Source organism: Cyanistes caeruleus, chromosome 1 (genome assembly GCF_971803275.1).
Source record: "Cyanistes caeruleus chromosome 1, bCyaCae1.hap1.1, whole genome shotgun sequence".
Classification (NCBI taxonomy): Eukaryota; Metazoa; Chordata; class Aves; order Passeriformes; family Paridae; genus Cyanistes; species Cyanistes caeruleus.
This window is the reverse complement of record NC_141701.1, coordinates 33,339,976-33,411,826: the sequence shown is the minus strand read 5'-3', so window position 1 is coordinate 33,411,826 and position 71,851 is coordinate 33,339,976. Positions and strand designations below refer to the sequence as shown.

At 38.6% G+C, this 71,851-nt stretch overlaps 3 protein-coding genes across 7 annotated transcripts; 1 reads left to right on the top strand and 2 right to left on the bottom strand.

Annotated features, from left to right (window-relative positions):
• Positions 1–14,860: 14,860 nt before the first annotated feature.
• Positions 14,861–32,195, bottom strand: TRAM1 (translocation associated membrane protein 1). Of its 3 annotated transcripts, none has more exons than XM_086885480.1 (11): positions 31,957–32,195; positions 26,544–26,607; positions 25,853–25,974; positions 25,534–25,650; positions 24,566–24,624; positions 24,095–24,179; positions 21,516–21,586; positions 21,322–21,426; positions 20,626–20,769; positions 19,560–19,720; positions 14,861–16,361 (listed from the first exon to the last, which is right to left on the bottom strand). In XM_086885480.1, the coding sequence occupies exons 3-11, from the start codon at positions 25,901–25,903 to the stop codon at positions 16,288–16,290; spliced, it is 867 nt and encodes a 288-aa protein (XP_086741606.1). In that variant the 5' UTR covers positions 25,904–25,974; positions 26,544–26,607; positions 31,957–32,195; the 3' UTR covers positions 14,861–16,287. The 3 variants fall into 3 exon arrangements, with proteins under 3 accessions (XP_086741606.1, XP_086741601.1, XP_023776685.1); XM_086885475.1 differs by lacking the exon at positions 31,957–32,195 and adding an exon at positions 29,433–29,708; XM_023920917.2 differs by lacking the exon at positions 31,957–32,195 and adding an exon at positions 28,532–28,822.
• Positions 32,196–32,304: 109 nt separating this feature from the next.
• Positions 32,305–50,896, bottom strand: LACTB2 (lactamase beta 2). Of its 2 annotated transcripts, none has more exons than XM_086885446.1 (7): positions 47,721–50,896; positions 47,007–47,170; positions 45,468–45,591; positions 43,199–43,377; positions 39,102–39,250; positions 37,126–37,207; positions 32,305–34,509 (listed from the first exon to the last, which is right to left on the bottom strand). In XM_086885446.1, the coding sequence occupies exons 1-7, from the start codon at positions 48,236–48,238 to the stop codon at positions 34,466–34,468; spliced, it is 1,260 nt and encodes a 419-aa protein (XP_086741572.1). In that variant the 5' UTR covers positions 48,239–50,896; the 3' UTR covers positions 32,305–34,465. The 2 variants fall into 2 exon arrangements, with proteins under 2 accessions (XP_086741572.1, XP_086741575.1); XM_086885449.1 differs by having other exon boundaries at positions 32,435–34,509; positions 37,130–37,207.
• Positions 50,897–51,944: 1,048 nt separating this feature from the next.
• XKR9 (XK related 9) lies at positions 51,945–65,829 on the top strand. 2 transcript variants are annotated; one of them, XM_023920916.2, is made up of 4 exons: positions 51,945–52,035; positions 54,368–54,547; positions 63,492–63,715; positions 64,839–65,829. In XM_023920916.2, the coding sequence occupies exons 2-4, from the start codon at positions 54,408–54,410 to the stop codon at positions 65,480–65,482; spliced, it is 1,008 nt and encodes a 335-aa protein (XP_023776684.2). In that variant the 5' UTR covers positions 51,945–52,035; positions 54,368–54,407; the 3' UTR covers positions 65,483–65,829. The 2 variants fall into 2 exon arrangements, with proteins under 2 accessions (XP_023776684.2, XP_023776683.2); XM_023920915.2 differs by lacking the exon at positions 51,945–52,035 and adding an exon at positions 55,411–55,957.
• The last annotated feature ends 6,022 nt before the right edge of the window (positions 65,830–71,851 follow it).

The following is a 71,851-nucleotide window of genomic DNA, read 5'->3' as shown; positions in this document are numbered from 1 at the left end:
CCAAGCTGCCTGTGGCCCTTCCCTTTACCCCTCTCCAATAAGAGCCATAAATTCCTCCAGAGGGAAAGGGCACTTCTGGGCGTCCTGAGGTTGCACCAGGCTAGCAGGGGCTGCTGCAGCTATGCTACTGCAAAATGCATGTCATTTCTAATTTTTGCCAGAGAAGAGAACCCATGAAGAGTGACAAGGCTGCCATTAAGAGTGTGATGTCTCTGCATTACAGACCAGCTCTCTAGTCTTCCATGAAAAGGCAGATATGTAAAAAAAACCCACCGAGGGAGATCTATTGCATGAAAACAAAATGCAAAATGGCATGTAAGGAAAAATAAAACAGAAGACTGACAGGGTCTTTCATTTATAACACCCCCTTTAAACTTTATTTTAGCCTTATAATTTTTAGTAAATCAAAAAAGCTCACATGGAATGCAGGTAGAGCTGGGATGAGTGCATATTGACAGTAAGGGTTTTCTGTTAAGCCATGTCACTAACTAATGACAGATCACTGAGATTTTTTTTTAAAACTAGGTGGCTAGGTAAGGAGGCAGCAGATAGTCTTCTAACCCTGATCTGTACCCACAGTGTAGATACACACAGCAGCCTAAAAATACCTACAGATATGAGAATTCTTAGCAGTGACTTGAGGCTGCATCCCTCACACCCTCAGCCCTTAGAACTCTCCTCCTCCAGAGAGCCACTTCCATGCCTGCAGGAGACCAGGACACCAGCCCTCCCCTCCAGGGTCTCACCCCAGCACCTCAAGCTGAACAGCAGAAGTTCTCATCCATAGCACTTCCCCCACCAGCTGTAAATCCTCCTGGCTCCTCACCTCTCCTTTTCCATGCTTCTCTCACTTCTTGGCTTTCAAGCTTTTTGTCTCCAAGTGTCCCCCAGAACAACCAGCCTCTCCCAATCTGCTGGTCCCATTTTGCCTTGTTTTAAGACTGCTCTTGCAAAATCAGATGTAACATTCATTAGCCTGTAGCTGGTGGAGGTAACCAGACCTCCTTATTCGCCCTTCTGGCTTCCCCTCTGCAGGTGCTTGCATCCCAGCTCAGGAATCACCTAATAAAGTGGCCAGTGTCCAGGACAAACTCTTAAACAGATTAACTGGAGTATTTTGGTGAGGGCAGGGATGGGGGAACCCTCCCAAAAAAATGAAGGAAAAAATTCACCGGCAGCCTGCAGGCGCAAAAGACAGTCATTTGCTTTCTGAACTCATTTGCTGTTGGGTAAATTATGAAATAAAATGAAATATAATTATATTTCCAATTGCTGCCTCCAAGGGAGCAGAAGGGAATCAGAGAGGAAAGCATGGCTCTGGAGAATCAGGAGATATAGCTGCAGTTTTCAGTTCTGCTAGAGATATCCTCTGTCAGAATCCTCTAAGGCAGGCTGTAGGCTCGGCGTTACATCCCCACGCTTTGGTGGATTCACTCTGCTCAAACCACCCTGCCATTTTCAGGTGAAAGTTGATGTAGTTGGAGGTTTATAATTAACTATGTTCAGCTTTATCCTTTCTACTTACATTCTTTCTATCACACACATCACCAAGAGACGTAGAAAAACCAGAAAGGATGGTGCTCAGAATAGGAAATAGAGACTTTTAATCTTGTAAATAGGTGCTAAGCCTTGCCACGGACTGCAGCGTTCCCAGCGCAGATAAGCATCGCTCCCTCGTGTGGTTAAAACTCACTATTGCTAATAGAGCGGCACTGCAGATCTCTGCATGAAAATTCAGGGAAGAAAGGGTTATTTGCTGGGATTTGCATCTCAATGCACAGTCACATAAGCGTTCAAGCAGTCAAAAGTATGAGTCTGATAATACACCTTGCACAGAGTTCACTCTGAACAGACAATTTCACCTTGCATCTGTGTTAAAAGGCTAAAAAATCCATCTCCCTCCAAAGGCTGGTAAAAACAGCAAAGAAAACTGGGATCTGATATGGAGAAATCTACAGCTCCTTACAAAAGAGGCTGTAAGGCATAGAGTTCTTTGCATGCAAACACCGATTGAATTGTTGCCCTCTAGATAACCAATAGTTAAACCCACAGAGTAGCTCAAAAATTGAAGATGTGAAACTACTGGATCCCTCCACAGGATTAACACACACCCTTGAATATCTTCCCAGAGTCTGCAGAATCCTACATAAGACTTTCTGTGAGCATTCAGAGAGTCTGCAGAACTCACCGATTTACCTGTTAATTCACAGCTGAACGGCGTTTGTGAGTCCAACACAGAGTGTAATGACAGAGTTCCTTATTGCATGTAAGAGGACAAGAGATGTGTTTTTAATGCTGTTCAACAGAGCTGTACCAGGGCACCCTAATGCCTCAGAGCCCCCTCCCCTGCCCTGGTTTCCAGCTTTATAGAACAACAGAGGATGCCTCTCATTTTGTCTCAATGCAGTGGACCCTTCTTACACAGCTTAGCACAATAAGCTTGCATAAACAGGTCCCTATAGAAAAAAAAAAAACAAACCAAAAAACCAAAAAAAATGGTACTACTTCCAGTCATGCTGCAATTTAATCAAGAGAACAATGAATTCTTCTCTGTACTTTCATTGTTAACAAGTCACAATTTGTTTAAAAAGCCAAGTGTATTAGAAGGTTTATACGAAATATCATTTTGCAATAAATTCTTCCCTAAAAATACAAGAGAGTGAAAATGAGAATAAGAGACTGAAATTTTTGAAATTTGTGTTCTCTTAACTCAATAGCAAGATATTTGAATAAGAAACCATTATTTCATTGTATAGTATGAGCAAATATGCTTATTCACAGGAGTAACAGTCAACTCAGGTATTTCCACCTGATATCAGGAAACATTCAAATTTATCTAAAATACATAGCTACTGCTATATGTTGTAAAGAATGGCTGGAGATCAAGAATTAAAATACCTTGAACACAGGACATACAATGTCATTTAGTCCCAAGCAAAAAAAAAAGGAAATGTGGTCTCTGGGACTTTTCCACCCCACCTTCTCGTTCAAAATGTTTGTTGCATTCAAGGTGCAAATGTCCTTGAAAGAGAAAAATAAAGAGAACATAAAGGTGATATTTTAGGAACAAACTGCATCTACATATGTCCATGCTTTCCAGGAACATGCAGCTACTGTTTTTTCCCTCCATAGTGACTGTGGCTTGTCTCTGTCTTACAAGAAAACTAGACCCATCCCTACAGGAGTTTCCCTTCAAGAAGCCTCCCCACCCTCCCCCATCCTTAAGGAACCATAATTCAAGCTTAAATACTTTGGAAAGAAATTCATTTTCCTGCAGCATAGGAAGACTGATGCACAAACATTAGAGCAATCTAATTTTAGATCATTCAGACAATACGCTGGATCCTTACGCGCATTTATTTAAGGCTATTTATAGTCCTCCAGACACTGCTGGAAGTATAGTCATCCATTGTGGAGCTATTCTGCTGTGCTCCAGTTCGGGAGGGAGGAAAGGGAGTGAGGGAGGGAGGGATGGAGGAGGCAATCAAGAGTTTGATTGTTCTGGGGAACACAGGTATGGAGGTGTTGGATGAAATGTTCATTTGCAGGCTGAAAGGAGATCAGAAGTTCTGGCCGCTTAGCAACACTGCTGCTGCCAAGAACTGTAGGGGCACTGGAGAACTTGGAAGTCCCAAACTGCACCAAATTACAGGCCCAGAGACAAGTGCTGCTCATAGCTGCAGGCATGGAAAAGGGACCATGTGCCAGAGTGGGGGGGGAAAAAACCCTTGAAAATGTTCTTAGTCCTCTGGGGACATTTTTGGAGTAGAATAAATGGCTGTACTATACCTCAGAGCCTGAGTGTTGGAGTCAGCATCTCCCTCGAAGGCATGTGACTTCCAGAACAAAGTTCTTCTTTTTGCTGTAGGCACTTGCAAGTTCATCTGAGCACTGGCACCCCATAGTCTCTAGGTCTTGGTTATTAGAACTCCTCTGAAGTCCCAACCTTCTTCAGTTCTTCTTTTTAGTTCATCTTTTTTTAAAAAAAAACACAACCAAAAAAACCAACATATCTTCTAGGTTCACATGAATTTCAATAATACATTAAGGCAACATTTCCAGTGCACACATCCAGTGGTTCAACTGCAATTCATGCTCCATGGTGTCACAAAACCATGGACCTTTGGACCATCAGCTCTGGTTCTCCTCCTGTAAGATTAGAACATACCTCTGCAGTTTGCCCTGTCTGATACACAGACCATCTTATATCACATCTAGATGCAAGTCCTGGGGCCTCTAGGTATTCTAGAGCAGATGTGCTATTTTAACTCACTGTGTCATTCAGATATCCAGGTCAAAGGACTCCCCCTTGAAAATATGGACAATCCAAAGCACTACAGTATAACATCTTGTTTTCATCACAGTATGTCTTGAGTAGGAAAACCTGCTTTTGAAATTATTGGTGATTTTTGACAACCTTCCCCATGGATTTGGCCATACAGAAACCTTACTGTTTTCCTATAGAGCAGTCAAGGCACAGCAGATAAAGTACATTTGTAGGTCACATATCCTTAAATCAGTGTCCTAGTATCTATGTGAGCTAAATATGACCCACTATTTAAGGAGAAGGAGGTAAAATCACTATTCCAAGGCTCATAAAAAGACTGAGATCTTTGCTCTTAGATCTAAATCTGCTTTTGGAAGTATTAGCCAGCTGATGTTGGCATGATCAAACCATACTGGTTGGGACTCCAAAAGATAGCTCCTCACTCGAAGAAAACAGCTTTGCATTTTATGAAATTTCCATGGACAAAGATTAGTGACTAGTAAAATGGGAAAAGGACAAAACAAACCAGCATAATAAGGTAGCTCTGTCTTGAAGACTTTTGTTTCTAAAAATTATGTATTGTAGATTAGTTATGACCCTTTAGGAAATAGGTGATCTCCAAAGAAATCCAAGCTACTCCCAGCAATGAGGGTAGGCCAGCAGTGCTCTTGCCAAAAGGGGTTAATTGGTTATGCTGCCTTCCTTCAAGACCTCATGTTCACAGACCTTTGAAACACCCAGTGCTTGATGCTAAAATATTGCAAAACTAAGGTATTAAAGCCAGCCTCACTTGCATATAAACAGTACTGTCAAAGAGTATTTTCCCAAATCATATGAAAAATGTTTTGATACTGTCACCTAGGGCAATAACAGAGAGCACCACGGCATGGGCACTACACTAAACAAAACCAACAGACCACTGGAGTGAGCATGGCTGAGGAAGGCCAGGCTGCATTCAAAATGAAATCTTTCACTTCTGTGTTGGGAAGTCACAGTTTATTTACCTTGTGAGGAACTATTGTATCTCTAATCAATTAATATCCCAGCATTCTAGGAATATAGCTATACAACTCAACTGACGTGTAAACACCTGCAGCTAAGATTGGATGCTGTCCAGAGGGATCTGGACAAGTTTGAGAGGTGGGCCCATGGGAGTTTCATGTGGTTTAACAAGATCAAATGCAAAGTGCTGTATGTGGGTCGGGGCAGCAGCAGGTCTCAACACAGATCCAGAGCTGTCCTGCTGAGAAGGACTTGTAGGTGCTGTTGGATGGGAGGCTGAACGTGACCCAGCACTGTGCACTCGAAGCCTAGAAAGCCAAAAATGTCCTGGGCAGCATCCAAAGCAGTGTGAGCAGAGGGTGAGGGAGGGGATTCTGCCCCTCCACTCAGCTCTGCTGAGATCCCACCTGCAGTGCCACATCCAACTCTGAGGTCTTCAGCACAGATAGGATATCAACCTGTTGATAGGGTTATCAACATAGGATATCAACCTGTGAGGCCACCAAGATGATTCGAGGGAATCTCTAAAGAGGAAAGACAGAGAGAACTGGGATTGCTCACACTGGAAAACAGACATCTTAGGGGTGACAACTGGGACCTTCTAGTACCTGAAGGGAACCTATAAGAAAGCTGGAGAGGGACTTTTAACAAGAGCATGTAGTGACAGGACAAGTAGAGATGGATTCAAATTGAAAGACAGTAGATTTAGATTAGATATTAGAAAGAAGTTCTTTACTGTGAGGGTGGTGAGGCACCAGAACAGGTTGCCCAGAGAAGTTGTGGATGCCCCATCTCTGTAGGTGTTCAAGAGTAGGCTAGATGGGGCTCTGAGCAACCTGGTCTGTAGAAGGTGTCCCTGCCCCTGGCATGGGGTTTGGATCTCTAAGGTCCCTTCCAGCCCACAGCATCCTGTGATGTGAAATATATATCAGAAAAAACAGTTCAAGATAGAAAAAATTCAAATCTAGAAGTGAATAATCTTTCAGGATATACTTCCCAATAAACTTAACATGTAAGTTCAAAAATTAAGCATTTAGGTGAATGAGAAAAGGTACATGAAAGCACAGATAATCGCATGTACAGAACAATTTCTGCACAAGAAAATACTTAATAGAGAGGGAACCCTCAGGCTTGAAAAAGAGATGTCTATAAAATCAAGCGTAATATGAGAGCGATGAAGAGGGAATGATTATTCACTACTTGAGACTCACACAAGGAAATCATCAGGTTTAAAGCACAAGCCACAGGAAATATTTTTTCCAAACAAGGCATAGTTAAATTGTATAACTTCTTGAGTATTGTGGATGCCAAGTATTTAAATGGGTTCAAGAGGGATTACACAAACGCGTGTAGAATACTTCTATTGGTGGCTATAAAAGAATTAAAAGAAAAAAAACCCTACAGTTTTGATGTACCAGATGCTTCAGAAGCCTGTAAAGTGATAACTACCAGAAACCAGGGGGGATGAAACACGAGGACACTTCTCACAGTTTTGCATCCCTTCCCTAAAGGGCCATGAGTGCCAGACACTGCAGCACGTGGCTTTCTGGGTTTGCCCAGGAAAGCAGCTCTTTGCAGTGAAGCCTTACAGCTGTGGAGACAAGAGGTCTGCTGGGCTTCCCTGTAAGAGGAACCTCCAGGGTTAATCATAGTTTCTCTGGCCTTCACTGCAGCTTATTCTCATGACTTCACTGACTTGTGGGGCAGAGAAGCAGAAGAGGGGAAAGCGAGAGAGCAGAAGCAGAGTGCCAAGAGAACTATGGCACATTCGTGTTGCCTCTAGAAACTACACCATTTCCTCTACCTTCTAAAAATTTTCCTCCAGAAAGCTTCTGAGAGTTTTCTTGACAACACAGACAGTTTACAATGTCTGACCTGTTTTTTTGTTTTTTTTTTTTTTGTTGTTGTTGTTTTTTTTTTTTTTTGTGGCAGGCAATGAACAAAATTTAAATACCAGTGCCAAGAATTAGAATTATTTACATCATTCTCTCCAGGGTGGGGCATACTCTATTCTCTACTCAGAGGCTCCTAATGTTCCCTATGCTGCTAAGCTGTGTTTATCACTATAAATTAAAAGGTTTCCATTTCAAATCTCTGAAGCTCTTGAAGCAGAGCAGGCTTGGTGGGGGGAACAGGGGGTATGTATTCAAGTCCTGAGGGAGTCAGCTGCTTCCAGTGCAATCTCAGCTCCTGGCTCCTGCTGCATTCCTGCAGGTCTCAGTGCAGCCGTTCATCTCCAAAGCGATAGCCAGAGCAAGAGCAGAATGCTTGGTATTGTACCTTCTCAGTGTAAGCATTGAAAATCTTTGGACCTGTTTTCAACTGCATTTCCATAGATGTGGAGCCACACAAATTGATGTTTCACACACCTTCTGTCTCAGAGGGGGTGGCAACGCCAAGCCAATGATTGGGCCAGTCAGACACTCGACCCATCGCCATCAGTTTAATGAATTACAAAACAAAGCACATTCATAGTTCATAGCACGATTCAGACACTTTGCCATTTCTTAACAAGGCTACCCAAATCCAGATGTTCAGGAAAATTTTACCCAGACTCCACCAAAGTCCCAGGAAATTCCTGAAGGAGAGCCATATTTCTTATTATTTTTCCAGAGATAGATTTCCCTGCACTGCTTTCTGGCAGCAAAAGCAATCCTATCAGGACCTAGAAGAAGCTAGAGCCAATGCAGAATGTTTTTTTTCTGGCCAGACTATGGTAAAATTACCCCAAAGACAACTACAAAAATTAGTGGACTACACTGTTTTCCAGTGTCACACAAAACCATTTTTTTTTCCATATAAAAGAGGGGATGTATTAAAGAAAAAAACACTTCCTTATTACGGTAAAAAAAAAATTCTGTAGGCTGCAACTTTTAACTTGTATTTTTTGAGAAGCTGCTTTAACCACTGCAGGCTAAGTTTTCATACAGCTCCTGCAGTGCCTAAAGGGAGATGTGAGATGTCCAAGAGCAAGGCTCCTACCAAACAAGTGTCTCCCACTGGCAGAAAAAAGCTGAAATTTCAGTGCAGGGAAAAAAATAAAAAATCATAAGCCTTTTTAACAAATAACTTCATTTTGAAAACACTAAAAAATTGGAGGAAATAGACAATTTTCTATATTTTCTCCCATCCCAAGGATTCAGCAAAGAAAGCAACATCTGCCACAGCACAGTGTACTTGCCTACAAAACTCATCTCAGACAGAAGATGCAATCTGAGGCTTACTTTGCACTCTCAGTGCTGCTTTTCATCTAAGGTAGATAAAAGCTTTGATACTGGATGCTTACATTCTGTTCCCTCAGCCAGTAGTGAGGAAATAGACTCTTGCCAAATTAGGACACCTTCCAAGCCCTGCACAATATAACACAGGCTTTAGTACCATGTCAAAACTACAAACAGATTGGTCTAATTTAATCCAATGCACTGTTTTCTGAGTTACGGCAGAAACGCTTCTTAAAAGACAACAAGTGATTTTCGCTGAAAGTGCAGAAAACAAGCGGGCCTTTGGAGAAATTCTTGCTGGCTACCAGTGACCCGGAGTCAAACGCAGCTGTCACAGCCTTTGGTGGCCTCTAGTGGCTGCTTTCTCCGCATCCCAAACTCATCACATGCTCTGACTCCCAAGAGCCCATCTGCTCCGCTTCCCATCCCTACCTGCCGGATCACTCCAAACCTGGCATCAGAGTGAGACGACGATATCGAGAGGGGCAGGAGGGGAAAGATAAAGTAGGAGTTGTTACAATCTTCTTAGATGCCATGTACCCGTCAAGATCTACCTGTCCTCACCACCTACAGTAGATTTCCTGTCACCTGACAGGTATAAACAGTGGCAAGGTAACTCTTGTTCTTGAAATTATGTTTTCCATTGATTTTCTAACACAATTTCTTTTTAAGCCACAGCTTAAGCTGTGATGTCCAACAATGAAGTCAAGAATCAGATGTGTCTTCATGAAAGATTAACCTTCACTTAACATTGTTTTTCAATTAGTCTGAGGATTTAAAACTTAGAAAAGCAAGGTCTTTAAGAACGAAATATTTAAGTAGTTCAACAGTTCTTCAAAAGCAACAATTTGATGTGAAGTGAATGTAGAGCTCAGGGGAGCTGTAGACATCCCCTCTACAATGTATCAAATCAAACCTAATGGAAAGTAACATTCACAGTAAAAGTTTTCTAAAAGCAGTCTAACTTTCCCCGAGTTGGGTACAGTTCTCAGATCCCACCACACTGTCAAATCACCAACAAAGCACTGTGGTGATCAGATCAGCTCTGAACCCATCGATCAGTTTCAGACTGGATGAAATTTTGCTCTTCTGTATCAGGGAAGCTGAAGTCTACAAAGGCTTTAAAAGATGTTCAACTGAAGGGAGTAGAGACACTGGAATAACAAGTTCCCATTCTGCACCAGACACTGCCCAGCAAAGGACTCTGTGTTCTCCAAGTTCATGGTTACCCTCAAACTGGAAAGTGCTACTCAAAGGACACAAAATGCTGCACAAACATTACAGCAAACCTCCTTCCCAAGAGGGAGGGCCAATGCAGTTTCTCAAGCTGACAGAATGTTTGAAAACCAGACCTGAACTCCCAATAATTTTGTGCAAGTTCCAGCTCCAGCCCAAGTTACAAGCCATTTCTCTTCAGCCTCAGCAGATTTCCTGTCTCTGGTGTCCACTGGTTCAAGTGAATGGCCCCAAACAAAACACTGTATTTGCCTTTGAGCAGTATCTCCCTTATGCTGCTGGATCGTAAGCAAGGCCAGAAGCAATCTACATACTTCCATTTTTGTAACAGACTATTCAAGCACAGTTTTAATTCAATACTCTTTTATTATGATATCCAGGAAAACAATAACAAGGTGATTGCTTATTACAGCTTCCACAGACCGGGGCTCCAGACCTCATTGTCCTGGGTACACACACGCGCACGCACACACACGCACGAAGGACAACTCTTGCCACGAGAACTTACAATCTACATAAATGAAACAAAGATAATGATTAACCAAGAAACAAAGAGGAGGAATCACCTGCGTGAGAACATGAGTTAAGTTTTGGCTTGGTTTCTAGTCTGGAGCTCAAGAGTTGAAAATCCTACCCTGTTATGGTATTCTTGTCACCATGGGCTGAATATTTATCTGTTGATTACAGTGCAAGATACAGTCTTCAACATTTAAAAACAAATATAAGGAGACACAAAGCTCTAGACCATAATTTTTCAAGTGGTATACTAGCAAAACTACAGTCTAGAGATTCAGAGATCTTAGGTGCCCAGTGTCCTAAATGAGAAAGGCAGTGAGAGTAAACTGCAATATGCAAAGCAAAACCATCCAGGAATATCAACTTCTGTTAAACAGACTGACTAACTTATTTTTTTTTTTTAATCCAGTATATCAAATTGCCTAACACTCTCATGTCTGGCATGAAGAAGTAACAACTATGTTGTGCTGAACGACAATGCCTGACCTAAAATGTTAACCACAATAAATACGGACAAAGAATGAATACTGAAATGCTATTGAATTATAAAGCTACACTTTAACTGCTCTGATTCTGCAAAAAGTTTCAAACACAAAAAGAAGTAAAAGGAGCTGTCATTTCTGGCACTCACATCACAGGCTTGCCATCCTTGAGCTGGATAAAACTAAAGTATCTGCAGAAACCTAAAATAAAAGTGACAGGACACATAGAAAGAGATCAAGAGCAAGTGTATTGGATTCAAAACTAGGCCGTATGCTTTTTTTTTTTAAACCAGAAATAAGAGTTGTTGCCTTTTGAATTGACAACATCAGAAGGACTTCTCTAAGAGGCAGAAAGCAGACAGCCTATTGCTGCTGCAGCCCAGCACTCCTCACCCATTGCTCACCAAAGGGAACGGACAGTTGCAGATGCCAAAAGCAGTCCCATTTCACCCGCAGCACTTGCTATGTGGGTGTGAGCTATATCCAAGCTGTACTGCAATTTATTCATCCTAAAGAGTTTCAGTTCCCATTGAGCAGGTTCTGCTGACACTCAACATATTGACGTGCTTATTTCTTTTGCACATCTGATCCAGAAACACTCCAGCACTGATCCTATTTTAGTTCTGAAGAGCACACAAAATTCCTTATTGTGTACAGATTTAGGGTTATCAGATCCAAAACTGAGTAGTTAAGGGAGCAGTGTGAAGAGGGGATACTCACCAGACATCCAGCACAACAACTTACGGTATATAAAACAACCTCACCAACAAACTGACAAGCATGGGCTAATCCAGTGCTCAAAACATAATCCACAGCTCACAATGTAAGAAATTCAAATATGATGAACAGATGATAACTGACGTCAGTCCTTTGAAGTCTTTCTTTTTAAAGGATTTTCTAAATATTCCCCAAGCCCTCATTTTGTAGGACATTTTTGTACCCTGCACCAGAAATAACCTAAATATTTGCATAACAAGATTCAGGCATTAAACCACAGGCCCCCCCCTCCACACACCACCTCTGTATGCAGGCTCCCACCAGCCTGTAAATGTTACAAACATCACCACTGTCTCTATTTTGTGTTCAAGTCCCTTCAATACTGACATTTTCCAGCGAGAACAATTAGGACAGCAATGATTGCCACTGCAAAGGGAGCCTATTGAAACTGCCGATCTCCAACATTTATAACACAGGCCCAAAGGGCTGAGTCACAAATGGAACCAAACCCAAGTATGACCTAGGAATCAGCTGGTGAACTTCCTGAAAACAGGAAAACAAAATAAGAGAAACCGAACAATCCTCCCTTCCATGTGCCAAGACACGCATGCAGTGTCAATTTACGATTCTTGCAAAGCTCTCTGGAAGACCTCTTCCAGTACACAAAGGGTTGATGTGTAGAAAAAAAATAAAATCTCACACCAAAAAAGCAAAAAACCCATAGCTTCCTGGCTGTTAAGGAAAGTATTGTTTGTTTGATCCAGGACAATCTACATTTTCAGAATCCCTATTTCTATACTGCCAGTATCCTCTTGCACTGCTTGGAAACCCTGATGACAGATAAAAGGTATCTCAGTACAGTAAACCACAATGAGTATTTCCCCTTCCCCCACAAGATCTGAAAAAATCCATTAATGATTAATGGATTTGGCATGTAGGAACTACCAGAGAGACCAGGTCCCTCCTGGGACTGGTGACTGGAAGCCTTTAAAGATCTCCCACACTGTAATCTAGTGTAATTTTTAAGCAACATGCTGCTTGTTGAAAGAAAGGGGCAGCTGCCTTAGACCCTGATTGATCTTTACCCTGCAACTTTTCTTCTTGCACATCATTCTTCTTCTTATACATAATTACTTGTAAAACTCTGGGGTTACTATTAGGCAACTAACCCAATGAAAAAAACCCGAACATGCTTGTTTTCAGGCGCACCAGCTCCCTGGTCTAGCTCACCATACAAACAGAAAGGCTTGCTAGTTAAGGCAAGGGACAGAGCCACAATTCTGCCACCAACCCACATTACTTTCAGGCTAACATGGCTATGGAAATCCTCCCTTTCCTTTCCTATCAAGTTTTGCCCCCAACAGAATCAACTCAGATGCAGTCAGTCAGAAATCTTCAAAGAACAAAGGACTGCAGATGTGTATTGACCCTTTTTACAGAAATCCAATTACCTATAGCAGAGGACCAAGCCCCAGACTGCTTATTTTGATTCTGGGTACTGTAACTCATAAACATGACTAAAATTTTCAAAGGAAGAGTATTTAGAAAAAAATACCAAACGCTTACAGATAACTGCTGATTTTCTAAATGCATTATATCCCAACATACATAATTTACCTTCAGCATAAACTAAAGTTAGAAGAAATAGCCTATGCATTTTCTCTGCTCAGCAAATTCCTTCATCATTCCTAAGTCTGTGCATGGGATCACCAGAAAAACAGTATTTCCAAAGAGTGTTTTCACATTCATGAATGATTCAAACAGGAGAAATCAGTCTTTTTAACCAGTCAAGGAGAAAGTGTCCAGATGAAAACTTAAACTCTGAAAATTAATTTCAGCTGTTCTGCATTCTTTGGTTGTACTTTGAAATTAAATATAATCACTTTAAAAGTAAAATACTGGTTTTGAGAGAATATTCTGGCACATAAACACATATTTGAGGGTCAAAAAAGGCTTGAAATCATCTGCTATTAAATCTTATTTTTTTTTTCTTGTCAAGAGTTTTGACAAGATGGGGCAAAGAGAAAGAGGTTTAAGGGAGAAAAAACCCCAACCAAACAAACCCTATCCACTGTCTGTGTAATTATTCAGTCCAAATCCATCTAAATGGACAAAGCTTTCTCTTTGTGGGACCTGCTAATTGACGAGGATAAATTAACTACTGCCTATTTTATTTGGCATAGGATATAATGAACTCCTCAGTCATTTCCATTTCTAATTTTCTTGATGCCATAATTAAGAAAACATGATTAGGCAACTAATCTTCTTCCATCTTACTGAATCCCAGATTACAAGCAAAGAGCCAAAAATGCAATAACATTTGAAAATCAATTTTAAGCAATTCAGAAGAAGCTATCCAGCCAAACAATACTCTTACACTAAAACAAATAATAGCAAAATAGAAGTCTCAATATCCTCTAAGTTTATAAGTGTTTCCATCCCAAGGCAGATAATTAAAAATTACTGGTCTTGCCTCATCAAACATGATAAATATGTATTTTTAGTTATGAGAGAAGAGACAGAAAAGACTGGCTTCCAATACTTCAACCAAATTCTAGAACAATTGTTGTTACTTTCCATTACTTTGCAGATGCCAACAACTCCTATAAGGCAATGATGAATATTAAGCCATTGTGGAAACAAAAGTGCTTTTGTAAATGTCCAAAGGACAAGAATGTCCATAAGGCCAAAAGGAGACAAAAAGCAATGTCAGTATTAACAGTCAAGAATATATTCTTCTGAAGTTTTTGGAAATTAACCTGAAGTCTACATTTCAAGACTACTGTGCCAAAGAATGAGGTTTACAATAAATAGTTTGCCTTAGGGAAACAGCTATTACAACCCTCAGACTCCTATAAGTCTTGAAGATCTCAAGAGGTACCTTAAATGCTTACTTCATAATTTGTTTCTCCACCCTTTATGATTCTTTCGGCCCCAGTACAACCAGATATCACAAGCAAACTGATTTAGAGTCCAAGCACCAGACTAGACACTTAAAATTTACCCTCTTTGGTTTAAGGTACAAATTGAGAGCAAGGCACACAGAATCTGTGAAGGTTTTTCTAGAAACATCAGACACAAGACATGATTTTGAACAAGAAGTATATAATGTACATGATTCTCTCAAAAATTCCGAGTTCCAGTTTTCCAGTTTCGTGGCCAGATTGGACAGATTCGCAGCTCTACCCCTTCCAATTGAGACATGGGATACCTACTTCTACTGAAGCAGACTGGGCATATTAGAGGGCACAGAGTTCTCAAGCAAAGCAAGTGTAAGTCTGCCAAGTCCACTTCAGGAGCTGTGAACCAAATACTTGGGAACTGTGACTGTAACCAGATGAAACACTTAATAAATGATACTGTAATAACTCTAAATAGCACTTAATAACTGAAGAATGGATAGTTACTTGTAGTGAGGATTTTGTACTAGAAACCTTTATTCTGAATAGTAAGCAAAATTGAACTCTAGAAAATACAGAATGCAGATTTATAATTTTGTTTGGTATAAACTCAATTATAGTAACAGTTTTTAATTAAAATTATTTTATTTATCAGCTTGATTGCTCATAATTACTCCTTAATCAATAAGCAGTTCAATACTTGGGTTAACTTGATAGACTAATTCAGCAACTTCTTCTTAAGACTGCAATAACTGTCTCACTCGTTCTCAAGTGAAACAGGTTGAATTATACCCATTACAAAAGTGTACAGAGGAAACATCATCTGCATATTAAACTGGAAAACGAACTGGACAAAGTTTCACATTGAATACAATTATGAAAGATAACGGAAAAATTCTTCAATTTAGATTTTTCCAGTTGTAGCAGAGGTCACAATAAATCAGTTTTAAGAAGCTGTAGCTTTTAAATATTTTTTCATAAAAATATATATAGGAGAAATCAAACTATTTCCTAACAGAGGTGAAACAAAGCAAAGCAGTTAGAATAAAGGAATGTTTCTCATCACTTGATCCATTTATCTAATCCCCTCTTCACAGAGCATTAATTGCCTCCCAAAACAAACACAACACATTGTAACAACCTCCACCCATAAAATCAGACAGACAGGTTTTCCAAGAAGGTCCAATGCACACTAATTCTCCAAGATACGTACACTTCAAAATCACAGACAGAAGTGGACAGTGCTAATCAAATCAACTGTTTCTATGCCCATAGAAACCTCCCTTCTAATTTTCAGGTGCTAAAAACTATATCTCAAAAAGGTGTTGTGCTCCTCGTAAGAGATTTCTAACCAACAATAAACAATAAGACTCTGCAACATTTCCAATTAGTTCAGTTTTGTTTTAATTATATGGGGCAATTCTTAGAGCAGACATCGTGCAGCTAGTAACTACCAAATAAAGAGGTCTATTGGTGTGGTCTTGGAATCCCAAATTGTAATGTAAATTTGAGTCAAGGTAATTAACTGAAAACCCAGAGTATCTGAAAATGCATACTATGTTTTTGCTTCAATTTTGCAATACTTCTTGAGGAACTTGGAAAGAGTGAAGTTGGTAGAACAGTATCACCAAGATTACAAAAACTGGAAGGAAATAATACACTGCAACAGTGATCCTCATTAAGTTATTTCATCACAGTAAATATTTAAAAAAGCGTCAATGTTTTTTAAAAAGTGTTGAATCCTCCCCCCAAGTATTTGAAGAGAGATAAACCTTTTTCCTTAGTCAAAATGGTTTTTTAAAAAAAGTTTCTCAAAACAACCGCAATAATCAAAAAACATGAATTGTATTTTCTTTAATCCATAATAACTCTAGTGCTGAAGGGCCATCCATGTAAAAAGCAGATTCTTTGGGGACATTAGTCAATTAACTTAATAAAACCCAGTTTTACGAGGATTTATCCTTCCTGCTGCGAGGCGAGTCTGCTCCGTTTGAGGTGACTGTTCCATTTATTCCATTTTCTAGAAAAAAAAGAAGAAAACACTTTTCAAATACAGTGAGATGCTTTATATATTATTACGTTTTTGTGGGTCCTACACAAACAGCCATTAGCTTCTTTTCTCATTTACCTTTCTTTTACCTTCTTTGTTAAACCTCTTAATTATCATTCAGAGTGCAACAGTAAAATGAAGTTTTCACAACGTGCAGTATTTAAAGTTTACTACAATAAATCCCAGTTTCCTAATGTGGTCAGACACTGAAATGTGTGCACTATATACATCTAGACTGAAAATCAAGACCAGTTATGGTATTTTAGGAGATACTCTGTGAAAAAGTGAATTACAACTTGAAGATGAGATGAGACAGTTCTGTGAAATTTTGGAGACACAACATAAACACAATTCTCTGCTACAGGTCTTAATTATTTATCCCACCTACCTCATAATTCTTGCTAAAATTACACTCCTTTTCTTGCCTATACAAGGATTTGATAGACAGAGGAAATCCTTTATACACAGATATGATTTTTAAAGAATATACTTTAACATACAGAATTCATTTATGTTATGATGAGGATATTTACATGGCTTAGATAGACAGAAGTAAAACACTAGTTCAGATTTGCAATGAGTATGTGCAGGTGGAAAGAGTTCAAAGTCAGGCACCTACCAAAGAACAGAAAGCAAGAACATGTTACCAGCTGCAGCTCTCTAGTTCTATCCCACTTCAGGGGTAGAAGACCTCAAGAAGTTTAATCTGTTCAAGTATCACAATGATGATTTTGCTTTTTTTTTGACTTTTTGCTAGCAAAAATTCCTCCCAAACCAACAATGCACACACAATCTGTGGATTTATAGTACATACAACTAGTAAAGTCGAGCAGTGTGATACCATAGGGAATTAAAAGTATCCCCTTTATTCAGTTTCACCACAACCAAGGAAACAGATGTTACCTGACAGTAACTATAATTATAAAACAGATTTAAAGAGCACAGTGCATAGCCAACTACAATGCTTGCAGCCTAGCACTTCTGCTCCAATTTATATCATTCTGACTTCAAGCAACAGCTGCTGGATTTCTGGATGCTTTTAAAAAAGTATTTTAAATATATATATTTATATATTTTACAAAGGACTGGTTAAATTTCTCTATCTGCAGATGTGCTGAAGGTCACTAGAGTGTGGCCAGGCTACAAAACCAGCTGTTGGCCTCCTGCTTTCTGCCACGACACCCAAATGCTCTCATTTATGCAAACAAGCAAACAAAAAAAAAGTAACCATGAGAAGCACACATGAGCACGAGACCAAACACAGGCCTGAAGAGTCAAAGTCTGTTTGACCACATATCTGGCTGTAAATGAAGCCACCATTTTAAGCCTGCATAAGGTGGTCTTTGGATATTTCTGAAAATGTTTGAATTATTTTTAAATAAAGAAACTTAAAAACAATTAATTTGGCCCAAGCCAGCTAACTGAAATCATATTTTCTTAAACAGTTTAGGTAAAACAAAGAACATGAATCAGCATGTGGCTGAATACCCCACCTACATCACCAGCAGGATTTTTCTACTGTCATTTCTTGCTTTTGGCATAGACTAAAAATTAAAAGTAGAGACATTTTATTATGCCCTGGTTCCCAAAAAAACATTCAACCACAAAAAAAGAAGAAAGATGTTCTAAACAGTTCAATTGCATATATTACTCTTCAAAAACACTGTTTTGCTGCACCCTATGCCAGGGCTCTGAATAGACAACATGAGTATTCAAAACAGAAGAATTTGAATGAACTGAGTTCTTTTATTTCCATTTAAAATAAGGAATAAAATTCTTCAGTGTTCAAGACAGGCATAGTTCAATTGTTTTGTGAATTAAACCACAACTCCAATTAACTGACTTTTCCACTATTTGTTTACCACTTGCAAGTCTCCATTGAAGTTGGGTGAAACCCAGCAGATTCACTAAACTACATGAATGAAATAGATTAAGAGATTTTAGAAGCTATTACATTTCTGACTCCCTAATTAAATCACCACCAAGGCACATATTTTAAAATCATTTGACATAAAAGACTTTAATTAAAAAACCCATAGTGAGAAGGCCATGAACATGAAACTCTGATTAAACAGGACACTTACATAGGAAACTACTTTCATGCAATTATATATATAAAAAAAAAATCCAACTCAATTTGCAGAGGAAAAAAAAAACAAACCCTGACACTACACAAAAGCCAAGTTGTGGTAATTATAAACCATTGTAAAGGTAGTCCAGCAGTACTCTAAAACACACAATTTTAATAAAAACAGAAACTTGGGAGAAATAACCAAATTACTGATCTCCCACCACAAAATTCAGTTCTCAGTGCAAATGGTCTTGACACACACTACTTTCAATACATAAAAAAGTGGAACAGGTTGGTAACACATGATTGGGAGCAAAGGATAATGCTGAAGAAAGACTTTGAAACAACTTCTGCCATTTCAAAAGGGTGCAGAAGTTATTCAAGCTAGCAACTAAATACACAGAAGTTGAACTGTTGGTGTGACAGACATAATGAGGTACCGGGATTAAATTTTTTTCTTTTAAAGAGCACATAATTTTTTATTGGAGGAAAGAGTATTCTGTTCATCTTTCATACCCTTTTCATAGAAAGGGAGTGATATAATTAAAAAGTTAAACCTGGACTCCTCAGTTCATTTCCAAATGCTTCAACACATTTAGGTTTAGAGTAGTAAGTGTTATTACCTTTCCTTAAGGAAAAGGAATCAATTTCTGTTTTTTGTAAAAAAAACCAAAACTTTTTACTGGGTGGATCATCAAACCATCTCTTTGCTCTAAACCTTCAGAATTTCATGGCAATGAAAAATAACCTTGAAATCCACTGCAAGAAAATTTTACAAATAAATGTGTAAGAGAACAGATCCAAAATTTAATCTGTTCCCTTTATGTAAGGGAACAAAACATAAGCATAACATATTTTGTTCAAGCAATGAAATTAAAGAAAATAAAAATACCATACTGCATTAACTAAAAACCCCCAGTAATTCCTTAATTTGGGCAGCTAGAAAACCCAACATATAGCAGTTTTTCTTAAAAATTTATTTTTCCCATGGTAATATTCATCAATACTGCTTCTGTAGCTGAGTCATCTCACTCACAAGTTAAACACAAAATGCTTTTTTGAGAAGTCAAGGCAACAGAAAAACTGAAACTACAAACCTCTTTCTTTTCTGGAGGTCTTTCCTTTAGCTGATACAAACTTCTTTTTCACTGACTGAGGCTGAGAAGAAGAATGCTCTCTCCACCTCCGAAGCTGGAAATTAATGAACTTCCACATCATAAATGCTTGAGTCATGCAGATGGAGGCCAGCACACTGATTCTAGAAACAAATAATAGGTGAAGTTTTATCAATAAGTTTGCCTCATTAATCAAACAGAAAAGGAAGGTAGAACACCTCCGGTTTTTTGGCAACTTCTACCCATTCCTCCTGTGGAGTGGGAGGATTAGGAAAACATCCATTTTCTAAACCAGAAGTTTGCTTGCATAGGGTGACACTGAGCTTAAGCACAGATGATCAACACTGGATAGAGTGACAGTGAAATTTTTGCCCATTAAAACTGGCAAGCACTAGGTTTCTTTCCCACTGTCCTTCTCAGAATTACTATCAGGGTACCAGGTAGTAACAGCTGAAAATGGTTCAAGAGTGTCTTGCAGCTCAGAGTATCAATTTTGCAACGTAATGCTGACACAGTCAAAGTTTCAGTAAATTCTTTTTTTTGCATTCATAAGAAGGCCAGGCAGTTGGATCACACAGCAGCAATAGGAGCCATAATAAAGGCAGAGAAAGAGGCAGTAATCTTTAACCAAGACCAAAGCTGCTCTGGACACAATGCTCTGACCTCGAAGACAAACTCGCAGCAATCATATCTAGAATTCAATACACTAAACTTTTTAAAACTAACTTTAAAACATTTGAAAGTAGTGTCTGTAATTGGATATTCCTTTTAACTCTTCTTGTTTTTTTTCTTTTTTTTTGTTGCTTGGGTTTTTTGTTTTCAAAGAAAAGAAGAGTAACCACTTACAGATTTCTCAGTTGTAGACTAAATTCAGTCAATTCATTTCAAAGTGCCTTAAAAGTTTCTTATATAAGCTATTCCTGTTGATCCCACTGGTTGCATGAAAACACACATTCAGGATTACTGGCATTAATACCTGATCATTTACATTGTGTATTTAACATGGGTTTGCAGCACATGATTAAGAACTGTTCCAGGTTTACTATACCTAACAGCCAGGATATTAAAGTTCCCAGTACTGAAATTCAGCTGCTGATCTTCTGCTCTTGCCAGTCCAAAGCCAAAAGTGAGGACTGAGAGAATCAAGGTGAGAAGCCTTCCCAAAACAAAAAGAACTGCCCACAGTGAAAATCTAGAAATAAAAACACCACAAACACTAAGTAAGTTTTCCATTCAAAACACGTGTACTAACGACACACATGATTACCCTTCACCATGCAAATTTGTTTGAAACGTAAGCACTTACCTAAATACATGATTTTGCACCTATCTTAAATGCATCTTGTATTATCTTATGAAAACTGATTTCAACTAATGGAAGTGCTTTCCAGCACTATTAGAATAAAAGCACAGTTTTAGTTCCTACACAGCTGGCTGTATTAGCATTATCCTGTTCATGTATTATCCTGTTCCTTTCTCTACAAAATTTTTAAAAAACCCCACATTCATATACATTGAGAGATTTTATTTCATTTAGTACTGCTACTAATATTTACTTAAATAGGATAAAACAAGATAAAAAGTATACTGATGATTCAGAAATAGAAGTATTAACACTAGTTTGGAGAAGTGTGGTCACTTAAGAAATACTGTTTGAACTCCCTTGTAATTTTGGTTTCTGGTTAGTTAAATGCAAAAAACTCTAAGACAAAGTACACAAATTTTAAAGATAAAGACTACTTACCCTTTCTGGTATTTTTCATCACTGAAGTAGAAAAGACGGGATATGTGGAAAAGAAATTCAACGAAGTAATGCAATACCAGAAGAACAAGTCCAAGATGGGTCAGACTATCAAAATAAATAAAACAAACATTCAGACATTTTGTTAGATATTTAAGGCAGAGAATGGAGTCAGGAAAAGTTTACAACTGACTTACTTCAGGAGATAGGCTCCAGCAATATGAAAGAGATAAAGTCCAATGTAGACAATCTGGCGAAAGATATCTTCCTATTTGGAAGAAAAAAGTGACCATGTGTTATAGACAATGTTATACAGGACTGTACTATGTTATCTGCTATTACAAACTATTCCCTAGTCTTGGAAATTCTTCTTGGTGTATCAACTACCTTAATGTGGCCTGGTCTGGCACTGAATTACTCAGCCTGGATCATCCCATTCCACACATAATTTATTGCTCAACTACCAGTAATATTCAGTATCTTACATATGCTACTGTGAGAAATGGCATCAAACACAGAAAGATGTTTTTTAAAAGGATCCACTTTTATTTGCTATGACCACTGTGAATTTATAGAAGCTATTACAATACTTATTTTGTATGTATTACTGTATCATCAGATCCTACAGTTCCACATGTTCACTGCCCATCAAATTGTCAGATTGCCACAGAATAAAATAACAGTGTACAAATCAAAATGAAAGGTTTTCCAAGTGTTGACATCAATTTTAAGAATTCAAGGCCATCCAAAATTCTGGCACACTGTTTCTGGCAAATGCAGAGAATATTGTTATTAACCAGTCATGCTAAAACACATGGTCCCACTTTAAGCCAGGCTTTAGCCAGCCCTATTAAACTGAGCACTTCGTGGAGATGAAATAATAAAGAGGAAGGCACACAGCACATGGGAAGCAGATTGTGTCATCTGTGAACAGAAGAACCACTGAAGTATGCCAGATCACAATAAAAATCTCTTTTGGAGTGCTAGTAGAATACATTCGGTTGTGCTTAAGAAACTCCTCTTTCTTGGAAAGAGTCTCTAACCTTCAAGGAAGGATCTTTAGCTTTATCTTGTACACATGTAATTAAAAAAGGCCTAAAATTTTAATCTTTCAAGATCTATACTATGTTACTCAATACTCAGTATCAAATCCAACAAACCCACAGAATCAAACAATTATGAGAATAGCAAACATCACACTCATAATACGCAAAGAGCAAGAAAACAGGTGAAGAAACACCTACTCTAAATTATCTGAAAGAAAACAAAAAATTAGTTATTAGCCAGTTTGTTCAAGAGAAGAAATAAGGCAAGGAAGCCAAGATGGAAGAGGTTAAGCAGTGGTTAAAGAATATCAACTATGAGCTGGCTAAAACAAATGAACTATCACTCTTAATGTAAAAGTCAGAGGGCACAATTTCAAGCAGTGACCAAGGAAAACACTACTATTCAACATACAGCACTTAGGGCACTCGTGACACCCCTCTTGAAGTTATTTTAAGAAGAATCTCCACACTTGGCTGTCAAGTCAAATTGAAAAAAAAATTGAAGTCAAAGTTTTCAATATTAGAAAATATTCACTGTCAAAATAGCGGAACATCAGCTGCAGTGCATCTGCAAAATAGTATTCATACTGCATCTGAGCAGCATAAAAACACTGCATCCTGTTTCTATTTTACTAAGCCTCTTCTAGGCTCCAATACAATGATCTGTGGTTATGTAACACCTATATTTCATTTTCTTGAATAAAGCAGAACTGGCAACAGATATGCAGCCTAGTTACAGAGCAACAACAGCCACAGAATGGTTTGGGCTCAAAGATACCTTTGCAGATCACCTAGTCCAGCCTCTACACCATGGGCAGGGACATCTATTGCTTGACCAGTTTGCTCAAAGCCCCATCCATCCTGACCTTGAGCACTTCAAATGAACGCAAATTCACAACTTCTCTGGGCATTGTTTTCCAGTATCTCACCATCTTCATCATAAAGAATTTATTCACATCCACTCTTACACCTACCCTCTTTCAAAATCATCATTCCTTTTCACTACAGACTCCAATAAAAAGTGTCTCTCCATCTTTCTTATAAAGCCCCGGTCAAACAGTGAGAGGTCACAAAGTCTCCCTGGAGCCTTCTCTTCTCCAGGTTGAACATCCCCAACTCCCTCAGCCTGCTTTCATAGTAGGGGTGCTCTAGCCCTCTGTTCATCTTCATGGCCCTCCTCTGGACCCTCTCAAACAGATCCATACCTTGCTTGTGCTGGGGACCCCAGAGCTGGATGCAGCACTCCAGGAACAGTCTCACCAGAGCAGAGCAGAGGGGCAGAATCCCTTCCCTCTACCAGCTGGTCACTGGTAATGCAGCCACCTGGTTTTTTGGGGTGCAAAGGTACATTGCCAGCACATGTCCCATTTTCATCCACCCATTTAAATACTATTTAGATCAAATCCCAGATTGTCATACTCCTTTGATGCATAGAATTATTCACAGTTTATATTCTACACCTGTATCATGAGTCATGAAGCAACTGTGATTTCACTGAACCTCTTCAAACCATCAATTCTGAGAAACAAATGAACAAACAAACAAAATAGTTGAAAAGAAAATCTCACAATCACTTTGCTGAAAGGGAAAATTCTTTCAGTGGATGACAAACACCAGTAATTTTTATTTACACAACAGATATTTAGCAATTTTATTGCAATTAGGGTTTAACTGCAAAGAAAAAAAGCCGCCTTGCTCTGGAGTTCCTCCCATTTACGTTTTGAACTTACTTTTTTAGTTTTCTGAAAGTACAGTTCTGGAAAAGCATGAAACCAATATGCCAACTGTAAGATGTAGAAAAACTTCATTTGAAACCTGTACAATACAGCAAGAATTGAAGAATATTATTATGAACGAACTTAAAACATTTCAAACATTTCAGAAACTTCTAGATCACTCTCTCTTAAAGAAAGAAAAAATACAGATCCTTCATGCCAGCAAAGTCTAAACTAATATTTTTAATAACAAAATCAATAAGACAAAACTTGCAAAAATGTAATTCTTTAAGTAATAGCCTACATAAAAAGAACTTTGTATGCTACAAGTTGTCAAAGAATCCAACCACATAAATACGACCAAAAATACTTTAGTGACTAATATAGTTTTACAACTACTTATTCTACACAGATTATTCATGACACACCCTAGGCTTAAAACACTCCCTCCTCTCCCCCAGCAACCCTGTAAGGAGGAGGCCTTACGGAATCAGAGTGTGCGGATAGTCCCTCCACAGAGAGGTTGGATCTGATATATAGTTCTCCTAAAAAAAAGAAAAGAACAAACAAAAAACCTCAGTAAATGCTCTAAGATGTCACTTTCTAGTCAGAAATAATGACTGGACATACATGCATGCATTTATGTACATGCACATGTGTACACACAAAAATACATTTACATACACAAGTAAAAGTTGCAGATCTATAAATTTTCTTCTATTAAAATTCCCGAGAATTGACAAATAAACAAACCCAAACCAACCCAGAAAACAAATCCCCAAAACAAAAGACAGTTGCACTGGCTTATGAAAATAAAAAGCAACCAAACAATTCAAGTGATTATTCAAGACAGAATGTCCTTATGAGATGGAAATTATTCCAGGATTACTACAGCCACAAATCTTCACTTGTAAACTGCTGAAAAACTTTGAAATTGACTAAGAGAAGGAAAGGTTTTCCAGGAGTTATAATGTTAAAATAAAAAAAAAATTAAAAAAAAAAAAAAAAAAGGTAGTTTTCCCTTTCTATGAGCTAAGCTCATACACATCCAGCCACTAGCAAAGAGTAAGTCACCTAAAAGCCTGAGGTTACAGCAATCTGCCATATATCCATTCCCTTGGCTCCAGAATGCTATGTACGATGTTTTCTAAATTTATTTATTTTGTTAATAAACAAACACCAAAAAATCTACAGAGAATGAAACACCATAATAAAGTTAAATAATTTTCTCTTATTCAGTTTGACAGTAAATCAACTCAAGACTGAGCAACAGTAATTTGACTGAATTTATACTCAGTTATGACTATAACTCACACAGAATCCTTAAACTTGTCCCCAGTTTTTAAAATTAAAACTGGCTACAATCAGAAAAATAAGCCAAAACCGTATTTATCATCAACATAAGTAAATTTTCTGAAATCTCACAATACAAATAGAAGAGAAAGCATACTTACAGAGACAAGAATACTCGTTCCCCAAACACAGGAGAAAAGGTAGAATGCACTAAGCTGCCCAGACTCATTGAACTTGCTATGCTTTGTTTTTGAAAAGTGCATTTTCCTGTTAATTTTCTGAAATGAAAGTCCACTGTTATTTATATGCTGCAGTACTTCACATTTATTTGGTAATTGCATTCGAGTATCTAAAAGTTTTAATGTATGTTTTTACAATTAAAAAATTTAATACAGAAGTATACTTTCAAGTTAATAGTCTTAAAGTCTAATTAAAACCGGACAATTATCTTGATGAAAGGAATGAATATTTTGTACTTACATCCAGTACATACTCTTGAATTATAGCATGTATGATTATTGCTACAAGCATGTAAAAGAAAATTGTAGCCAAGTCTTTGATGCCATAGTAATAGAGAGAGATTGTTTCTGCAGATTGTTCTTCTGAAAGACAAACAGAATTAACTGTTAGGCACCAACATAGTTTAATGGTTCATAAGTTTATTTCTCAGAGTGAAACCTTTCAGAAAGAAATAGCTTGTAGTCAGCTGGACAAATAAATAAAAATCAAATTAAACTGCCACCATGAATACTAGACTGTTTATAGTTATCTTTTCCATCATACCACAAACTCAATTTGACTCTGGAAAGATGCTATAAAACTAAAAACTTAAGTGCACTTACGAATCTTACCCAAATTCACTGAAAGTGGACAATAAAAATATGTTAAACTACCACCACACGTTGACTATTAAAGATGATCACCTGCAATGCCAGAGTAAGAACTCATGTGAACTTATCTTACCAGTCAGATGGTGTTTTGGCACTAATGACAAATCCAGCACAACAGAAACATTGTCTTTAACTTAATTAGTTAACAGTGTTTTAATAAAAATGAAGTGAAATCCTTGAAAGCTGCTCATTATCTATTAAAATTGACAAGTTTCCTTCCTGCCAAGTCTGGAGAACTAACACTGTGATACACTGTCTCCTAACTCCTGCAAGATACATACCTGTGGCAGGAATGGTAACATTATACTGAAGTGTAACAAAAATGACGGCTGCTTTTGCTGTAATCTGAAAGAGAAAAAAGCAAATGTGCTGCAAATTCTCATGGAAATAAACTACATTAAACTGAAAACATTTGCCTGCGGTTTTGGCACCCTTACCCACCACGTTCGTCTCCTCCCAAAAAACTGACCAGCTCCCATTATCTCAGCACTGCACCTGACTTTCCAAGGGCAGAACACATGGTGTGGTCTCTATAGGTTTGTTACAGAATACTCAACCTGCCAAACTAAAGGTCCTTGAAAAGGTTACTTACAAACAACCATTCCTACAACACTAAAATAAAAACACATGCTGCAATTCGGCCTTTAGTCCATACTGTATTATTACATTAACAGAATGTAATATCACTGAGTCCCTAGACCATGATGCATTCAGCAGTGGCTGAGAATTAACTTTATTTAAAAGTACTTTTTTTACTTGACAAAATCTGAAAGTCAGTTATCATATTCATAAATCTGTGGGTGATCTGAAAAATATGGACAGTGAAGGAAAAAAGGCACAAACAACATAAAACAATTTCAGGCCAGTGGGATACCAACTCAGCACAAATAGCATTCTTTTGACCCTGGGGATCCTTTGTCAAGAAGCATAAAACAAATGAAATTAAATTTAGCAGTAGTGGTACTACTTTTATGATGAGCTGTAAGAAAAACCAGAATGAATAAAAACAAATTGAAGAGAAGATGTATCATAATGGCTTTCTTTAGGGGGCGGGGTGGGGATATTCTAAAACCCCCAATATATAAGATGGAGTACAAGTTCTTATTTGTAAATAAGCAGAAAATATTTTTTGTACTATAACACATCTTTGTTGAATCCCAACATGAATCAACATGCCCTAAATGAGAGGGAAAAAAGACTGTGCTTTTCCTTATCATGATCAGATGGTTTCTCACTGCTGTAAAAACCCAGCATCTATGTGGTAATTACTAGGGTTGACAAAAAACCCAAGCTCCTTTAGGAGCCCTGGAAGGATATGTTGAGCATCTGAAGATAATGACTAGGTTAATGCTAGTATTAATTATTCACAGGAAGTGAGATCTTTAAAACCAGTGCTTTGTCAACAAGCCCTAGATTTTCTATGAAACCCTGAATACGTGGCAGGCTGTCCAGACTATGTAACTTCAGGGAATCCAACCAGTTTGCTCAAAGTAGCGAAGTTGCCTCGGGCTCCCTATTCATCAAGGGAACCCTCAGAGGACAATTCAAAACAGTACTCAGTTCTGAACTGCCCTTTGAAGGCTCTGTCAGCTACTCTCAACACTGGAATTGTACAAGTCAGGCAGTGTAAACACCTTACCATACCAACATTAACCGCAGCAAGTGACATCAAGTACCTATATCAAAGCATCTAAAACATTGCAACATACCACATCTGTACCAACAACCACACATGGCCTTTTTACACACTGGGTTAGAAAACACAGTGCGTTAAGAAAAACTGGAAACAGAAGAATTCTTCACATTCAATCCCCCAAAACCACTAACCCTACCAGAAATACTATTAATACAGTAATCCTGATGTAGGTACAAAAAGTAACAGTTTAGGTTTACCTTTTTAACTTCATTCCCCAGAAAATCACCATATATAACAGTTGTCTCGGTGATTTTTGATAGCAAACCCAAACACAACAGAGTAGCGGGTCTGCCCTGTTTTCTCTATCTATCTATCTATCTATCTATCTATCTATCTATCTATCTATCTCCTAACTCCACTGGCCTTTAGTGCTGAGCTGTACCATCAGCTGGACCAAACCATCCTGAAAACCGTCGCTATAACAAAAAGGTCCACAACCCTTAACAAACGTCTAAAAGAAATGTCTGAACAAATGCCTAAAATACCAGAAACATTTGGTCAACGGTGTCTCAATTTGATGCCCAGTGATCTTAGATCACTGATAACATTTTGGCAGTCACACAGGTAAGTTACCTTTCCAGCGCCAAAAAGGCACGCTTTAAAGCACCCGCATTCAACATGGGGGCCCAGGGAGCGGAGGGCCTGCAGCAGGGCCGGCCCTCAGGCCGGAGGGAGAGCTCCCCTCTGCCGCTGCCAAACCTCGGCGCATCTCGGAGGCGGGAGGAAGCGGCGCGGGTGCCCAGCCCAGCCGCCGGGAGCCCCGGGATGCTCGGCGGGCGCTGCGGGGCCGCGGGCAGGGGGGACCCGGCCAGGGGGGACCCGGCCAGGGGGGACCCGGGCAGGGGGGACCCGAGCGGCGGCCGTAAGGACACGTCACCGCTGCCTTCCCTTCCCGCCGCGCCGCCCGCCGGGAGCCGTAGTGCCGGCGGGGCCCGGCGGGGCCGCGCACACAAAGAGCGGGGGATCGGCTGTGGCGGCCGGGCCTCGCCCCCCGCCCCCTCCCCGCCGTGCCGAGCACTCCTCCCTCCCTCCCCGGCTGCCACGTAACCCCGCCGCCCGCAGGAACTGCCGCCCCGCTCCCGGCCCCGCACGGCCTCCCGCCCGCGGCGGCGGGGAAGCGACACCCGGGTCCCCGCGGTAGCGCCTGTCCGAGCCGAACCGGGGAGAAGGGCGTTCCCCCCGGGGAAGCGGGGATGCGCCGCGGCGAGGGCGCCCGCGGTGGTTCTCGGGCGGTGCGGCGGGGCGGGGGTCGGCTCCCGTCCCCGCGTACAGCGGGTCGGGCGTGGGCCGGAGGGCAGGTGCGCCGGGAGGCGGCGGCGCCCACCGGGGGCAGCCGCAGGGCTCCGCCGCAGCCCGCACAGCCTCCCTGCCGCCACGGCACTCCCGCGCCCTCCCTCCCCTCCGGCACCGAGAGCCATCAGAATGGGAGGAAGCGGGAAGAGGACCCCCGGCGGGGGCGTCGGAGCCGCCTCACCTCGAACATGAGCCCCAGCAGGAAGATCATGGCCATGCAGGACACGATGTCCGCATGGTTCTGCACGATGAACTCGTGGCTCAGCACCGGCGGGTTCTTGTTGCTCTTCTTGCGGATCGCCATGGCGGGCCGGGAGCTGGGCGCCGCCGCCGCCGCCTCCCCGCTGCCAGCACAGCTCCTCTGGCCGCGGCCAGGAAGAGGCGGAGGGGAGGAGGCGACCGCGCAGCCGGGAATGGCAGCGCCGCCGCCGCGCTTCCCCGCCCCGCTGCGGCAGCGCCCCCTGCCGGCCGGCGGCGCCCGCCAGTTCAAACCCACCGACCCGGGCCGCGGCGCGCCCGGGGCTTGCCAGCGCAGCCCGCGGCTGCTCTCGTCAGCTTGTCAGCACAGCCCAGCCCAGCCCAGCCCAGCCGAGCCGTGGCACCCGGGCAGCAGCGCCCTGTCCCTGGCAATGCCGGTCGGATATTCGCTAGCGGTACCCGAAGTCCGCGCTGGGCACCGGCCCAGCTTCACTCTCCTGCCGAGGCAGTGGCTACAGCAAATGACCGTGGGTGTCCTCCGGGATCGCGGGCTAACAGGGCGGGCTGGCCCTGGTTCGGGTCGTGCCGAGGAGCCGGCCTGGACTCCAGTGCTCCCCGGCATCCCCCGCTGTCCGGATTCACCATTGATATCTCTCTCCTCCGCCGGGGGTTCCAGCTAAGCTTGGTTGCCACCAGACCCCTGGGTCCCAGCCAGCTGGGCTCCCGGAAAGTGTGCGGAGGCCGCGCTGGCTGAGCCCGTTGTGGGTGAGACCGAGTGGCAGCCGCAAGGTGCAGGGTGTCCCCGCGCCGGCCACCGCCACTCCGCCCACACGGTACCGTGTAGCCAGAAAGAACAGTAACAAGACATCCTATTCCCAGAAAGCACACGGGAAGAAAACCAACCGGGAAGTGCAGAGCGAAGAGACAGAGAAGCTAGATGTGGATTAAAAAAACCAACCCAATAACAGAAGGCTCTTGTCAGGTTAAAACGATGAACGAAGAGATCTGAGAAGTCAACGCTGATGCGGTGCTGATCCAGGCTGAACTCAGGTCCTTCAACCCTCACAAAATTCATGCCATCTTTATTTATTAAAGCTTTTGTAAGAAAGTGGATATATGGAAATAAAATATAAAGAAACTGACTAGTTTACAGCTGAAATTTAGTGTTGTCAGAATGGCTTTTGCTGCCCTCAGCTTATGAATATTCATATTCACAGTGCAAGAAATTAAAGTGTAGCTATTTGGTATTGCTTTGCTTTGCCAGAATTGAGAGCGTGCACCAAATTCATTGTGTGGGCTGTTTTAAATAGGTTGATTTCCTCCAGCTGTATGGAGCAGCGGCTCATGGAACAGACTGATCAGCGTAAGAGCAGGTTTTTCAGCTATGGAACACCTTCATCAGCTGTGTAGAGGCTCACAGGTTTTCTATGAATTTATAATGAGACAGCTATAGTTGGTATCTGGAGGTGATCTAGGACACTTAAAAACACAGAAAAAGCTACAGAAAAATTTCCCCTCACTGCTGGATATTTTTTTTTAAAGTTTAAACAGGAGGAGCATTCATATTTTAGTCCCAAGATGTTTTGTATTCTAGAAATGCCTTAAGCCCGGCTGTACCAGTATTGTGTAAACGTAAGGTAAGCAGGATGTTATTTCAACAATAACAGTGTGAAAGTATATCCCTGATTGTATACCGTATAAGCATGGATAGAACATACTGTACCTGTGAAATCTGAAAACTGGACTCCTTTTTGCAATATAAGGTTGCATCTATTTCCCACATCAGACTTAAATCAGGTCATCTCATCTCTGCAGAACACAACAAACAGGACTTAACTGGGACAAGACAGGCTTTCCTCAAGCTTTAATCAGCAAGTGCCTCGTGTGCCTGGCTAGATAACCTGTCATACAGGCCCTTGGTTTCAGCTTGGCCGTGTGCTCGTCCTGAGGATAAACTGTAAACTGCTACACCGAAATGGAGAACAAGTTGCCTCACCTGAAGTTTCCACACCTTCCTTTTATCAGGCCACATGAAGTTCTGTATAGTGCTTAAGGCAAAGTCAGATGGTCAGCCCTCAAGTCTGCTGTTTGCCATGGGTGGCTGGTCTGTGTTTGCCAGGTTTCATTCCAGACATCCATATTTTCCAACACTAGGCTTCAAAATGATCACATTATTTAGGAAGGAAGTTCCCTACAATCTGAGTCAGAGGAGTTTCTGGCATCTTACCACAGAAGCTACCATCAATGTGTGTGTGTGTGTCTCAAAACCTTGCCAACCAAGCCAAATGCTGAGTTTCAGGTGGCAAGATTGTGGAGATTTCTGCAGGAAGCATGTTATGACACCTGCAGTAACAGGACACAAACAGCTTTCTATTTGGGAACCTTTCCTGAATTTACATGTCATCAAACACACTTAGAGATAGAACCAAGAACAGTACTTTAGAACAAACATAAATAAACTAATCAGCAAGGAACAGAATGGAAAACTTCAAAGAGATGATACCTACCCTCAGATGTCTTGGTCTTAAATGTAATAAATGATGTTGCCTCTCAGGACAGGATCTTGAAATTAGCTAGCAGGAAGGCTGGAAACATGGTTTGTGCTTCCTTCTGTCCCCAGCTGTTTAGAATGTTATCCCAGCAACTGGCATTAGCCCTTCTAACCTAAAAAGACAGAAATAGCCCCCTGCCTCCTTTTTATTTGTAACTTTTAATGCACTCAGCACAGGTGAACACGTTCACCTGAGGGATGTGAATGGGCTAATCCCCTTTTTATACACATATGGCATATCTTACATTGTCACCTTTTTAAAATAAACACTCTATTTGACATAATCAAGAAAGAGCTTTGAGACTTTTTCAAGATGCCATAGCCAAGTATCCTTTATTATAAATACATCTTAGTGCAATTTCTGCTCTTAATATTCCAAAGATACCACACACAGTCATTAATGACTTGTCTGGTTAAACAGCCTTTTTCCTTGGTTTTTTTTTTTTTGAAGATGTCAGGCATTTACTGCAGCACAGCATGGAGTTTTCTATTTGTATCCTCTTGTTTTCTTCACTGCATGCAGGTTCCAACAATTCTTTAAGTGCATTCTAAAGCCATTTCCACGTATTTCAAAATTTATAGTAAAACAGAAGAAAATTGTTAAGTGAGATTAGACTTCTTCTTTAGCTCAGAAAGGTTATGAGACACCACCTCCTCACACTAGTTTCCTGCTGTCTTAAGTTCTTAGACCTCAGGACAAAAAAACTGTAATTTCACTGATACTTCTATTTCCTTGAAGCAGAATGACACCATTCAGAGCATGTAAACTATCTTTTTATCTTTCTCAAAGAAACAGCGATAATTGTATTTTTATGCCTAACAAGGAAAAGGTAGCTATAAATTCATATAACAGCTATAAGCAAACTAATTATTAATGTAAATAAGTCCATTTGAAAACTGAATAATTATTCCAACAGGAATTGAAAAAAAAAAGTTTGTGGGAGGAAGGGATAAAAAGTACCTGGAAAAATGTAAGTAAATAGAAAATACAATAGGAAGGAAACCCAGGAGACCTGAGAATGACCTCAAGATGGCACTTCAGAAAACATTAAAAGTGAGCATGTGTCATCATGGGGCCAAATTTCAGAACAATGAAGTTTGCAAGAAGCATCATTTTAGCAGAAAGTAATTATTTCCCTTCTTCAGGGGTCTGCCTACTACTTCAGAATATGAATTTGTTTTGGGTTGCTATTCATGTGAGAATTTTTGTTTTTGACTTGTCTCAGCTGATCAAAACAAATGCCATCAGCTTCATAAAATAATGTCAATTATTAAGACATGTCTTAAATACCAAAACATATATGCATGTTTCACAAATGAGGGTACAGGATTGAATGGTGAAAGATTTGCAAGGATGTATATTTGTCCTTGACATTTTCAAACATCTCAGATCTGCTTTTGTTTTTTAAGGCTAAGTAGTAATATAAGAAATGTGTATATCATCAAATGTCACACACTTTGAATACACAAAGTAATGCATATATTTATATACTATTTTGCAAATGTAAGGTTCACAGAGAACTGAACTTTGAAGTTAAATTCATCTCCAAACATACTTTAATACACTGTACAGTATCTTACAACCAAATACAACTTTTTAGTTAAACTATTTCTAGTTTAAGTGGATTGAAGAATGCTAGTCATCATGTCACAGACAAGGTTAACTTTATATGGTGTGTAACACGTATCTCAATTTATACATCTCTTTAAACAGATTTCCTGCAGAATCTTATAAAGAATTTAAGAGTCTGCTCCAGCTCTGCAATTTTTTGACGCTCGTTAGTTAAGATTAATGAATCCTTTGAATGAATTCCATAGAAGTGGTGTTTTCATCAAAAAAACCAAAACCCTGAAATTACTTTAATTATTTAAGTAATTTAATTACTGAAATTAAATCCTACTGCACTGAGCAACCAGTGATGATGAACACAGCTGAATTAGAAAAGGAACATAAACCACAGTATTTACACCTGTTAGCAAAAATAACTTGGTTTTTTGGAATGTACAGATAACTTATTAGAAAATTACTTTTTCAGAAGCACAAGCAGGTGAAATCAGGTTTAGATTAACCTATTTTCTGGTTGTTTTATTTTGCTAGAGATTTCTTTTACGTGACTAAGTTTATAATAGTGCTTTAAGATATTATAATGTTTATAAGCTTATAAGACCTTGCTATTTGTCTTTTGCCACCAATGATAGCATTTCATAATAAAGGTAAGATTCAATTCTTCACACTCATTCAATTTTATTATCTCAGTACCCACCAGGGTAATTTAAAATTCCAACCAAGTAGAATGTGAAAAATATTAGTCAACTTACTGTAACATTGCTTTAAAATTGTTACCACTAAAACCAAAATAAAGTAAAAATTAGGTTCAATTTTACATACAGTCCCAGCTCATTGTTATGATATTTCATACAGCAACAATGTAGATTAAATACATTCCCGAGCAATCTTGCCTAACTTATAAATTGTTTTTCCATTTGAATCTGGGAGTTTCATCACGTGCTGTTAAGAAAAAGAAACCAAATTAGTCACAAACCAATATTTAGATTTTATTTATAAACATCAGATTATCCCAAACGTAACCTGTACATGCATATATATGTCCACACATGACATTTTTTATTAAAACTAATGAAATACTTTCCTTCATGCCAGTGTTCAGTTTTAATTGAAGGTGATAAACATTCTGTTTCACAATGCAATCTAGCAGTATAAAATGATGAATATAAAGGTTTTAACAGTCCTCTAGTTATTTAAAGTTTGATATATTAAACTTTATAGATGTTAAGAAATCTGAGGTAGCAAAGCACTTCTTGCATTTTCTGAAATTTACAACCTTTAGATGGAAAAAAAAATCTGCGCTGCTAAATTAAGAATAACCAAATTATTTTCATATCTTCATCGGCTATGATGTGAAATAATGACCAAATTATTTATATCAAACCATGGGATAAAGTTTACACATGTGCATTGTGCCACACTCCTGCTTACAAGACCTTATTTTTGTTTTAAGTAAGAGGAGCACATTTGTAAGAGGGAGTGTCACTCCCAATTGCAGTTATAAAAGTTACCTACCAAGAAAACCCACAATCCCCAGTATTAAGTGGTTAATTAATGACTGTAGCAGGCAGCATATGGCCATCAGTTGCAGTGAGCAACTCACTCGTAAGGTTGTAATATGCCTGATGCATTCATTATTGATACTGACAAGATGTTCCTTTGGAAAAACCTTTTGAGAAAATTAAGCAAGACAGTGTTATGTCTACAGCTCAAGTCTTCCACAATGAGAACAAAACTTGAGATGCTGCAAGGTCTCTGAGTAGGTGGAAAAGCATCAAATGGATAATAAAATCAAATGAGTAAGTGCCATGAGTACACAAGCTTTTGTATGCTACATGCTCAAATCAACAAAATCAGTCTTCCTTAACAGATGCCCTTAATCTGAACTGGAAAATGGGCGAAGGTCACGTGATGTTAAGTGTTTACCATAGGTCTGGGCCTAAGCTTGTATTTAAAAATTCAGCAACCCCAAGTGTTCCGATGAGATAGCTTCTCACCTGCTCTGTGTGCACAAATTCAAGTTTAAAAACCAAAACAAACTTCAAAGGGCACATCTTATGCTTCCAGGAAAACAAGACATACATCTGAATCAAGAGCCAACTACTCTCCTGGAGTAGGAGAGTCTGAACAATTATTCTGACTATCATAAAAATCTCCTAATCTCCTCTAGTTATTTAACCTTTCTAATAATTTTAAATAGTTGATACTTTGTGAACAGATACATGACTATCTCCTCTCTTTTCGAAACTGTGATTTCTGAGAAAAACTGAGTTATTTTTGTTCAGTAAACATGAAAAGGGTGGTTTTGAGAAAACAGACCCTTAAGTCAGTAGCTCTCTCAACCAAATTATTTCCTGGGCAGTCAAGATGCAGACACTCTTATAGGCAAGACTACCTTTAAAGAGAAAGTTAATTTATCCACTACTTGATTTCAATAGAAAATGCTGTTGCTTGAACTACTTTGAGAGTGAAAAGAAGGGATAAACAATCAACAGCACCTCATGCCCCTGATGAATCTGGTGGCACAAAACTGGAGATATGTACAGATCACTGATGTATGTTAATAAGCAAGAATTGAGACAATATTTAAAAGCTGGTGCAGTAAGTACCACGCTGGTAAAGTTTCTATGGCATTCTGCACAAAGCAAGCCCAAAGAGAACATTTTCTGTACTTCAGTAATGACTGTATTCATGTGACTCTAGTCTATATTTTCTTTGAATAAGAAGCAGGTTGTTATTACAAAAACTCTGTCTCAATTGTTCAGTTAGTACCCAGTAGCCATTCTATCAGTAAGAAAAACAGAAAGTTTAAGAAATAGAAAAAAATACACTAATTTCATGTTGTTATTCAGATTGGTAAATGCTGAAAATCTTTAACAGCTGTAAATTCATGTAATTATTTCCTTATAAATAGACAGTCCTGAGTGCAGTTATGTATTGTACAGGAAGAAATATTTTCCTAAGCCTTGGCTGAGTAATGTTTCCATATGCACATGCCATTACAGACGTAGAATACTTCATCTTGTTCACTAAGAGTAAAGGCGCAATGTAAAAACAGTGAACTAAATACAGAGGCTCTACTTAGGTACTGTACTAATCAGAAATTGTAAAAATTCACACTGCATGATTTTAATCATCTCTACAACACATTCACACAAAAATATGCAAAATAATGCATATTTTTTTCTGCATGGGCAGAAACTTACATGTAAACCTGTAAAATGCTATTTATATGCATATTTAGGTATGGATTTCAGAAAATACAGGAAAGTATAAAAGCTAGCATTAGGAATGTATTCTATAGTATGTTTTAAATAAAAATATAAAGGTATATATGAGAGCTCTAAGCACTCAACTACTTATTAAAATATTTCCTAAAAGTTTGCCAGTATACCATTCGGTATATTACTCTACTTCAATTTGTCTGATGGACAGCTACTGCAAAAAAATCACATTTTTTTCCCCTAGAAAATAACGCACTGAAATAACATAACATGAGAAATAGTGCATAGAACATTAAAATGAAAATAACCCTCCTACCCTCCATCCACAACTTACACACTTTTCCATCTTTTTCCAGCTTCTTCAAATGGACTAGGAGGTTATGTTCTGCTGCTGGGAGTAAATTTTCAGGGATTTCCTAATGGGAACAAAACATATGCATTTTGTATTTGTTTAAATATCTTTCAATTATTTTTTCAGCATATGGAACCCATGGTTTAGTACCACAGATTTTCCTCTTCTGAATCGGTATGGGAACATTTAGTTAGTTATGTAACAACAGGAAACTAAGATGAGTAAATCAGTTTTACACCAGTTAAACGAGTAGCCTAACAACACATTTTTTACTTTGCTCTGTTTTTTGCATTATCCATTTGTATGATGAAAACTTTGGCCAGCACTAAGAAGACTCCTCTTCTGAGCTTGGTCTGCCCTGGATTGTCAGTGTAGCTGAGTATTTTTCAAAATAAATTTATTTCAACAGAATGACTAGGTTGGAAGAGACTTTCAATATCATCAAGTCCAACCCATGCCCTAACACCACAACTAGACCACGGCACTGAATACCACATCCAGTCTTTTTTTGAATGCATCCAGGGGTGGTAACTTATGATGCATTTCTCCACAGGTATCTATCACCTCTATTCCATGACAACACTTGCATAGTTAAATATCCTGTAGCAATTAGTATCTGTAAATGAGTAAACAATTAAAAAATGTTACTTCTTCAGGAGGACAAAATATCTCTTACAATTCTTCAATGCTCATTATGTAAAAAGCAGTAACATCTGTTGCTCAGAAAAGCTGTGGATGCCCCATCCCTACAAGGGTTCAAGGGCAAGGTGGATGGGGGGCTTTGAGCAACCTGGTGTTGTGGAAGGTGTCTCTGCCCATGGCAGGGAGAACAGAAATTGCTTTAAAGTCCCTTCCAACCCAAACCATTCTATGAATATATGATAATTGCTCAAAATCCCCCTCTCTAGCTCTAGCATCCTAAAGGTAGAGCACTTTTTTCCTTTTTGAAAATTAAAAAGCTCTTCAAACAATATGTGTGGCAGGAAAATTCACTAGAAAATTAGTTAAATAAATTGTGAACCTTGAGAATACTTTGAAAGCATGTACTTTTTTAGTAATATAAGCTGTAATAGTACTGAAGAAATTCTTATATGAACAGGACAAGAGGTTTGTGATTTCAGAAACATGAGAATGGGTCTATACTTGAAACCTAGTTGGTTAGGCAGGAGAACTGCAGAAGCAGAACAGACATAGGTAATGGTACATCAGCACTGCAAGATGTTCACTGTGATGCAGTCACTCTTTTGGAAACTGGATATCAGCAGAAATGAAAAAGGAGCTGTGAAGCTGTTACAGACCTGTTCACAAGCCACAGCCATTGGCCACTTTGACACCTTCCTCAAAAACAGAAATACTGTATCTCTTATCTCTGCTCTTTAGGATGGCAACCCCACAGCACAAGGAAAAATTGCAGAGGTTACATGAAGGATGATGAAGTAGTGACAAAGTACTGTTACACAAGTCTAATGCCACAGACAAGCTAGCCAACATCTGAGCTGCAACATCCTTCTCTGTGGAACTGCAGTTCACCTGTAACCTCCTGCAGACTGATAAATAAAGTTTTTGATTCAAGTTTTTTGAACTTGAAGTTTTCAACCATTCTCCAGGAGACTCCAAATACACTTTGGGAAATCCACAACTAACAGTCATGTCACACTTTTCAATTTGAATCAAGCACTACAATTTTATTTTTGCTGAGTCTTATGAAACTGTGCCTAAGACCTGAATAGTTAAGTAAGTTTGTAAGAATCGTGTGGGCCTCACTCCAATTAAATGCTTAAACAATACAATTTAAAGGCACAGTCATAAGTGAACCCTGAACAGGCAGAAATATGTTTTACTCCTTTTAAACAGCCACCATGATTTTCACTCAAAGACCAACACTGTAACATACAAGTTTTATGAACCTAACCTCAATTTTCTTTAGTTTGATCTAAAAACTTTTAATCAACAATTACCTTGTATACTATATTCACAAGCTCCGAGGAGGTGTATGATTTCCCAGTATTCTTCTGGAAAACATTTAGAATTTGCTGTTCACGTGCAAGTCGGTGAGAAATGTAGTTTTGGATTCTAGTATTTGCATCACGTACTACTGGGCCATGACCTAAAAATCAAAACACATGTACCAGAGCACTATTACTTACATTTGTAATTAAGTACACTACTGAATAATTGAAACATTCTTATGTAAACTCTAGTAGATTTAAAAGTCATGAGAAAAAGGTCTGAATATCTGTATTACAGTGTGCATCTGCAAGGCATTAAAATGGAAAGGAAGAATTAGGATATTAAAAGTCTGAATGGGGAAAAGGGAACACTTCAAATGGAATAAGAAAAGCAAGGGAAGACTACTTTAGGCCATCAGAAAAAAGGAAAGGAGCTCACTACTGAATAGATTTAAAAGATCAGATTCAGATTATTGTATTATCTTTGTTTGCCTGTCTTCCTCTCCCCAAATGATATTGATACTAATAATTTAAACTGATACTGGCATTTGTACATTAATGCCTGATGCAAAGGACTTGGATACTACTGTCTTGTTGGGACAAACAACAAGGTGAGATTTTTAATTGTGACAGGTAATTTTCCCAAACTGATTCAAACACTTATTTTATGACTTTAAAAACGGACATATTTTTATAAAATAAAAATCAATAGAAGACAAATAAGCAAGGCAGTTGGAATGTGTCAGGGCAGGAAAAATGGAAGGCACAGGGAAAGTTACGGGTGGATCATTTTATGTCTGGTTAATAACCAAACCACATTTTTTTCCTGGACTGACTGTGGCAGATCAGAAATGTTCAGCTTACTGATAGGTCTTTGAATCATTATGAAAGTGCTTTATCAATTAAGCCCTAACCTTTATAAAAAAATCAAATACTGTCTCAGGCTACATTAAAATGACAGAGAAAATATTGCTCAGCCATGAGAGCTACATGCATAGAAATAAAAATTATTGTGTTACCTATAGAGGAACTGACTTGCACAAATATTCATCACATGCTTTTTATAGCAATATTTCCTATTTCTTTGCCTGTACAATCCACCTGAGATAGCAACAGCAACTTCCAGCTCTGCCCTCTGAGTGTAAACTCTAACTGATTTATAAAATTAGTTGAAAAGAAACTACTGTAAAAAAAACATTGCTTTCTTCAGAAGTTATTTGGAATCATGAAAATCAGTGTCTTTTGAGGTTCTCTGACTATTCAAAAAATCACTATTCTTTGTACTTTTGGTTTTACTGATTAAATGGGCTTTTAGTTCTTAGGCTTTTAAACTTAAATCTTATTTTCCCTGAGGACAGGCAGCTTATAGAAAAAGAGCAACTGATTTTTCATGTTTTGAACTAAAATGTCAAAGGAATCTATCTTTCTATAAGTCAAAATATTTATACATATCTCAACTTACATACTCACTTCAGCACATTTGAAATTACTACATATACATTGAAACTTACCTTGTTTAAATAAGTACTATAAATACAAGATATATAATGTGTAAATATAAAGCTATACTGGCATATGAATTCATATTTAATGATTTCAAACATATTTAATATGAAGCTATTTCTCCTTACAAAATAAATTACAAGTATAACATTATCTCTGTTACCATTTATATATCCAAAACTGAAAATTAAGAAAAAATATAGTAAGATATACAAAGCAGAGACTGTAATGTTAGATGTCCATTCTCTTGCATTCTCTAATGACAGAAATCTCACTGAAGTGATCAAAATTAAGGGTTGCACATGGAATCACAAAGCATTCTTAAATCCTGGCCCTATTCTTCCAAGTGATTTAATTGATTGGTAGTCCAAGACCAATGTCAAAACCTGAAATGGAACCCACATTTTGCAAAGCTAAAGAGATTGCATATCCATTACATCATCTAATCTGTAGCTGCTGTGTATGCATATATGTACATTAAATGATCTCAAAGTTTGGAACTAAATCCAGATGTGAAACTTTCCCATCCATCGTTTTTCAGGGACAGCAAGACATTTATTTATTTATTAATGAATAAATGGATTAATAGCTGAACAAATGTAAAATGTTTCTGAGCATATGAAAAGCATTCTCATAATATGAATGTCTTTCCATGAATTCACCTTTAATATCAGACAGATTCATATTATTTCCTCACAACACATTCTGAAGTGTGAGATTCTCTAAATTACAGTACAAAGGACAGAAGTGAAGAATTGGCTCATGAAATCTTCCAGAGAGTCCTAATTCCAGTACCATTTTTTTCTGTATTACTAAGGAACATTGTTTATTATTACAGGATGGGGAGCCCTCTGCTGACTAAAATGCCCTTTTCTTGTCCCAAGGATTCTCATAAAATATTATCTGCAATTAGATATCATGAGTGTTGCACCCAAGTCAGTCCCACATTAAATTAAAAAATAAAAAAACAACATGTAGAAGGGGAAGGATTAACAAAATTCACCAGCACTCAGTTTGTTATAAAAATTCATGCCATTCTGAAGCTATCACATGAGTGCTAAAGCATGGGTGGGGGAAAGAGAAAACAGGTCAAGAATTATGAAGACCTAATATTGCAACACAGACTGCTTGGCTTATATAGAACATACTGGTAAAGCAAACTACTTCTGCTGCAGTTATACCCCAAAGTACCAACAATTGTTCTGATTGGGCAATAGCACCTTCTGCACAACTGCACATACATTTTGTGGTGCATGGATGAAAAAAGTTAGTTCCAAACCATCTCAATACTTAGCTTTCATCACTGAAAATACACAATGTCAGACTGACTTCCTAATTGCCAGTCCAGTATGAACACTGTCAAAACAGTAGCAAACACAAATAAAGAGCACAGATGTTTATCCCTGGTGAATATATAATCTAGATACATAACTGTTAAGAACAGAGTGAAATACAACAGATAAAATTGATAAACCAAACAGAATTTGGCACATATGGGGTTTTGGGAGGCAAAAATTCAGTTAGAGGAACAGACTGCATTTTGCAAGTATTAAGAAAGAAAGTAAAAAATTTGATTAAAATTCTGGTGGCTAAAGTATTATTAGTTTTAACAGTAGTTAAGTCAATAAATATGACCAAGTCACTATTCTGTCTACATCAAACTCCACATCTATGGAATATGTAAGAATGTTCTTCTTAAACAGTGTTTTTATGCCTAGATCTTAAAGGACACATACTTTAAAAGAAGGCTATTTTAAGAGCTAACACAAGAGAGTAGGCTAAACATAGATGGCTAATGGAACAGGCACAACTGAGGACATAGATACAGTAGCTTGGAATGACAAGCTGAAGATAAAACAGAAAAAGTCTGAAAAAATCCTGAGATGTAGCTCTGAAAAAGCAAATGAGGAGCTTAAATCTTAGTTACATAATGAATTCTTAAAATGTAGCCTTGTCAAACAGACGTGGGATATATGAAAAGTAAAAGCATTCTCAAGGTTTGGAGGAGAGAGAAGAAAATAAAGGAAAGCCATAGACTGAATGAATAGGCATCTTACTTTTTGAACGTTTTGGCCTCTTGGCTCTTGTTCAAAATTAACCTAAGTCGTTAACTAAGACAACCACTGTACAGTTCTGCAACTTTCCAAGATGAATTTGTGATTAATTTGTACTTCAAAGGACACACAGGTCTCTCAAAAAACATTACTAGGTTATTCACATTGACAGTGTATGTGGGTATGAAAAGGAACAAAAGAACAACTATTATTTTTAATTCCAGGATAACATTCAAGAACAGGAATAAAGTAATAGAAGGAAATTAAATATGCTGTACAATTCCAATAGTGAAAAATTTTGGCCCCTGGAGTCTTTGGGCACAGAAGACAAGACCCACCCTCAAATGGAGAAATTTCAGAAAGGAAGGATACCTATCACTGAAAAATTCAAGTTTTGTAAACCACCATGACAAAGTCAGCTTAGCATACTGTTTATTAACTTGAATTACTACATCAGGAATTATGTTTGATTGTAATAGTTCTCAAATTCTTAGAGGAGATATTTAAAAATTACACAGTAAAAGAGCAGTTAAAACCAAAACCACTTACCTGGATAAATCAAATCTGGTTTCATTTCTAACAACTTTTTCAAAGTTTTCATATAATCAGACAGGTCTTCTATTACTGTTGTTCCTTCCCCTAAAATACAGTCACCAGAAAATACAGCATTTTCCTCTTCTAGATGTAAAATCATATGATCATCAGTGTGTCCTGGTGTATATAAAACTCTGAAGAACAAAAAAAGCCAATGTTTTTCACACAGCATATATACTTCATTTTTACAGCCAGAACAAATGATGATAAAATAACACACTTGCAAAGCAGCCCATAACAAGAACCAGAAAAAACCTGAGGCTGGAAACTGATGTAAACAGGTATCACTTTGCCTAATCCAAATCCATTTTCTTATACTATGTAGAGAACACCAATCATCTCTAACACGCTTTGACTTACATAACACACCCATAATACAAGTGCATTAAAGGAGCTGACTAGCCACGTAGAATTTCTGTTATAGAAGGCCTCATTCTGAAGCCTTAAAAAATAAAATTGACGTGTTATTTCCAGATTGAAACACGTGAAGTTCTTGACAAAAATGCTGTACTTCGGAAGGAGGGTAAGGATAGTATCTATTCTTTTAGAAATTAACTACAGACTCCTGAACCTGACCCAGCTAAAGTTCAGTCTCCAAAAGTTTATTTTTCCCTGAAAGCCCCATAGCACAGTGGAGCACAACTGTCAAATACAAAGAGCCATACAAAGGTCTTTCAGTTGTTCTATGTGCAGGTCATTAAACACCTGCATGATAAGGATTAAGGACCCGCATCTTGGATGAGGGCTGTGTTAGCATGCAGCAAAGGGACATGGGTATGTATATAGTGTATGGTAACCTGAGCTGCCAAGGAGCTGAACTAGGGTGTCCTTTCATGATGATTTCTGAAAAGCAGAAGGGCCTTATGCTGAGGCTGATGTAGATTGAAAGTAACACAACTCCAATCCCTGCTGATATTAATTAGAATCTTCTTGCTAATGGCAGATGCATCAAAGCAGTGATCAGGAACTGACAGAGCTGGTGCCAAGTGTGGTGTACAGGGCAAGGCTAAACAGCTCCCAGCCATGCTGATGCAGGGCTGGGAGACCACAAGTGCAGCATCATCTGATGCAAGACTTCCAGCTGCTACTGAATACTGAGCTCAGCAGAAAGCAGGCAAGCCATCACCCTATGGAGGCAACATCAAAATCAAGTTGATGGGCAGTAGGCTCACCTTTGGGAAATGGTATCCTTCAGTTCTTGATGAAATTTTACCAGGAAGCCAAACCACTAACATGGCAAAATAGCAGAAAGAGAATGCCAGACAGTGTGTGGAAAGGTGCTGCTAGCGTGTCTTGACCCCTCACTGCGGCACACCTTGGAAACCTGAAGGTTGCTAACTAAAATTTAACATGCAGATACTGATATTTTGGAACCAGTGGCGAGTCTAAGAGTATCCTTAAAGCAGTTACCAAATTAACTCGGCTGAGAATACTTGCTTTTAATCAACCATAAAGTTTGGCTGCATTACCCCTGTCACAACCCACCTGTAGGGACTGTGATGTTTGCTATAAATTCTCTTCAGGATAAACAAGGACATCGGACTATGTGACATATTCTACAAGTGGGATGTAGTTCCCATCTAAACTGAGGAAAACAAGCAAACTTCATCCTTATAGGAATATTGCCTTGTTAATGAAAGGAGTCTGAAAACAGAATGGTAAGATCTTTTTATTCTGTGTGCTTCAGTGAGGCACAGTAGCTTCTGTTTTACACTCATTCAGACTAACATATAGGCAGTATGTGCCATGGAAGGAAGTTCTCCAAAACTGGCATCCTACAAGAACCTCATAGGTTCAAGGTCTAAAATTTAACATTTTAAGTATTAAATGTTTTAGACTCTCCTAGGGATATATTTTTAAAGTAAAAAGAAAGGCATGGTAAATAATCCAGCCACACTGCTACAGGCTTCCACAATTTTAATAGCAACTAATTATGTAAGAGTGATGAGAAAGCGTGTAAAATCCTATTCCATTTTCCTGGAGAAAATGTTTTTCCAGGGAAATACTGTTAATTTCTCTGCTGAGTCCAAAGACTAAATCCAAAGGCTAATTTCTGATAATTCTCATGCATAAAAACAATGTCTTTGTATTAACATATCCTGTAAGAAATCTACATGCATAAGCGCTGAAAAGATTGGATGTATGGACTGGCAATCATTAGAAGTTAGGATACATGTACATTTCAGAATTCTGAAGAAAACAACTTGTAGAAATTCATGGTTACCTGAGTGTGGCTCCCTCTGTCTGTACCACATCTCCATCCTTAAGATAAAAATATTTATGTCCTCCTTCTATTGTTTCTTCACGGTGAGGGACACGAGGGAGCTTACATACGCGATAATCTGAGTCTAATATTTAAGGAAAGCAAAGAAAACAGTGTTTTGAATTTATCACTAAGGTAATTCCACAGGCAGGTTACTTTTTGAATAAGTACTATTAACGCTCACACAATATGAATACAAAAGTAATAACAACAAATTCTGTAAAGTAACTTTGTATTTGGAGAGCAAGCTTATTCCAGAGCCAAAACCACTAAACAGTGAAAGCCACTGATTCTGAATACAGCACTCTGTACCAGCAACAAATCTGAAGTTAGAAAAAAATCACAAATGAAATAAATAAAGATCAGTAATGATTATATTTTACACATGTTCCTACTTGGCTCATGACCCAATTCCCCCAAGTTTTTATAACGCCACTAAGATTTCTCCGCTCACATTTTGCTTTATGATTCACAGAAGCATCACTCAACATTTACCCAAAGCTGGATGAAGACATTTTGACCTGTAACTTCTCTCAGCTTTTATCACTCTGAATACAGAATGCACAGTGCAAACACCTTGGCTGGAACAGCTATAGATAGCAACCCAGAAAGACATTGATAGACATATATATATATATACACACATATATATATACATATACATATATACACACATATATATATATACACACACATAAATACACACACATGCATATATCTAGTCTTTACAACCACACTGATAGTCTGGGAAACCCAAAATCCTCACCAAGACACCAATATACCCATCCACGTCTCCTAGACACCAACTGTTTTCAGTAGTGCCCAGGCTTCCTTGCAAATAAGCACCTGGCAACTTTACAACATTAAACCTGTGACAAAGTTCATGACCAAGTCCAACAGTGTTAAGAATTACCACATTATCCATACTGCTTATTCTCTTCTCAGATACCAACACAGAAATGTCTCTTACTGTTTATGAACATGGAATACACATTTTTAGATCAGACTTTACTTGCAGACTGCCCTCCTGCTTTCCCTTCATGCTCTGAAACCTATGAATTTGGCAACAGCTAATGGGCTCCTGTAAGGAATCCTAAAGTTATGCCCATTTCTTTTTCAATATTCAAGCTATTTGTTTTTACGAAAGTGGAAATAACAATAAATTTATCATTTCTATCTAAGTAAAACAGAAGCAGTATCAAGTTTTTCTCACATCTCTTAATACCTTGCTGATAGTAAACTAGGTTTTCAGTATTCACACATAAGAAAAATTCACTATGAAAGTATGCACAGGTATTGAAGCAAACCTGTAATACTACAACTATTACATTCAGATTATTCATTGCTCTCAATCTACACACTGCAGCAGAATCATGAAATTACATGCAGCTTATACAGCAATTACAGAACAATCCAGTTGATTTGCACAGAAGCATTCAGTTAATGTTTTTCTTGCCATGTATCTAACATTTTCAGCAATATCCAAAATCTCTGGCCTACCATTTGGGATGTTTTTGCAGATATCCGGTATTCCACCAGTATGATCACGATGCCAGTGTGTCACTAAAATTTCTTGAATCGAGATGTTGAACTCTGACAGTGCCTGCTTTAAACAGCTGATATATTCAGGAATAGCTGGTTCCCCGGTGTCAATAAGGACTCTTCTACTCACGGGCCACAAAAAAGGGAGGGAGAGACACATACCAGAGAATAAAGAGTGCTCACATGACAGCCAAGTAATACTAAGTCAACAGATGGAAATTTAGCAATAATTGATGTCTCCATATCCAGATGTCACCTTTTACCTCCTGGTATTCCACCCCCGTGCCTGAACGATTTCAAAAGTGGGATAAGTAACAAATGTAGGCCACGCATTTCCAACTCCGCGACAAGTGGCAGAAGCCACCGTTTAGTACCGCGGGGAGAGCTGCGCGGCCTGAGGCACACGCCCGCTCCCCTCACTGAATTCCTGGCCTTGGCCAAGGGTCGCCCTCACGAGACCCCACATCCACCCGCCCAAGCCGCCTCCGCGTACCAGCTCCTAAAATGCAACGCTGCACGGTTTCCCTGCCCTTTTCAACGCTGACTGAGGGTTCTGGGAAGGGGCCCGTAGCGGCCTTTCGAGCTGGAGGCAGCGCACGGTCCCCAAGCGGGGCCGGGGCAGCGGAGCCTCGTCCGCCGTGCCCTGCCCCGTTCCCCGAGCAGGGTCGGTACCTGTGCCCGGTGCCCACCAGGTAGGTGTTGGTGCCCTGCAGGGTCATGGGCCCCGGGTTGCAGCCCAGCACCCGCACCACCCGCGACGAGAGCTGCTCGATGCGCGGCAGCAGCGACACCATCTCTGCGGCGAATTCCCGAACTCCCGACTCCGCTTTCCTCACGACGCCACAGGCCGGGAGAGCGGAAGGCTCTGTGGCCCGCGCTCCGCCCCCGCTGCCCGCCCGTGAGGCGGCGCCTTCCGCCCCACGGTGGGCCGGCCCGGCCGCGGGCGTGCGGTAAAACCCGGCTCCTGTCCTGCAGCGCCTCGGTGATGCAGCCGGATAAAGCTCTCCTTCTTGAAGGAGGTCAGTTCTCCGTGCCGGGTCGGTGCCTCGCCGCTGCCCAGTGAGAGGCATGTCCGTGCTCTGCCGGCTTTTTCCAGAGAAGTTTGTCGTAAGAGACAGCTGCACCTTCTCTGTATGCCAGGAATGCGCCCACCTACAGCGTATGCAGGAGCTGCGTATGCTCCCGCACATAGGAGCTATCTAGAATTCAGCATTTTTAATAAAATTGGAGAGCTACTGAAGAGTGGCCTGCAAAGGGCCACCAAGGTGATGATGAGACTGGAGCATGTCTTTTGTGAGGAAAAGCTGAGAGAGCTGGGACTGTCCAGCCTGGAGAAAAACAGGCTCAGGAAAATCTCAGCGTGTGTGAAAACCTGAAAAGAGGGTGTGCAGTGGACAGAGCCAGGTTCTGTCACGGCGCAATTGCCTCAGGTCCTGTCGTGGTGCCCAGTGCCAGGACCACAGACAGAGGACACGAACTGCGACACGGGATGTTCACTCTGAGCATCAGGAAACACTCGTTCACTGTCTGGGAGACCAAGAGTTGGCACGGGGCCCCAGGGAGGTTGTGGAGTTTGCATCCTTGGTGATGCTCAAAACTCATCTGGACACGGTCCTGGGCAACTGGCTCTAGGTGGTCCTGCTTGAGCTGGGGGCTTCAAACATGAACTGCAGTGGTCAGCTCAGCCATTCCGTGATTTTGTAAAATTGTGTCACCGTCATCCAAGTAGAAATAAAGTATATGCAAGCAGCGTTCATTGTAGATCCTGAAAGGTGGTGAAATTTACCTGTTTGGCTTGCAGCGTCTCTTCTGAAACCCCTGATTAATTGCCTTTCAAGTGACATTGTTAAAGACAGTAGGACAGACTTGTTTTCTCCTTAAACTACATATAAATGAAGAATAAACACAATTTAACTTGAAATAAAAGCAGGTAATATTCCTGTGAGTAACTTTACTAATACTAGAATTTCAGATATTATCTGATTGTTTTATACTTATATAAAATCTCATATGGTACCTGTTATAAGGTGATCATAGCTATACAAAGCCACAGCAAAAATTGTACCACTGATGCTGATAATCCCCATATTTAGGTCTTCAAGCCAATTTCTTTGGTTTGTCTGATAAATCTTTACTTATTCGAGATACACATTTACTTATTTGAGATATGAAACTATTACATTTATTTTTTATTTTCATGCTCATTAAAGCATGAACAACAGACATCAGAAGGGATGTTTCAGGTCAAAGGAAATAAGCTTTTATGTATGCAGATATGCTGCTGAAATAATCAAGAAAACCCTATACACAATACTCTAGTCTCTCCCCATATGATTTGCCTGTATGCTCTTTTGTAAGAAACTGTGACTAGACCTGAATTTACCTAAACCTGAGATACCCTCTTATGCTTATTTTGTAGCATATTTGTATAGCTATTGGTACATTCAACCCATTTTCAGTCTTCATGTAAATTTTAGTTTAGTCATTAGAAGAAACTACTACCTAAGCCAAGGCAAGTTGTGAACTTAAGTGGTTTTCTATTTTCAAGAAAATTCTGAATGTTTAGAGAGGGTTTCCAAAATTATATAATTTTATATGTCATTGAGAACTCACTAAGGTGGCATTATTTTTAACATCACAAGACTTATTTTTCTCCAAATTAAGATTTTTTTTTTTTTGGGAGCTGTAGACTTGTTCTCTGGGGAATACTTGTTCCTGCTCTTGCTGACCTGTAGTAAAGCATTTTCTGATGTTAGGCAGGAGCTGTGAATTTGTTTCATCTGTAGGTGGCAGCAATGGTGTCTTTGGAGAACGAAGTACAGGTTCTTTGATCATCTTAATTTCCTGTACAAGCCCATCTGTTTGAAAAGTCTGTTGTTTCCCTTATAATACAAAGGTTAATAGGCATGTAGTGAAAGTCCTGCTATTATGCTCTGATGTGGTACAAGAAAAGATGAATGTATACTAGAAGTTCTTTTGGTTTTCTGATTGTTTTGCATTGTTAAATTTTTGAGGGGAAAAATGTTCTGAAGAAGGTAGGCTACCAGTAAAAAAACTAAAACCAGTTGAGTTTCCTAAAAAATAAATAAAGAAACCTAAAATTAGATTGTGGTACACAAAACACAGACTGGTATTTCTGAAGATCCCACAAGGTTCAAATCTTTAACACTCAAGAAATTTTTGAGTGCTGGCACTTGGCTTTTTTTCACATTTTAAGCGTAAGTGTTGAGGATAAATGCCTCTCCACTGTGGTTATGTAATAGCCCAATAGAACTAAGAACAAAAATGTAATTCTGCAGTAATTAATTAGTCAGAATCAATTGAATAGCAGATAGAAAATGTCTTCAGAGTCCAATCTTCATAGCCATTGGCACGTGAATATCTTGTTGAGAGGATTTTTTTACTTTCAGAATTTTTCTTTCTGTTTAATTATATTTCTTATTATTTTTATCTGGTATAGAAATAGGTAAAAAGACCTTAAACCAAAAAGAAGTGAAGCAGATTTTGCAGAGAGAAAAGCCATGGTTTGCAACATTCCTGCATGGTGGGGCAACATTGTGTAGAAAATATAAAATAGTCAGATTAGCAGGTTTGTGGGAGATGATTATGGGGGTTGATGAAGGGCCTGGGACATTTTTCTAATAAGGAAAGGCTGAAAGAGCTGCTACTATCTAGTCTGGAGAAGGGAAGGCTCATCAATGCCTATCAATGCTTGAAGGGTCCTTCCTACCACATTTGGAAGCAAATAGAAGGATGTGTACTGAATAACATAGGAGATTTGTCACAATTTAGAATTGTGCTTACTTTGATGCCAAGTCTAACAAGAAAGCAAATAAATCATCTAGCCAGTAATGTATCTTGTGGGTTGCTTGATTTACACTCCAAGAATCAGGTACACAAACTTTGCCCCTCCCTCTGTGCCATAGAGTTTTTGTATTTTTTTTTTTTTTTTTTTATTATAACAAAGGTCATAGCAGTCAGTTTGTAACTTGGCTGACTTAATGGTCTTTCAAGCACTGCAAGGACTGCTTAGGACTAGGATGTTTCTAAAGTGTAAGAGAGAAGCAGGAAGGCACACAAAAAAAGACAAGGGTTGATATCATGTTCATTATGAAAACACTGAGGATTTTACCTCCTGTCATAAGAGCTAGAAATCTACAGGCTGGGGATGAGTATTATCCTGTGTAGCACAGTCACAGAGGTGGAATCACACCTGTGCCTTGTACCCTGCAGCTGTTTTAAACATGCATAAAAATTTCATGTTGAGTACCAACAGCTCAGCTGCATCAGGCTCTTGCAAACACCTGTAGTTTTACCAAAGGAAAACAGTTTTAATCACCTGTCCTTGGCCACATGCAGTCTCTTCATGCATCATTGCACAGAAAGGATTTTTTTAAAGTGCCTTGTACTACAGTTTTTGATTATAGCCAAAAAAATTGTTCTTTTTGCATAAATCTTTGGGATATATATGTGGGTATACAAATAAATGAATGAATATATAAGCAAACATATGCGTATAATCACACACACATACACTTGTGTTTCCAGAAACATATATTTGCTTTTGCTCAACAGGACTAATGAACTGAAGTCTAAATTTGAAAATGAATACACAGATACAGAACCATACAGAGGCAAAATGGTTCTTTCTTTTTTTACTTTGATGAAGTAACTTGTTAAATGATTTTATGAAGAAAAAATTATAATCTGTTAAATTGAGTATTTATTATTAACAGGGACTTCTACACCAAATTTTTAGAATACAATTTTTATAGTACCATCATAAAGAGGACAGTTCTTTACAGACAGCAAATCATTAACCATGTCACATGATTTCCATATGATTTGAGTTTACTTTCTGTTATATCAGTAAGCCCTTTAATTTCCTTGGATTGCAAGTCTTGTAAAGGCATGGATGGGAAACCCATGAATATGGAAATCTGCAGTTTTTGAAGTGAAAAAAGCTCTATTCATGGCCAGTATTAAGGTAACTGCATTTTAAAATAGAATTTTAAACATGTAGTGAGAGTTGAAGCCTTGCTAATCCAATTTTATTGTTTCAGCTTTATCACAAAATGATTCTGTATTACAAAATGATTCGGTATGTTAGTTTTTAGAGGGGGCTTAAATTTTTGTTGACTGACAGTTTACTCTTCCTTCTCCTGTCATGTTAGATCTCATGTGTTTAATAAGATTGGGGAAAATTTAATTCTGATTGACACAGGACACCCTCTCCTGTGGCACTTAATTGAACCCCACCTGGTAGTGAGACCATGGTGCTCTTTGGAGTGCTATCATGCATAAAATGAAAGGCTATTAAAGGCTGGGATCTTTAACAGTGATTTCATGTGCACCTGTGAGCAGATGTTGGTGCTTGGATTTGGAACTAAGACAATGGACATTTGTGGTTACAGATTTGTGAGTCTTGAGAAGAATTTTTTTAGGTTGCCATGAGCAAAATATAAACCTTGTTCCAAGAGCTGTTCCAAAGCTCTTTCAGGCCTGGAATCCTTATTCAAAATAATTGTGAGATGGTGAGCAAGCTGAAATGCTTGACAATGTGTGGCTCTTCATTTATCTCAGCTAACCTGACGGCTTCAAATAGCACCAAGATGTCCAGACAGGTCTGCAGACTGCTGACATGACAGTAGTTTGTGCAGTAGGCTTGGCAGGAGTAGAAATCCTCTGGCTCACAGCTACTCTTCATGCTCTTATTTCAGAGGAGTCTGCCTGTAAAACTTCCTTTCTCATATTCCTCTTTGTGAAGTACTTATGTAAGAAAAGGATAGGGAGGCTGTAAAGAGGGAGGAATCCTGTTACTTTTTTTACTCATTTCAGGTGCAAGATTAGAGGCTACTCCTTGCCTTACTTGAATGTCTGGTACAGTATTAGTCATTAAATGTGAACCTTGGTAACTTGCCTAATTTGGCCATAAATTGTCTTCCAAAGAACTTTCTATTTGAATCCAGGTATTGACTAAGCAGTTGCTGTTGTGCTTCCTGTAACAGTAAAATAGTGAACTTGCTTGTTTTGTTTAATGTTTGTTTTTAATCTGTTCTAAAAATTGTAGATACAGCTTGACGAAGGTGGTATTCAAGTTGCAGAATGACGTTGTTATATAGAGTAAATATGTTTCCTTTGGATTTTCTTGAATGAACCCTAGTAATAAACCCTTAAGTTGGTTCATACACAAATTTTCAGACATAAAAAATTCAGAGTCACAAACCAATTGGGACTGGAAAGGACCTATGAAGATTGTCTAATCCAAACCCCCTGCTGAAGCAGGTTCACCTGTAACAGGTTGCACAGGATTGCATCCAGGCAGGTTTTGACTATCTCCAGGGAAGGAGACTCCACAACCACTGGGTAGCCTGTTCCAGTCACCCTCAAAGGAAAGTTTTTCTCACGTTCAGATGGAACTCCCTGTGTTTCAGTTTGTGTCCACTGCCCATTGTCCCATTGCTGGGCATCACTGAAAAGAGTCTAGCCCCATGTTCTTGACATCTGGCCTTAAGATATTTGTGTTCATTGACAAGATCCCCTCTCAGTAGTCTCTTCTCCAGCTTGAACAGAATCAGCTCCCTCAGCCTGTCCTCCTGAGAGAGATGTTCCAGTCTCCCAAACATCTTTGTAACCCTCTGCCAGACCCTCTCCAGTTGTTCCTTGTCTTTATTGAACTGGGGATCTCAGAACTGGACATGGTACCACAGATACAGCCTCACCAGGGCATACTAGAGGGGGAGAATAACCGCCCTTGACCTGCTGGCCACGCAGTTCATAGAGCACCCCACAATGCCATTTGCCTTCTTGGCCACACTGAGACATTGCTGGCTCATGGTTAACTTGTCTTTCTGTGTTTGTAAACACAGAGTTCAGTTTATGCTGGACTTTGTACTGAAGTCCCCTTCCCAGAATCTTACTGTGAATTTGATATAAACTGCGTGATTTGCAAGAGATTCGTGGTATTTTATTGGAGAGAATAGGAAGGAACAGCAAAAGGATTTCAGCTATCCCAGCTTCAAGATCGCCTGCTCTTTCTGACCTCTTCTGGGCCAGGACATGAAACCTAAGTAGGAGATAGAATGAGAGACTAGAAATAGCTAAGGCCTAGATCCAAAAAATAATCCATACACTCAGCACCTTTTCATGCTGTTATGTTTCCACTTGTCTTCATTAGGAAATTAAGAACTTAAGTTCTCTCTTTTGGGTTTGTACCTAGGTCACAGTGAAGATGAACCCAGTCAACCCAAATAAAGAACAGTCATTACCTTTGTTTATGGGTTATTAACCAATTCTCTCATTTCATTCCTCTGTGGCAGTGTGACTGAATTCACAAAATCCAAAGGGACCTGCCTCCACATGCCCTTTCCCTGCCCCAAGTTCCCTGCTGCAGCTGTTCCCCATGTATTGTCTGCAGCTGTTTGGCACTGGCACCAGCTCAGCCTTGGCATGTCCTGCATCCCATCCTTTGCATTTGCTGCCAGCAGCTTTTTCCTAAGGTATGTAAATGAAGTAATGGGACTTTGTATTTTCAACTTTACAGCTTTGAAGAGGTGAATGAGAAAAAAAATGTACTGCCTCATAGCATTTCTGCTTCACCTGCCAAATACCACAAATCTATAGAGGAAAGACATGTAAGGACTACCCAAGAGGTGACAAGAATCCTTGCAGTGTTGGGCAATGAAAAATGTAGTCATAGCTACAAATTAATTATATTTGCAGTGAGCTATGTGGTTAAATCATCCATGTGTAACTACACATAGCTTAGAAAACATTTCTCAAAGAGGTATGGACTGGTCTAGGTCTGGCTCCTTACAAGCCTCTTTAATAGGAGAGCTGCAATACTATTTAGCCCTTTACTACTGCATGTGGAAAACCAAACAGGAATGATAAAAACACTGGATGTATTCACACAAATGCAATAACACAGCTGGAAACTGCCAAATGTTGTTTATTATGATACCATGGTGTGTGCTCAAGACAAAAGTTTTCTCAACATTTTATGCTGTGCACAGTAAAGAAGAAGAGTTCAGAAATGATGAAAGTTCTGGGAAGGAATCAATCTTTTTTCCATAAGCTGCTTTTAAAAACTTGCTTTTAAAAACTTGCGTGTTTCTTAGTGTTTTGCAGCTCTTAGGAATTATCTCAACAGCTGCCTGAGTGGAGAGTCAGTGTTTGAGAGAGTGGGTGACCTCAGCAAGCTCAGAAATGCAGCTCTCTTGGGCTGATTATTCACTGGTATCTCAGCACATTCTGCATTTTGTACTTGCCTTTTCAAATGGTTATGAGAATTGCTGTAGGATATTTTAAATGATGAAGATATTGTTACTGCTAATCTTCCTTTTTTCCTTCTTCTTTTTAGGAATCAGTAATGAAGAACGACCCCATCAATTAAAAAGAAAATTTACATTTATCTTTTCTATAATAGATGTATATTAAAAGTTAATTTAATATTTAAATCGAGAGCATAGGAGAATGCAAGTCTCTTTGCCATAATAAAAATGGATAACCCAATTTTCCTTTGTATGAAGCAATATGAGCAGGTGGCATTCTCAGGAAAAAGACTCCATTGTAGGAAAGCATTTAGATTCCTATACATTAAGTGAGGAGAGAATGACAACAGCGGCAGTTTCACACACAAAATTTACTAAGCAGAATTTCTTTTTTTTAGTTGGTGGAATGGTAGTTTATGTAGTTGATATTGTCATGGACTTCTGGGTAGCCAGTAGATATTTCTGTCAAGGACAATATTCTTGGAGTATATTGATACTCTGTTTTAGAGGTCTTTCATCAATTATAACTCAGATATTTAGTTATGAGTGGTTTAAAAACGACTGGGAAGGTACTGATACTGGGAAGATGAAATTGGTTTTTCTAGTTCATCTCTTTCATTGTGGGATTTTTATAAGGTAAGCACATTTAAACAGTTAACATTTAAAAATTAAACATTTAACAATTAGAAATCGAGGTGCTTTAGGACGGTTATTAAGAAGTGCTTAGTATGGCTTCAGGGACAAGACCAATTCTGGTCTTAACAATTAGTACTCTATGAAAACAAATGAATTTTTGTCTGGTTATGTCAGTGATATATTTTGTCAGGTTTTGATGGACATGTAGTTCTTCTTTCATATACCTGTAAGTAATGATTTTTGTCATTCACAACCCTACTCTTTTTGATTAATTAGCCATTTGATGAGGCATAGCTAATAAAAATGATTGCTTTGTAATGTACTACTGTCGTAACTGATAAATATGAGTTTTCAAAGTAATGTTATGCACACTAAACATCTGAGACAGCTGAGGAAGTAATGTTTGAACCTGAGTGTCTATTCATATGTAGGAAACCCACCAAGATTCAGAAAATAAATGAATAGCTGAATAGTTAGTAAGGATACTTGCAGCAGTCTCCCCACAGGGACTGACTTAATGGTGATGGGAAACAATCCATAAAACTCTTGGATTTACCTGAACTCATACCCTTTCCAATGAATATCTCTTACCATGAATTTTATAATTTGGAATCTTCTTTCTCAGAATTAGCTCCATATTTCCTGAGTGGCTTATTTAGTACACATCATTTTGTCCTTTGACAGTGTTGTCAACTTGGTCACTTGTTCTTTATTGTAGTAATGATATTTTCTCCAGTGCTTCTAATAGTGCTTGGACAATTTCCAAGAAGTTATGTATAAGTTACAAAGTTCTTTCAGCCACTCCTCAGAATTCAGCAGTGTGGTAATGCATACTGTAAAGTATAAGCTGATAACAGCAAGCTGGCATCTGTGCTTGTATCTTTGTGGTTAACTGTTATATACTTTTATTATATGTATTTTCCTTAGGTGTATCAGGGTACAACTTCATCCTGTTCTCCCTCTTAGTCATCTGATTTATGCAGTTAATTTAGGCAATGAGTCTCTCAGGTTTATCTGTGCAGTAAATGGATAAAAATAGATTCTGTCAAGTCAGGTCATGCTTGTTAAGGTGAGATTCTCCAGAAGGCCACTTGGGGCAGAAACCCATATTCTTCATTCAAAGAGGAAAATGAGGGCCTAACCAGTAAATAAGATTTGGTCAGTGAATTCTGGATGCTTGAAATTATAAGATGTGAATAAACCTTCTCAAATTTCCTTCCCTCCTTCCCTCATTCCCTCCTTCTCTCCTTCCCTCCTTCCCTCCCCTTCTTTAGTTTCTTTTATTGGAATGACTGCATACCTGCAATTATATTTCATATGAAAGAGTATGCTCTACAAGGAGAGAAAATTTAGTTAAAAATGTACATATTAACTAAGCTGACTAAAATTATATTCAGCCTGACCCATCTAAATGGCTCACACAGATGTTTATAGAATTGAGAATAGTCTTGACACAACAGACAACATTAAGACAATAACACAGTCAAGGAATGTGGGAAAATGGGACATTTCCTTAGGCCACCATATGAATTTTGGATCTGTCTGATGTGTAGCAGTGTGCTTCATCAGCCAAGGATACACCTGTGGGAGGCTAAACATTAGCAGTGCATAACCTTTGCTGTCAGAATAGAAGGTCACATAGGCAGCAGCCGCTGTATACTGGCAGCTACTGTTTGCCTCTTGATGCTTAAAGGTAGCTCAGAATGCCCTGCAACTCTGAATAGAAGCAAATGAAAAAGATTTTTTTCATATTTGTAGAAATTAATTCTAGATCAGTGAGGCATCAGAGTAAATATGAGTGCTTTGCTGGACCTGGGGTTATTTCATTACATATTTCTAAAAGGCAGTGAGAAAAATTCAGAGCAAACAGAGGTAATGGGGTGCAGGGTGGGCCCTGTTCTGAAGCAGTACCAGCTGGCAGCAGTGAGCACGCCTGTGGGAGATGCATTCTGGAAAAGGAACTCCTCTGCTTAGTGACAGAGCTCTGGGAGGAGGTGAGTAGGTTGAGGAATATCAGGGACAGAGAGAGAGACACACACAGACTGCTGGAATCACACCTTGCCTTTCCTGAGACAGCCCCACAGGCAGGCAGGATGCTGTATGTGGATGATTCCCTATCCACCCTTCACCTGGCTGAGCACAGTGACTTAAGGCTAGGGGGAAACAAGTTCCTGCCAAGTGCAGCAAGTGTGTCTCCCTTGTGACTACCCCACCTTCACACCTGCCCTTGCAGGCTCTGCAAGGGGAACTGAACATCAATAAGGATGCTGAGTCATCTGGCTTGGAGAGCTCACTGAAGTTGTTACCCTACACCCTGTGTCAAAATCTTACTGCTCTCTACAAAAGAAAGCAGGTTGTCATCAGGTGTGGGTCAGTCTCTTCTCTCAAGTAGCAAGTGACAGGATGAGAGGAAATGGCCCCAACTTATATTGGGAAAGTTTGGATTGTATATTAGGAAAATTTTCTTCACTGAAAAGGTTGACAAGCATTGGAACAGGTGCCTACAGAAGTGGTTTGAGTCTCCATCTCTGGAGATATTTAAAGATATGGAGATGTGGCACTTAGGGACATGGTTTAGTGGTGGACTTGATAGTGCTAGAGGAGTGGTTGTTCTCAATGATATTAAAGATCTTTTTCAAACTAAATGATTCTGTGATTCTATGTATTTGATCACATTTTCTTAGTATAAATTTACTGACCCAAGTATTGACTTAGTTACATCAGTTTCATGGGTTTGATTCAAGTATTTTGATGCTTAGAAGGTGAAATTTAACATGCAGCAGAGAGTAATTTTCCTTTGATAAGAATTTTACAGTGCTGAAAGCTGTGAGTACATACCAGAATTTAGACAGGACAATCGTTATTGCCTAGCCACTCATACCCTGCCTATATGAATTTCTAAATGGCACCCAAATATTTATCAGTGTAGTTTGATGAGATGGGATGCGTAGTGTAAAGCTGGGATTGTGTTGCAAATTCAGTGGAAATCAGAGGGGAACCATATGATATGGAAACATTGGAAAGGCAGCTTGCTTGTCACATGTGAAGGCTGTGAAGCAGCAAAACCCTGTCAGCCCTGTGAATCCCCAGCCAGAGACAAAACCTTCCTAATTTTACAGGATCAAACTTTATCACTTGTGAAATTATGATGAATGTGTAGGAACACCTCAAGAATAAGGAGACAGTGGAGCTGTGTTTCCATGAGTGTTTATAACAAGTAGGAGCCCTGTGATCTGTGTTCTCCACAAAACAACAAAGGCAGAAACCCTTTTTTTTCTCCTGTCAAAGTGAATGATATTTAAAAAACATTGGTAATTCTTTACCATTCACATATGACAATTCCAGTTGTAAAGAAATTGTAGGTTTTTTACTCTGTTGGCTTCCATGTAGCTTACTACTTTGAAATAATGAAAAACATATTCTCTTTAATGAATTTATAGGGAGAAAAAGTAAATGGTAAACCTGCATTTGTCTGTACTATTGACATAACGATTTCACATTCCATTTAGGATGTACCTTTACCTAAAATACATAACTAATCCAATACTTTTAATTAATGTATTTTTATTACAATTTTAATACCTTTTTAAAAGACTTTTTACAGTTTATGAATATTGAGGTATAGAACTTCTATAGCAATAGATATATTATAGGAAAATAGACTACAGGAGTATAGCTACAATAGTTTCAAAGCAGGTACAGGGTTTAACTGAGCTGTGGGCATGCTAAAGGAGAAAATTTAAACCTGACTTATCTTTTAGTATGGACTGAATTTTGCCCTAGGCTAGCACTATAGTTCAGCACTTGGTCTAAAAGTTGGCTATGAGCCTTTCTTATTACATGTCAAAGGGACAGATGAGAATGAGAATATAAGTACAAAGTACTCTTAAAATTTGAAAATTTGACACAGTGAACTTACAGTAAGTCACATAAGCATGTGGAGCTCAGAGGACACCACTCTGCTTCATACATAATCAAAGAGCAGTAGAAGTATTTGGACTTCACTAGAAAAAAAATAATGTATTCTATAAAGTGTTCAAAGTCAGAAGTGGACTAACCAAAACTGCTACAATTGGTGACAAATACATAGCATACCATCTTATAACAATATAAACCTAATATACATTGTCCAGAAGGATTTCACTTTGAAAACTGATGAGTGATTTCAGGTGTGCTTCCAGCTGAAGTATTCCTTTTATGACACGTCTTGCCTTGCATATCACCAAGATATGCCATCTTGGCTATGAGTTCTGCAGCTTGAAATTTGTGTAACTGTTTCCACTTCTTGCTTCTTGGACAAACACAGGCTCTGGTAATTGAGTCCATGGACAACTAACAGATCAGTCTACCCAACTGGTTTTTTCTTGAAAACATCGCAAACTTTCCAGATTTTTATAACTCAGATGCAAGAACCAGATGTTCTGGAGTACTAATTTTTTTAGAAATAGAGTGTTAGATGCCTTGCCAAACAGTTCAGTTCTTTGCTTATGAGTGATTATTCAGGGAACAATAATATCCATACACAAAACCAGAAAAATAAAAATTAGTTTCCTTTGTGAGTAAATAATGGACCTAGAGCTAGCTCGCGGACTGAGTGGCAGGGATGCAGTCTGTGGATCTCTGCAAGGAAAAAAGCAAAGGCTCATCCCCTGAGGCTCTTGAGCAGTAACAAAGTTCCTCCACATATACTCCTATTGTTGCTTCCATGTTGCAATTCTCACTTGCATGGTCAACATGCCTCAACATACCAGGGAATAAGTCTCGAATCCTCTAGGATGCCCTTAACCCAAGAACTGACAATCCTGGCTGTCTTGCTTGTAGCTGTGGAAGAGACTCCTACACTGCCTTCCCTGTGGTCAAAGGGTTTGGTCTTTAAAGGTGGTTAAGGTGTTAAACTTCTAACCTCTAAAGGAGCCAGGGATTCAACCCAGCTCCCTTAGCAAGGAGAGTACTGTGCTCCCGTGTTCCATTGGGATGAGATGAGCCTGTGAGATCTGGCTGTCTAATGGTCTGCTGCCCTCTGTTCTCTCCATATGGTAAATGCAACAGCACAGATTTCATCAGGTCTGTGGTGTGTGTGATCCTGTGGAATGTGGCCAGGGAATTAGAAAGCTGCACTTTAGCATGAATCTTGAAGTTATCTCAGTTTGTTCTATCTATCTCAAGCAAGTTAAGGCATAGGACCTTGCCTTTCTCAGCCTGTGTATTAGCAGTCTTGTACAACTGTCTAAGGTAACCAAGTGTTGGCCTGTGGTGTTCTGCTTAATCTCTTAAGAAAATAGATCCAAATAAATGATGCAACTGTCATACTTTATTTACTAAATCAGTTTTCCTTTTGATAACCTCTTTGCAAGGCTTTAAAAATTGGCTGAATAGCAGTGAGTTTTCTTTAAAAGGGACTACTTATGCTGTTCTTGCCTGCTGGTTATAATCAAAATGGGTTCATTGGAGAAGAATGTTAGAAGCTCAAAACATCTAGGAACTAAAGAGACAGAAATAGGCTTGGAAGTGATGTCTGAAGGCTGCTATGATCAAAATCCTGTTTATGTATAAACACATGGATTTATATACCCATAAAAGCAAGAACTTAGTATAAGTGAAAGGAACACGTGGATTTATATACCCATAAAACCAAGAACTTAGCATAAGTGAAATGTTAACGGTTGATTCCAAGAATCATTATTAGTCTAGATCTATTTATTACAGAAAAAGAAAGAATACTTCTATGAATAAAAATCTTCACTACTACTATTACTACTACTACTACTATTTTAACTACTACAGTTAAAATTGTTACACACATTTTTTCATTCCTATCCCTTTTTCAATCCATCTCTTATCGACCTATGTATGTGCTTTTCTACACTGTATCCTATCTCTCCATGTCTCAGGACTTCTGCTATCATAGCAAGACTAGATTTCTCTATCCTACATCATCATGTATGCAATAAATATCTCATTTGATGCATATCTGCCTGTTACTGTTACCTATAAAAAACTATGACTGTGGCACAAAAATTAAAAAAAAAGGTAAAACAAATCATCCACCTGATCAATTGGAAGAAATCACCAATTTTTCTGCAGAAACCCCAAGCTAAACCAAGCAATACAAAGTCACAGGTCAAGAAAATTTCAAACAGAGCAGGCCTGGCAAGCCTCAGTTCTGAGGCCTTGCATGGCTCACACCTTGCAATGACAGTCTACTGCAGTGCTGCAGAGGTAAAGACAGTCTACAATCTGCCCAGTCAGTGTTAATGACCACTTGAAGTCAAGTTTCCAGAAGAAGAGAACAAGCATTGATTTGCTTCAAGGCAGCATTTACAGGCACACTAAGAGATCCACACTTCCTTCTGCTTTCATTTCTTATTCCAAAAGAGCTTTTGTTTGCTCTGCTGAACAGTTCACTGGAAAGAAGTCTTTAGCTGTGAAACCCACTTCTGCAATTACAGACAAAATATTTCCTACCTTTCTTAACTTTCAAAGCAGTAATGCAATGAGTCACGTCACTCAGTAGGACTGTGTGGTTCTGTATGTGAGTCCAGTAGAGGCAGCAAAAATACCATAATTTCGAGCATCTGGAGTTCTGGTCCTACATCAAGTTATAGCCACCATCCTGTTTTCCCAAACTCAGATGTAAAGATTACCATATACATCAGCTAGTTCATCCATTAATTATCAAAAGATATTTTGATTAAAACTTAAGTGTTCTTTCCCCTCTCACACTTCCAAACCTGAAGCAAAGCCCTTGAAAATGAGAATAAGAGTTCAGTTTATCTCCAAGCAAAGCATTAGGGATATCCCAAACAGAATAGGTTCTTTACAACACAGAATGTGCACCACTCATAACCTGACTAATTCCATGTATCTTTGCATTTACTGCTCTTCAAAAAAAAGTGTCAATTTAGGCTTAATTAAAAATAAACCAAAACTATCTAAAAGTCATTCAGGTGGACTCTTTTGCCAAGGCAAATGGTTCCTTCATGTAAAACCACTGAGATTGTTAACAGAATCTTTCAACCCAGGAATCCAGGTGTCTTTAAAACCATTTTCTGAAATAAAAGTCTTCTGATTATTTAGATTGTAGTAAGTTTTTTTAAAAGTCTGTTTTATGTCTGCAATTCATCAGGTATTATACTTGGGGCTTATGGATCTATATTCTTCTTACATAGATATGGATGTTCACAGCTGGATATTCATTAATACTCTGAAAAGGATACAAAGAAAGTGAATGAATGTCTCAGAGAGACTAAGGAGAGATGCTACTTGAATTTTCAGAAATTCAGTAATTTAAGAAATAGGAACCTAACAAAATAAAGCTTGTAATCTCGATTAAGACAAGTCTCATTCCATTTTATTAGTTTTCTTATTGCATGGTATTGATGAGCTTAAATGATTCTATGATATCTCTCATATCAGACAGATAACAGACAAAATTTTTCTTGAGTAGAAGATGGAAAAAGTTGTAATGCCATATCATTTTATTGAGTTGGTCTTCTAAAAAGTGCTGTCTAATCAAGTGTCCTTTTTAAAACAGGTATTGGTTTGCTCTGAAATATGGCTGTCAAGTTTCATTTAAACAAACAAGTAGCAGAAGTGCATCTGAAGCAGACTCTTCCAGCTTCATTCAAAAACAAGCTATTGATGCAGTGACTGATATTAACATGCTCAGGGTGTTCAAGACTTTTCTGGAGACCACACCACAACTTTTTATTCAGATTTACATCCTCATGGAACATGGCAAAACTCATTTCTATCAATGTAAGTCTGTCTTTTTCCTTCTGTTGCAAATTGAGTATCTTAGATAAAAATACAACTCATGATAACTGGATAACATTTTAAACATGCCTTGGAAAACACACATTCTACTGTATGATTACTCTGCATCTAATTAGAATTTCTGTCTAGTAGATGGTCCATTCTGCTAAATCAATGAGAGGGAAGATTTCACTATAAAAATGAAAAGTCATATATAAATACTGTACATCATAAATATAAAAAGTCATAATATCTAATAGAAACATAATGATGCATCACTTGAAAGTAAGCTCTTAAATGCACTTAGTATATAATTTGCAGATCAGTTTGATATGTGTGGTTTTGCTTACAGATTCTTTCAAAACTGCTAGCTAGGCATTTGAAAATCAGTAAGATAATTAAAGCAGCCCCATGAGCTGTCACTACCATTACCCATGTTACAGGTGAGGTACAGAGTCAAAACTAAATCTAAGGATATGTCACTATTGTAGAAAGCAACATGGTGAAGAGATACTGGTTCAGCTCATGGAAGCAAGACAGCAGCTGTACCGTTTCCAGCTCTAAAACTAGCAGAATTATTGGCAGGACATTGACTTATTCAGGGTTGGAATTTATCTAACCAAATGGGTTTTTGATGTCTAGTGTCCTTTCAAAGCCCATAGAGTCAAAATTTACTCATGGAAAAGGATCAGGCAAATCTCATCTTGGATATGACCATGTGAAGGATCAAGTCTTACTCATAGATTTCTACATTTTAGACACAGGTGACTCATATGTATTGGTTTTAAGCTTAAATTTTTATGGTCTATTTGCGAAACTCTGGGAATTTCTAAGTCACCTGTGTATGGAGATGGCAAATATGACATGCAACTTAGGCAAGGCCACTAAGGACTAGGGGCTGGGCAGGATTACATAAGCACACCAAACAGCACCAGATGCCTAGATTTAAGTAATTAAAGTGGGCCTTAAAATTAGGGTGACTTGCTTTGGAACAGAGAGTAATATAAAACTGGGATAAAGGAAGTGTTAGGAAAGCATGGCATTTTCTAAAACTTCATTCAGAAATCATAGTGTAAAATACATATCTTTTTCTCTGATTTAACATTTTTCCTTGTGTTTTGTTTAGATGCTGCCATTATGATGTCTTTTTGTGGCATCTCCTTATCAATGGTTGATTATCAGATATCGCTACGAAAATCTCTGCCTGACAAAGACGAATTTCATGTGCTTTCCAAGTTCATGTATCTCTTCTATAAGTTGCTTACCATCACTTCTTGGATACTCAGTATTTCATTGATCACTCTACTAAGTGTCAGAATTTCTGTAATTCTGCTGATATTTCTTTGGATCTGTGGGTTCACTTGGACTTTGAAACAGCATACAACATTTTGCAAGTCTAAGAAGATGGAATATCTGTACAGAACTGTAGTTGGAATCATTCTGATTTTTTCATTTTTTAACATAAAGGGGAGAAGAACAAAAGTTTGCATTTCTATTTATTATGCTGGTCACACTGTAGTGACTCTAGGTATTTTGTTTGTATATATGTTCTGGAAACCTTCCATTATCAAAGAAGTATATTTTACAATTGTAGGCATCTTAACTATTTTGAGTCTGGTGTTAGGTATCCTTTTTCTTATTGTTTATTACAGCCATCTTCATCCCACTACTTATTGGAGACCTCAGGCTTGTTCAGATGAAGTTGACAGAGTGGCGGGGCAAAAAGATAGAGTTAAAACTAGTAGATTTCAAAATTTCTTAATGCAATGAACATTACAGGCATGTTTTTTTCTGTTGTTGTTTTGTTTTGATTTGGTTACTTTTGTAGCCTTAAAAGCAAATTCTTGCTGGACAATGTGTTTCTTCATTGTTACTTGTGTGTCATCACTGTGGAATACATAGTGGACCAGAGTTGTTGGCTTTGAAAAACTATTTGTTTTCCACAATACAAAGACTCTGTAACATGAACATATATGTGCTGGTGAAAGTTACTTTTGACAAAGAAACAATTTAATCTATTCATCTAACACAATTCACTGTTTTAACTTTTTAGCAATGCAAATGTAACATAGGAAAAGCTTATAGTAAATTAAATTAAATCTAACATTAAACCCACATTCTATTAACTTATGTTTATTCTGTTAAAAACAAGGTGGGTTTTTTTTTGTTTGTGTGTGGGTTTTTTTGTTTGTTTGTTTTGCTTTTGTTTTTGTCTTTCCTTGTTGGAAGGAAAGAAGAGTGCATTTAAAATAACTGAGGGCAGTGATCAGTTTTCTGCTTCTCCCCATCACTGTAAGAGCTGAAGTCTTTCATGTTAACACATTGTACTGTCTTCTCCTTGAACATCCACTGAAGAAGAATACCTTTGATTTATGGCTTAATCACTGTCTTGCCACAAAGAAATTTGGGGAGATATTTTCAAGCATTTTGAACATCTAGGTGTTTTAATTACTTCTTTGTTGTTTTTATTCTGTTAATCTTTAACACAGACTTCTGTATTTAGGGGTGATGCCAGCTTGTTCTGGCTTATAATAGCAACCTGAGTGATTTATGGATGGCAACAGGAGTCTTGCATACAAATGAAGAACTATCTTCCATGGTGCTTTCTTCTCCTTTGGGCTCTAAGATTTTAATGTTAAGATTTTAACACTTTAAATGCTGATTTCCACTGAAATATGAGGCTATGCAGGGCAGGCAGTGATGCAATATCTTGTGTCTTTATGACTGGAGAAAAGAGGATCAACTGTTCTGATAACTTGCACTCACTGGGGCTGGCAAAAGATAGAACTAACTCGTCCATCAAGAATTTTTGGTAGAAGGCAGAGTGAAGTTAGAAAACATTTCAGTTTTGTGGTCAAATGCTAAATCAACAGCAATAAAATAAGATTGATAGCCATAGTTTTTTTCAGAAATCAAATCTAAGGGGGAGTATTTCAGAGCTGCTGTGTTTTAAATCTGTATTATGAAAACTTGGGGCTCTTTCTCTGCCTTCCTTTCTCCTTCCATTAAGTCACATTTGCAGTTAGATTGGCCACAGGTAAAGGTAAGAAACTAGGTTTGAGAAAAGAGGCTATAGATAAGAAAAACTGATAAACTTTTCCAGGAACCAAATCTGTTAATATTATTTATTGAAAACAAACTTCTGTAAAACTCTGGGGGAAGGGCTGATGCTTTGGTTGATAATTAGGGTGCTTAAGAGCTATGTCTTATGTCTTTTGTGCCAAGTTAATGGACTGCAGACTGCTTTTTTCTTGTTACTCTTCCAGCCTTACCAGAGCTTGGGGGAAGTTTCTAAGTATGTTTCTTTCCTGTTCTGTCTCCACACTTCTCTTTACCAAGCCAACCACATACATTTCCTTGATCCTATTCAAGGAAATTAATTTCTCTGTGCATAGTTTGGACTGAATAGTCTGCCTTTCTGAGGCTACACATAAGAACTTGGTGTAGTGAGGAAGAGTTTACCTCTAAAATCCCTCATTCCTGCTTAGGGGTAACAAAGTGTGGTCCAGAAGTTAAGACAGAAAAGCACAATCCATGACACAAAGCAATAGTTTTACTAAAATTGGTATAAAACCCAGTACCTTCACTTCTTTTGCTCTGAAAGAGAGATACCCAGATTTGTTAGCCCTGGAACATCTTAGGTAAGAAGAAAAAGCCCAAGGCTTTCATGCACCATGATTGTCCTAAGTTGTGTCTTCTTTATTGCAGAATATTTATTACCAGCGATGGTGTCCTTGGCAGCAAAGTGCATACCTGCTTTTAGGCTAAATGTACTCTTATTTTGCTATGGAAAAAAATAGAAACCTAAATAGTGAAGACAATCCCTATATGGCTTCCCATACTTTTACTGTTTGTCAATCTAAAAGCTTGGGAAGGGACTAGGGTAAGGGATGGAGGCAAATGGAGAATATTATCTTTATCTTGCTGAAAATGACAAAACATTGTTTAGCTATTTTTTAGAAGATGACCTCAAACTTTATACATGATCTGAGAAGCAGATCTCTGGGGAAATATGAGATCCTAAGAAGTCCTAGTGTGGGCAATTCAACTCTGGGGCCTCCAACTTCTCTGCCTACTGCCAGAAATCTGGAGCCTGTGTTGCTCCTGAGGAAAATTAGTTTCTGGTGTAACAAAATAATTTGTCTTGGTGATTTTTTTTCTCCTTTCAATGAACTGACAAATTCCAAAAAGAAGTCTTTAATTTCCATCTCCCTGCCCAATTGCTAACACTCATTTTCTCTCAGGGGAGAAAAGCTGAACATTGTGCTGCCTTCTGTTGTTGTCCTTATGTCTCCTCATTCCCTCTTCTGTGCCCCTAAGAAGAATATTACACTGAAGTTGAGTTGGGAAGAAACACATCTAGGTGGCTATTTATGTCACTCTAATTCAAATGCATTCCAAACCAAATTACATCAGTTTCAATCCTTATTTTATGCTTCTAAGTCCTAGTGGATAGGACTTTAGCCATATGCTAAGCTTGGAAATGGTTCTTTGGGAAATAATTTGGATTCTTTTCACAAATCTTAAAGATCCTCAGTGTCCTTCCACCAATATGTCTCCATTTTGCTGTCATCAGTCAAGGGGCCTTGGGAGATGGGAATTCCTGGTGGCTTGCTCCCAGTAAATTTTTATCTACAGGGGAATATTATGAGAAAAAAAAATAACATTAAACTCCTCCCTTTTTTCTTGACCATGAGTTCAGTATTTTCACTTGATTCCCTTCATTTTCACAGTTATGGTAATGGCTTCTATTTATCTGGTCGTTCTAACTCAGAATCACTGTAGGAGGGAGGATAAGGAAGGACCTGAATTGACTCCAGACACATTTCATATCACCAGTGACCACTTCAGACAAAACAAAGCTCCACTTCACCTGGGTATAAAGTTCAAACAATAGACTTCATATATACCCTTTCTGCTTCCCAAGTACCCGTAAAATTCAGCTGCCACCCAGTGCATGCATTGCGCTTGACCTTGTCATTTTAATCTAACAGCAAATTGAAAACAAATGTTTTTTTAATTTTTTTTTTTTTTGTGTTAAGTATGCCCATTACATCTTACAAAAAGTATTTTAATAAGTTAAATAAAATTAATAAACAATTTCTTCCTGTTTTGACTACTGTCAGACCTGGATAAGAAGAACAATATCCAACAGAACTGTTTTAATTATCCTACTAATATTCAATGTGCCATTTGATGACATGGGTGAGCTCACCTGATGTACCACAGATAGCACTGATTTATGAAGCCATAATTGGGTTTCCAATAAACATTTGTCAAAATAATGTATTCATTCAAACCAAAGCCTTTTTTATTTATTCATATAAAAGAGCACTTAACTTTCAACAAAGAATTGCCTGCCATCAAAAACACTCCATAAACGGGGGAAATTTATGAAGATACAGTACCAGAGGGTGATCGGTGGAAGACTAAAGTTCACTTTAACCCTTTGAAGAGCTGAGTTCCACCTCTTGCTTGGTACTGGTCCTGTATTTCTCATAAACAGTCTCAAGCCCAAACATTAAGCTTTGTATATTTACACATGAAAGTACCAACTTTTTTTTTTTTCGCACCATTGATTCTTATATCTCAAAGACTGTTTTAAAACTAACATTTCTTATTTTTATTATGAAGTCTAGAAGCATGTTCACAGCTCAAAGTTCTTTAGGCCTACCTACATTCTACCCACAGGTTTCACCATATGTACATTCTTCCAAAAAAAAAAAGAGTAGGCTTTGAGAGGTTAAATAATGTATCTCATCTGAACTTGAGGTAATACATGTACTTGTCATTCATTCCAGCTGAAGAATTTTCCTCTTCTACCTCTTTGCGCTCTCCTTTATTTCCTTAGCACTTTAATGTTACAGAATTTTAGTAGAAGAATAGAAAAGTAGATGGGCTGTACAATTGATATTTGAATGGAGTGCAGCTAACCCCTCAGAGTCCACCTTCAACAAAAAATGTTCTTTTACTTCCGGTTGGCTAACATATAACAAATACAAGTCCCTGAAGGTTCCCACTATGTAAGACTTACGTTTATTAGCTTAGTAAAATGTAGACCTTGGTGTATTAGGGAGTGTTGCTTCAAGATTCATGTAGCCTGTAGCACCCATTGAAAATACAACCTGCACTAGCCTTCCTATGACTGTATTCTGGTTTCCATATTTTTTAGCATGCTTTTTATTTCTGACAGTGAACACAGACATAAATAACAGAGTAGGATGAGAAAGAATAGGAAGATTTCCAACTGCACGTTCATGCCTCTGAAACTCTGATGTGATTTTGCTAATCTTGATACAAATGTCAATATCATTACCATTATCATCACTATTTTGTCAAGGTGAAGAGGTTGATAACACTTAGAAGAATATCTCTGTTGCAACTGGAATGCAACAAAAAGTTAGTGGCAAGGTTCTGTAATGCTTTGTCTGCTCAGCACTGACAAGTGATCTTAAGTCTCCCAGATTTAGCACAGGTATTTTTAATGGGATTCTAGAAAAGACACAGTTAACTATTTTGGTCTGTAGGTAGTAGGTAAACTGCTGAAAATAAAGGGCTAAATGGTACTGGATACTTCTTGGCTGCTATGAGAAAGTAAATGACAAAGCTACATGTTTTCAGGTCACTTGCAGAAAGATACAGAGAGGAAGAGACACAGTGGATAGAGGAAGAGGAAGCTGGTATTTTTGCCATGTAACGTACTCCGCACATTTAATCTAATTTTAAGTGTGTTATGCTGTAATAGAGCAAAAAGAGACCTCAAATATAATATTGTAGTTTGTCTTACAGCAGGATCACTGTGCTTGTGCCATTCCTGGCAGAAATTTTCTAACTGGCTCTGAAAAATACAATGTTCCAGTCAATCTCCCCCAGATGTACACTGTCTTGTCAGTCAGTCTCTTACTGCAGTCTCCTGCAGTCTCCTGCAGTCTCAGCATCTTTTTGTCCTCTTGCAGAGCAGACTGATTCCCTGTTCTGTGAAGCAGAATTTTACATATTTGAAGACCATGATCATGTTCTCAAACTTCTGTAAATGCCAAGCACAGGAAATCACTTATTCATGTTTTCTTCTAACTGACAGTCCTTCCTGCTGCTTTCTCTTCCCTTTCACCTTCTTGAAGTTCAGTGTCAAAATTGTTATGCAGCTAGAGTTAGCTACTACTGAAAGTAGTATTACTGGATTATTTATTGTGTCCACAGGCTATAATCCTATTTTTGTATTGTAAATAAATTTTTGTATTGTAAAAAAATTAACTTTTTTTTTTAATGATGTCATGACTTAATGACTCATATTCAGTGCATTGTGGTACAAATATTTCTGTGCAGAAGCATTGTCTTAACTGTTCTTTGCTCTTCGGGCATTTGGTTTCCACTGTAAGATCAAAGTTCAGCTCCTGCCTTCTTTAAGGCCTGGTTTCCTTCAGAGACTTGTTTTCAGGAATAAAAAACATCTTCTCCTCTTCAGTGGTAAGTATTTATTCAGCCAAATTTGTCTGTATGTTCACATAAAATTTTGAGGCACTTCAGAAGAATACCATTAGCTTTTTATAATTCTTCTGTGCTTATATTTGAGATTTTCCGAAAACTGCTTCTTACATGAAGATGTGCATCATTAGTGAACATTGAATTATTTATCTGAGAGAAGAAATGCATTTTTCTGGTTAAAGTTATGCTGTGTGCATATACATAGCACTGCTATGATGGAGACTGCGTGCTGTTGACCATTTTGTAAGCCACAAGGTCTTTGTCATACTCTCTTAATTGGATGAAAAAGCAGAGTGAGAAGACAGCATTTTTGTAATCTGGACTTTGAAAAAAGGAAAATGTACAATGACGCAGAAAGATTACATTCTACAGGTCTCTTCCATTTGTTTTGGGCTGTATTTTTCTGGGCTTTGGATATTGCAAAACTTAGGTTTTAAAGAATAAGTCTTAAGTCACCTGACAGTTGCTTTTGTCACCACTCCAAAGCAGAAAACAGTACCTCATATAGTTCTGTGTTGCTTTGCCACCCTCACTAGTGTGTGGCAGTGTTATCTGAGTGGTACTGATACCCTTATTTGTAGGTTGGTATTTACTTCAAACTTCTGACAATTCAATTTCTATGTTAGGTTTATGGGGTTCTCTAAAATCAATGGA

Excerpts from the sequence above, each read along its gene's own strand:
- TRAM1 (XM_086885475.1), bottom strand. The coding sequence starts at position 29,555 with ATGGCGATCCGCAAGAAGAGCAACAAGAACCCGCCGGTGCTGAGCCAC. Across the intron at positions 24,625-25,533 it reads GAACGAGTATTCTTGTCTCT|GAGAACTATATATCAGATCC; the intron begins GTAAGTATGCTT and ends TCTTTTTTTTAG. Across the intron at positions 19,721-20,625 it reads TTTAATATCCTGGCTGTTAG|AATCAGTGTGCTGGCCTCCA; the intron begins GTATAGTAAACC and ends ATTTGTTTCTAG.
- LACTB2 (XM_086885449.1), bottom strand. The coding sequence starts at position 48,238 with ATGTGCGGGAGCATACGCAGCTCCTGCATACGCTGTAGGTGGGCGCAT. Across the intron at positions 47,171-47,720 it reads CTGGTGGGCACCGGGCACAG|AAGAGTCCTTATTGACACCG; the intron begins GTACCGACCCTG and ends GCCCGTGAGTAG. Across the intron at positions 37,208-39,101 it reads TTGTGAATATAGTATACAAG|GAAATCCCTGAAAATTTACT; the intron begins GTAATTGTTGAT and ends TGTTCCCATTAG.
- XKR9 (XM_023920915.2), top strand. The coding sequence starts at position 55,584 with ATGAGCAGGTGGCATTCTCAGGAAAAAGACTCCATTGTAGGAAAGCAT. Across the intron at positions 55,958-63,491 it reads CATTGTGGGATTTTTATAAG|GTATTGGTTTGCTCTGAAAT; the intron begins GTAAGCACATTT and ends TTTTTAAAACAG. Across the intron at positions 63,716-64,838 it reads CAAAACTCATTTCTATCAAT|ATGCTGCCATTATGATGTCT; the intron begins GTAAGTCTGTCT and ends TGTTTTGTTTAG.